We start from the raw sequence: 72,089 nt of genomic DNA, 5'->3' as shown, positions 1-72,089 counted from the left end.
TGGCTATTTTTAAGATGACCACAGACTAGAAATGTTGATGTGTAGATCCAGCATATTTTACGTTTAGGCTGTGTTCCCATGAGGAGTTTTTGATGCTGCGTAGTTTTGCTGCGTCAGAAACAGTCTTACAGTTTCAGCTAAGTGGATGGGATTTATAGAAATCTCATGCCCTTTTTTAACACTACGTAAACTGACCTACTCTGCGTGTTTCAAATCTGCAACATGTCAATTTCTCTTGCAGCTATTCTTATTCTTACATACAAGTTTTTCCCATAGAATTACATTAGATGCAGGAAATCTGCAGGTAAAAAACGCATGCAATCTGCACATCAAAGCCAAATACCAGGATTAGCATAAAAAACAGAGCAGCTTTACTTAAAAAATGCGATGAAATGACATTTAAGGCTGCTTTCACACATCAGTTTTTTGTTTTTTGCCATCAGGCACAATCCGTCGAATGTAGAAAAAAAAGATCCGTCGCAGATTGTGAAAACTGATGCGACGGATCCGTTTTTTCTACAGATCCGACTAGCTGATCCAGCTAATTGGATCCCCAAAAAATCGGAGCATGCTCAGTAAACAAAAACGGAATCCGTTGCCGGATTCCGTCATTTGATGGATTCGGCACCACAGGGTTCCATTCTAGCAAACGACGGATGGCGACAGATCTGTCGCAGTCCGTTGTTTTGATGGACACAAAAAACGTTACTATGTCCGTTTTCTCCGGCCGCCGGAAAACCAATTTTCGACGGATCCGGCGAAAAACAGATGAAACGTGAGGCCAATCCGTTGCTAATACAAGCCTATGAGATAAAAAAACGGATCCAGAGGCAACTTTTGCCGGATCCATTTTTTTAAAAATTCGCCGGATTGTGACTGACGGATTGTGTGAAAGCAGCCTAACAGAAAATATACTAAGAACACAATGAAAAAACGCTAGTAAGCTCATTTACATAATAGGTGCAAAAATTCTGCAACATCAAAAACTCATCAAAAGCTCATTGTGGGAACATAGCCTTAGATGGTACCATCTGCTGCTAATCATATGTGTATAGCCCCCACATTCTCATGAAACTTAGTAGTATAGTTACATATTTTATGTCTATAGCTAGCTGAATAACATCCATCCTGTACAGTCCAGAAAAAGGTCTAAACACCACCTCTGAAAACAGGTTTATGGTCACAGCTTGGGAAAGATCTGTCTATTTGCCTTATGAGCAATGTACACAGTGCATTTGGTAATACATCAAATGAGATAGCTGTCTATGGGCCACCAGACAGATCTCATAAATTCTGGCTGCAGTGCATAATGAGTAAACAAAATCCTTCACATTTCTCATACCAGAAAAAGAGGATAGAGGACAAAAGAGATTCATGTGAGAAACAGAAAATATATTCAAGCGATAGATTTGTTTTGGGGAACACAAGTGAAAGGGATCAACACTGCAGACAACAGCCCCTCTAAATCCTTTACTAGGGACAGAAACCCTGAAGCTCTGACACCAAAGTGTCTGTGTTTCAAGGGATATTCGTAGTTTTGAATCAAACATTTGTCCAACTTTGTTCCCCATTTCATAGTGGCCTTTTTTTCAATTGAAGTCTATAAGAGTTACGTAAATAATTGAGAAGGAAGCATCCATAGACAAGTTGCACCCAAATCTGGCCACTTCTCCACTGAATACAATGAGGAAAAAAAATGTTTTCAATTGGGCAAATGAGATCAACGGTCCTCTGTTCTGTCCACAGCAAAAGAGAAAAGGTGCTCCAAGTGTGTTACCCTCAATATAAGAAACAGCGAGCAAAGGATTGTTGTATATGGTCACTTGCCTGGGTTGTGACTTGGCACAACTCCGTACTCTAAGAATAAAGGGCTGCTGCTCCGACTGCTGTCCTACACACCGACTGGAAGAAACATATTCAAACCAAACAAGAAAAAGAGAAAGAGAAGTGATTCCCGGGCCCTGCTACAGAGTGAAGGCAAGGGTGTATGTTCCCTGGATCTTTATTAATTCATACAACACGTTTTGAAGTCAGGTTGACTCCTTCATCAGGTATAGCTATACCTGATCAAAGAGTCAACCCGACTTCGAAGCGCGTTGTATGAATGAATAAAGATCCAGAGAATATACCCCCTTGCCTTCACTCTGTGGCAGGGCTGTGAATCACCATTCTATTTCCTGTTTGGTTTGAATACTGTTCTCCCCAAAGGCAGTATACCTACCACACATTTATAGTGTATTCTGCGGATATCCATATATGTGCAAGATTTGGATTCATTCTAATTTTCATGTATGGAAAACACAACCTGCACATGGTCTTGATAGTTAGCACTGTTGCCTTACAAAACTAAAGTTCTGGGTTCAAGACTGACCATGGACTACACCTGCATGGTTGGATGGGTTCCCCCTGTATTTTCATGGGTTCAAGCTGGGATCCCTCGGTTCTTTCCACACTCCAAAAATATACTGAGAGGTCAAATTGGCTTCACAGAAAATTGACTGTAGAGGGTACTGGAGAACGACTGTCTAGATGGCCACCACTGGCAGCCTTGCTCCTTGACTCTCCGCATAAGAAGAATTTCCAGCAGCTGTGTCCTTTGTATAGGAAAAGCGCATTACAAATGATTGTTGTTGTTAAGTAATTAAGGACGCATAATGGATGTGTCCCTATTCTCAAGCTTACAATGCCTAATTGTGTAGATCATGGTATTAATGTAAGGTCATTGTCACCTGGCGGTCAGGACAGGTATTGGTTTGTCTGTAACTAATGCTGAAAAGATTATGTACAACTTTCCAATTAGCAAGTGAACAATTAAAAAGAATCTGCAAAAGTTAAGAAACTTTCTAAATAATGTTTTAAAAAAATTCTACCATTTTGCTGCAGATCTTTAAGTTCTTTTTCTAGCTACAATCAAGTTAACATTCTATCACCTGATGACTTTTTGCTACTCCACTTCCTTTTCTCAGTGTCAGGCCCAATTCGCACGTTTTATTTTTGCCTACATTGTTTGTCCTTTTTTCTGGAGAGAGAACATGTACCTACTCTAGTCTATGGGCCTTTTTGCACTTCTGTTTTATTCTTGAAGACCACAATCCGATTTGTGAACGAGTCTGAAAAAAACAGGCAGCACACAAATCCCATCCGTGTTGTATCTGTGTGCTGTTCATTATTCATTCACTAAAGCTGCAGAAAGCTTAGGGAACCCCAATCATTTTTTTTTCTTACTTATCCAAGATTAGTGAATTACACACTGACCAATGGACCAAAAACAAATCGATTCCAGTGCTCTGATGAAAATCATTCTAATGTTTGCATACAAAGAAAAAAGAACTGATGAATGAATCCGACCTTAGTTCACATGGGCGTTGAAAAAGAAAAATCATCCATTTTTCATCCAGAAAAAAAGAGATGACGTTTCATACATTCTGTTATCTGTAATGTCCCCTTATGCCATTTTTATTTTTAACATTTGTGTGACATCCATTTTTATACATCAATAATTATAAAAAAAATATATATACAAGGCCAAATACAGTTTCTTAAATTGATAATTGCAATGGATCCATACACCCTTTAGAGATCAGCCAAATTTTCAGTTTTGCACTTTTTTTTCCTCATTTTTCCCTTCAAAAGCCATAACTTTTTTAAATCTTTCCATCGATATAACCCTATGAGGGTTTGTTTTTCATTGGATGAGTTGTATTTTTGAATGACACCATTTATTTATTGTATCATGTACGGAAAAATGTGAAAAAAATTCCAAGTGGGGTGAAATTTTGCCTGACCTGTCTATCACAATTAACGACATCACGCTTTCCCGTACCGAAAGTCCGCTGCCTCAGAGTAACCTTTGACTCTGCCCTGTCATTCAAACCACACATCCAAGCTCTTTCCACCTCCTGTCGCCTCCAGCTCAAAAATATTTCCAGAATCCGTCCTTTCCTCAACCCTCAATCTACTAAAATGCTTGTGCATGGCCTCTCCCGCCTCGACTACTGCAACATCCTTTTCTGTGGCCTCCCTGCTAACACCCTCGCACCTCTCCAGTCCTTCCTGGAGATCAAAAAATGTCATTAGCCTGAAAATGGTACCAATAAAAACATTGACCATGTTACTGGCAGCACAAAGGCTCTGGAAAAGCAACACGACTCTCGCCCCCCGAAAGAAATTCAGAAAATTCTCCCAAATCTGAATGTTTCCCTCCCTTCTGAGCCCCAGTGTGAATAATTCAGATTTAGCATCCATATGTTTGACATTTCTGTAGTGATGAGAGCCCACTTAAGTTACAGGTGCATGAGATGGGCAGTACAACGGCAGTTTGCAATTTTCACTTGGCAACATCCACTGCTGTTTGTTTCTGGAAAACACCCATGGAGTCAAAACAGTCACTACATCTGTAGATAAATTCCCAAAGGGGAATAATTTCCAAAATCTAGCACTTCGGGGTTCTGTATATGGAGTCCGTAAACGATTCTAGAAAATTCTGCGTTTCAGGGTGCCTCCTGTATAACAGTACTACTTTGACAATAGCGCTCCTTCCCTCCTGAATCTCGCCGTATGGCTAAACAGTATTGTACAGCCACAATTGGGATATTTCTACATTCAGCAGAAATTGTGGGACAAATGTTGATGCTATTTTTACCCAAAATGTAAAATCTGGGGCGAAAACAAAGTTTTCGTGGTAAAAATAAATTTTTTTTTTTCTCCATTGCACAATGGTATAAAATTCTGTGACCTATCTGTGGTGTCAATATGATCACTGTAAACCTAGATGAATTCAATGAGAGGTGCCGTTTGTAAAATGGGGTCTCTTATGGGGGTTTCAGCTGTTCTGACTCCTCAGGGGCTCTTCCACTGTGACATGGCACCCTCAAACCAGTCCAACAAAATGTGAACTCCAATATGGCGCTTCTTCCCTTCTGAACTTTGCACTATGCCTCAAAAGTAGTGTTCCCCCACATATGGGGTGTCGCCATACTCAGGAGAAATTGCACAACAAATTTTGGGGTTCATTTTCTCCCACTATTCTTGTGAAAATAAAAAAAATGGGTCTAAAATAACATTTATGTGGGAAAATTTAGATTTTTTTTCATTTTCACTGCTCTATGTTATAAACTTCTGTGAAGCAGCAGGGGGTTCAAGGTGTTCACTACACATCTAGACACATTCCTTGAGGGGTCTAGCTTTCAAAATGGTGTCAACTGTGGGGGGTTTCCACTGTTTAGGTGCATCAGGGGCTCTCGAAATGAGACATGATTCCATCAAAGTCTGCGTTCTAAAACGTGACTCCTTCTTTACTGAGCCCTGCCGTGAACCTAAACAGTAGTTTACCCCCACATATAGGATATCAGCATACTCAAGAGAAATTCACAACAAATTGTATGGTGCAATTTCTACTGTTACCCTTGTGAAAATGCAAAATTTGAAAAAACATTTTTGCAGGGAAAATTTGATCTTTTTTATTTTGATGGCTCAGTGTTATAATGTTCAATCACCGCACACTCTTGATAGATGCTTCTGAAGACTTTATTATACAGGTGTAGATGCAGCAATAACACAATTCATGAATAAGAAATTGGTGCAGGGAAAGAGAAAATGGTGAGGCGACAAGAACATAATGTTTCCTCCCTCATAGGGTCTTATTCATATAGTCGCTGTTGGCAAAATTCACTGAACAGTGTAAAGGATATCCTGCTTGCAAGAGCACACCTGGGTCCTGGGTAGGTCTGGCGCACCTGCGCCTTGGATTGTAGGCTGCAATGAGGGGGCAGTGCAGTGTTATAAAGTTCTGTGAGGCATCTGTGGGTTCAAGGTGCTCACCAAACATCTAGATATGTTCCCTGAGGGATCTAGTTTCCAAAATGGTGTCACTTGTGAGTGGTTTCCATTGTTTAAGCACATCAGAAGCTCTCCAAATGCGACAAGGCTTCCGCTAATTATTCCAACTAATTTTGCATTCAAAAAGTCAAATGGCGCCCCTTCCCTTCCAAGCCCTACTGTGCGCCCAAATAGTAGCTTTCCCCCACATGTGGAGTATTGGCATACTCAAGAGAAATTGCACAACAGATTGTAATGAGCAATTTCTCCTGTTACCCTTGTGAAAATGCAAAAAGTTAAAATGTTAATTTTTTTCCTTCCATATTCCAAAAATTCTTGTGAAGCACCTGAAGGGTTAATAAACTTATTGAATGTAGTTTTCAGCACCTTGAGGGGTGCAGTTTTTAAAATGGTGTCACTTTTGGGAATTTTCCGTAATATAGAAAAGCTGACATCAATCCCAATACTATTATCTCACTTGCCACTGCACCAGGGCAAGTGGGAAGAACGGAGGCCAAGCGCCAAAATTGACGCAAAACAGGACGCGCCATTTGTGGAGCAGGTGAGGGATGATGTTTTTAGTCTGGGAGGGGGGCCAATATCCATGGCCCCCTCCTAGGCTATTAATATCAGTCTGCACCTGTCTGCCTCACCTTTGCTGGTTATTAAAAATACACTCACATAATTGTTTGGGTGGTCACTCCTTAATAATAACCAGTAAAGGCTAAGTACACAGTTGTGAGCTGATATAAATAACCTGGGAAGCTGCATGTTTATTGCCCCATTCATAGACTGTAAACATCAGCCCAAGCTGTCAGCTTTCCCTCAGCTGGTTAAGAATAATAAGGGGGACCCCATGCCTTTTTTTTTCTTCTAATTCTTTAGTTAATACCCAAATACATGTACAGTAAACTACACTTGCACTGCACTACTTATATATTTCACTGACATATTTCTATCTATCTATCTCTGTATATAAGATTGTTTTATTAGTTCAAAAACTAGCTTGAAATGACAGAGAATTACTGTATTTAAAAGCTGATGTTAAAAACGCATTGCATAAGCATGTCATACGGATGCTAGGTGAGGGAAAAACAGCACACTCGCATGACATACAGATGCTACATGAGACTAGGTGAAAAAAAAGTATGACACTCTCCAACCTTTCTGGTTAAGAATCTCAGCTGCTTTTTATATGCAGATGTGAGTGAACCCAAACTGACTCTTTGACAACCTACAACCTGCCCTTACCAAAATTACCAACAACCTACTGCCAGCAATAACCCAGCTGCCTCCTGACCACCACCAGAGATGCCGCAACTCCCTCGACCTACTGTCTCCTTCCACATTATCTGGAAGACTGTAATCCCGCAAGGGTATGGCCCTCTCCCCGCTGTACCAATCTGTCATTGTTAGTTTGTTCACTGTAATTTTTATTTGTATTTTGTATGTAAACCCTCCTCATGTACAGCACCATGAAATCAATTGTGCTCTTAAAATAAAATAAAATTAAAATAAAAAACATCATGTACTCATTTACTCCAGGATACTGATGAGCACCAGCGCATGCACTGGACATCAGAGTCCTGGCTGGGAGGATGACTTCACCGCGCTGGCACTTCTGTCCCGGAATCACCTGCTGTTCTGTTGATCGTAGGTTTACAGTGACCTGGGGTCTACATAACAAAGTGCGGTAGTGCAGGGAGATCTTATGTCCCTGCTCTAGTGCAGAGATTAACTATATCGGTGTGCTGTGTAGTATGCATATAACGCATATGTACCCGCTGGTCCAGGCTCAAAAACCGGCGAATCCTTATAAGTCAGACAGAGTGAGTGCAGATTTATAATTTTGGATCGGACAACCCCTTTGCTACTCTACTGGCTGGGCTGCAATAAAATGGTCCCTCCCTTGCTTCACTGAACTGTGCATGTCAGGGGCATGCATAACTCACAGCTGATGTGGCCACAGCATAGGAGACAGACCCTACTCTCCTGTGGCCTATGTCTGCTGTATTTGCTGTGTGTAAATGTTGCACTCCGAAAATTACACATCAGCAAATAAAAATGGCAGCCCCAGTAACTAATAAGTTGCTAAAAAATTTTTTTTACTATAGTTAATTATATGCTCTTTTAAAAATATTTTTTTATATAATGAATGATCGTTACTTAAAGGGAACCTGTCACCAGGTTTGGCCGATATGATATACGGCCATCACCTTTCAGGCCTGATATACAGCATTCTGTAATGCTGTATATCTACCCCCAACCCAACCTGCAAGACAAGAAAAAGACCTTTTATTATACTCACCTGCGGGGCAGACCTGTCCGAGGGGTGTCACTCTTCTTGATCTGACGCCTCCCATCTACTTTCAATGTCATCTTCCTTGCTTCGTGTGGATGACGCATCCTACGTCATCCACATAGTCTCCCCGAAAGGCGTACTTCTCTGCTATGACGAGGGCAGAGCAGAGTACTGCAGTGCGCAGGTGCCTGAAAGGTCAAAAAGCCCAGGCGCCTGTGCACTGCAGTAGTTTATGCGGCGCTAGTCAGGGCAGAGAAGTACGCCTGCGCAGGATCGCAATGCTGGGGAGACTGTTTGGATGATGTATGGATGCGTCATCCACATGAAGCAAGAAAGAGGACTGCATCAAAACAAGAAGGGAGGTGCCGGACCAAGACCAGCGACACCCATCGGACCAGAACGCACTGCAGGTGAGTATAATAAAAGTTTTTTCTTGTCTTACAGGTTGGGTTGGGGCAGATATACAGTGGGGAAAAAAGTATTTAGTCAGCCTCCAATTGTGCAAGTTCTCCCACTTAAAAAGATGAGAGAGGCCTGTAATGGACATCATAGGTAGACCACAACTATGAGAGTCAAAATGAGAAAACAAATCCAGAAAATCACCTTGTCCGATTTGGCAAGATTTATTTTGCAAATTATGGTGGAAAATAAGTATTTGGTCACCTAAAACATGCAAGATTTCTGGCTCTCACAGACCTGTAACTTCTTCTTTAAGAGGCTCCTCTGTCCTCCACTCATTACCTGTAGTAATGGCACCTGTTTGAACTTGTTATCAGTATAACAGACATATGTTCACAACCTCAAACAGTCACACTCCAAACTCCACGATGGTGAAGACCAAAGAGCTGTTGAAGGACACTAGAAACAAAATTGTAGCCCTGCACCAGGCTGGGAAGACTGAATCTGCAATAGGCAAGCAGCTTGGTGTGATGAAATCAACAATGGGAGCAATAATAAAAAAATGGAAGATATACAAGACCATTGATAATCCCCCTCGATCTATGGCTCCACGCAAGATCTCACCCCGTGGGGTCAAAATGATCACAAGAATAGTGAGCAAAAATCTCAGAACCACACAGGGGGACCTAGTGAATGACCTGAATAGAGCTGCGAGCACCGTAACAAAGGCTACCATCAGTAACACACTACGCCACCAGGGACTCAGATCCTGCAGTGCCAGACGTGTCCCCTTGCTTAAGCCAGTACATGTCCTGGCCCGTCTGAAGTGTGCTAGAGAGCATTTGGATTATCCAGAGGAGTATTGTGAGAACGTCATATGGTCTGACGAAACCAAAGTAGAACTTTTTTGTAGAAACATAACTCGTCGTGTTTGGAGGAGACAATGCTGAGATGCATCCAAAGAACACCATACCTACTGTGAAATATGGGGGTGGAAATATCATGCTTTGGGGCTGTTTCTCTGCAAAGGGACCAGGAAGACTGATCCGTGTACATGAAAGAATGAATGGGGCCATGTATCGTGAGATTTTGAGTGCAAACATCCATGATAATGATCCCAAGCACACTGCCAGGGCAACGAATAAGTGGCTTTGTAAGAAGCATATGAAGGTCCTGGAGTGGCCTAGCCAGTCTCCAGATCTCAACCCCATAGAAAACCTTTGGAGGTAGTTGAAAGTCCGTGTTGTCCAGCGACAGGCCCAAAACATCACTGCACTGGAGGAGATCTGCATGGAGGAATGGGCCAACATACCACCAACAGTGTGTGCCAACCTTGTGAAGACTTACAGAAAACATGTAACCTCTGTCATTGCCCTCAAAGGATATATAACAAAATATTGAGATTAACTTTTGTTAATGACCAAATACTTATTTTCCTCCATAATTTGCAAAATAAATCTTACCAAATCAGACAAGGTGATTTTCTGGATTTGTTTTCTCATTTTGACTCTCATAGTTGTGGTCTACCTATGATGTCAATTACAGGCCTCTCTCATCTATTTAAGTGGGAGAACTTGTACAATTGGTGGCTGACTGAATACTTTTTTCCCCCACTGTACAGCATTATAGAATGCTGTATATCAGGCCTGAAAGGTGGTGGCCGTATCCCATATAGGCAAAATCTGGTGACAGGTTCCCTTTACAAACTAAAATGTAATTCTTTACCTTTAAAAAATTGTGAATCCCAATTAAAATAAAAAAAAACCAGTGTATACTCATCCCCTGCAGTGGTGCCATCCCAGCAATGTCAATGCCGCTGTTCCTGGTGAGTGACATGACTTTGTTGTGCAGACGGCAACCAATGATCATCCGCTCATCAGCTGCAACCTTTACTGTTTCATCAGTGCGGACGTCCGCCATGACCGCAGCCTGCACATGACGAGTCGCGTCACTCACCTGGGACAGTGGCGCTGGCATTATTGGAGCAGCATCTCTGCGGGAGATGAGTATAGATTGTTTTTATTTTAATTGGGGTCCTGAATTGATTAAACAGGGATTGGCCAGTAGTCGACAACCCCTTTAAATGCTACTTTAATGCATACATTTGAAAATAAGAATGGTTCATTAATTCTGACGTGCAATTTGCCCAGTCTTCTGAAGTCTGGGTGGTATCTTTGTTTTTTTTTAGAAACCTTTTTGAATATTCCGAGAGGATTAGCAAGTATGTTATAAAATAGTTGGGTCATAATGAAATCACAGGGACAGGATTACTAGATATCGCTGTAATAAACATGTGTTGCGCCCCATCATGCACACTTTATTCACCAGCACTAAACATAATATGGAGACGTTCTGACAACACATAAAAGGAACACCAGGAGGCGCTCTAGCAAGGAGCTAACGGCAATATCTAGACACAAGAGAATTTTTTTTCTTCAAATTAGTCCAATAGAAAAAAGATATATAGTTATATATACACCCATCAAGTTCAACCAAGGGATGGGGGGAGGATATGAATGAAGGTAAGAGAGATGAATAAACATTTTAGAGATATGTTCCCAACTACTGATCTAGAGAAAAACCAGATATGAACCAATCTGCCATAAAAGGCATTTACTCTATCCATCCTGAGTGTGGAGCAGACTAAGGGCTCATACTCATTTGCGAGAAAAACGGACGAGTGCAATCCGAGAAAAAAATCGGATTGCACTCTGGCCAATGCTATTCAATGGGTGACATCTCATCTGCAATTGCAGAAAAAAATGGCAGCATGCTGCGTGTCTCGGATGAGACTCGCCAATGCAAGTCAATGGATGCGAGTAAAAAAACGCATGCGAGTGCTGTGCGTTTTTTACGCACCGGTGTTCTTTGAAAAGCTGGTAATTCATATACGCTAAACAGTAAAATCACACTGACAGGTTAGAATAGATATATACACACAGAATACATATATATACATGTCAGTAACACACACATATATATATGTAATAGCCTGGGAAGCTACATGGGTATTACCCCCTTCCCAGGCTATCAACATCTGCCCCCAGTCGTTTGCTTTCCCTCTGCTGGTTGCGAAAATTGTGCAGGAGCCAACACCCTTGTTCAGTAAAATAATCTTTTATTGATTAAATACATGTCCAGTAACTTGCACACACACTGTACTAATTGTAGTTGTCACTGACATCTATATGTCTACCTATTCTATATGTATTTACTGTATGTAATCCCTCTCTTCTTCTCTTCTATCCTGTCGGCTCCTGCTGTGATTTTACAGAAGCCAGCAGATGAATTACCAACTTTTCTTCTATCTTTCTGTGAAATATATATATATATATATATATATATATATATATATATATATATATATATATATATATATATATATATATATACACAGTATATACACTCACTGGCCACTTTATTAGGTACACCTGTCCAACTTCTTGTTAACACTTAATTTCTGATCAGCCAATCACATGGCGGCAACTCAGTACATTTAGGCATGTAGACATGGTCAAGACAATCTCCTGCAGTTCAAACCGAGCATCAGTATGGGGAAGAAAGGTGATTTGAGTGCCTTTGAACGTGGCATGGTTGTTGGTGCCAGAAGGGCTGGTCTGAGTATTTCAGAAACTGCTGATCTACTGGGATTTTCACGCACAACCATCTCTAGGGTTTACAGAGAATGGTCCGAAAAAGAAAAAAAATACAGTGAGCGGCAGTTCTGTGGGCGGAAATGCCTTGTTGATGCCAGAGGTCAGAGGAGAATGGGCAGACTGGTTCGAGCTGATAGAAAGGCAACAGTGACTCAAATCGCCACCCGTTACAACCAAGGTAGGCCTAAGAGCATCTCTGAACGCACAGTGCGTCGAACTTTGAGGCAGATGGGCTACAGCAGCAGAAGACCACACCGGGTACCACTCCTTTCAGCTAAGAACAGGAAACTGAGGCTACAATTTGTACAAGCTCATCGAAATTGGACAGTAGAAGATTGGAAAAACGTTGCTTGGTCTGATGAGTCTCGATTTCTGCTGCGACATTCGGATGGTAGGGTCAGAATTTGGCGTAAACAACATGAAAGCATGGATCCATCCTGCCTTGTATGGAGCATCTTTGGGATGTGCAGCCGACAAATCTGCGGCAACTGTGTGATGCCATCATGTCAATATGGACCAAAATCTCTGAGGAATGCTTCCAGCACCTTGTTGAATCTATGCCACGAAGAATTGAGGCAGTTCTGAAGGCAAAAGGGGGTCCAACCCGTTACTAGCATGGTGTACCTAATAAAGTGGCCAGTGAGTGTATATATGTGTGCTACTGACATGTATATATATGTATTTTATGTGTATATATCTATTCTATTCTAACCTGTCAGTGTGATTTTACTGTATGCAGCACATGAAATACCGGCTTTTCTTCTATCAATCAATCTATTATTATTATTATTATTATTAATCTATCTAATATATATATATATATATATATATATATATATATATATATATATATACATATATATATATATATATACATGTATATCTGTGTGTGTGTCTTGAAGAATATTTCGTTTTAAAATGATGTGTAAATGACAGAGAACTGCTGTATGTAAAAGCTCATGTTAAAATCGCATTGCAATCGGATGTAAATCGGATGCTAGGTGAGAAAATTGCATTGTACTCGCATAGCACTCGTCTGTTTTTTGGTCCAGATTACGGAACTTTTTTTTCTCGCATATGGGTATGAGCCCTAAATCAACATTCAGGACAAGCATTTTATGCATTTAGATAGTAACATAGTTAGCAAGGCCGAAAAAAGACATTTGTCCGTCCAGTTCAGCCTATATTCCGTCAGAATAAATCCCCAGATCTACGTCCTTCTAAAGAACCTAATAACTGTAAGATACAATATTGTTCTGCTCCAGGAAGACATCCAGGCCTCTCTTGAACCACTCGACTGAGTTCACCATCACCACCTCCTCAGGCAAGCAATTCCAGATTCTCACTGCCCTAACAGTAAAGAATCCTCTTCTATGTTGGTGGAAAAAACTTCTCTCCCCCAGACACAGAGAATGCCCCCTTGTGATCGTCACCTTCCTTGGTATAAACAGATCCTCGGAGAGTTATTTGTATTGTCCCCCTATATACTTATACATGGTTATTAGATCGCCCCTCAGTCATATTTTTTCTAGACTAAATAATCCAAATTTTGCTAATCTCTCTGGATATTGTAGCTCCCCCATCCCCTTTATTAGTTGTGTTGCCCTTCTATGTACTCGCTCTAGTTCCATTATATCCTTCCTGAGCATCGGTGCCCAAAACTGGACACAGTACTCCATGTGCGGTCTAACCAGATATTTGTACAGAGGCAGTATAATGCTCTCATCATGTGTATCCAGACCTCTTTTAATGCACCCCATGAACCTGTTTTCTTGACAGCCGCTGCCTGGCACTGGCTGCTCCAGGTAAGTTTATCAATAACTAGGATCCCCAAGTCCTTCTTCATGTCAAATTTACCCAGTGGTTTCCCGTTCAGTGTGTAATGGTGATACGGATTCCTTTTTCTAAGTGTGTAACCTTAAATTTATCATTGTTAAACCGCATCTGCCACCTCTTGGCCCAAGGGAAGGCAAGCGGTAAAAAATAATAACACAGACATTGTGGCTTGTAGTTTCAAAGTAAGCGCACCAGCTTCATTAGGTCTATGAGCTCTATTTAATAATAAATGCAGTCTGTGTTGTTATATCTGGTGACTGATCAGCTTAAAGTGTGTGACACTGGGAGCCTGCATTAAATGGGGCCTCATTTAAATCGTTAGAGGGGACATTTGTACTTCAAGTGCATCTGCCCAAATCACATTTCAGGAGACTTGATCATCTCTAATTGTAAGTCAAAATCAGAAGTGGAACCTATAGTGAGAACAACTATAACAGATTCACAGCCATTTGTGGGTTTTGTAGCCTCTTGGAAAATGCTGGTGTGGGAAAATAATAGTAGAAAGTCATAGAATCCCACCCCAGACATTTATGGCTTATCCATAGGATATTCTAGAAATGGCCAATATATGTGGATCTCATCTCTGGGACTGGCACCTATCTCCAGAAAGGAGGCCATTTGGGAGACAGATTTAGGTTACAGAAGTGGGACCCACATCTATCACACAGTATTGGTGTTTTCTGTGGATTTGTCATGAATGTCTAATGTCCCCGTCTAAATGCAGCATGAGCAATGGTCCCTGTCACCGGATAACCTTGTACCTCTGCTTAGGGGTTTTGTGTGTTACTGCCCTCATCTTGGATACAATCTGTCCCTGCCATAAATTCCAGCTTTGTAAAGCTCAGGAGGTCCGGCCTGTATAAACACGTTATCCGATTTAATTGTCTGAAGTGTTTGGTAACGCTCTAGTGGTCATTTCTATTTGCTTACACTGCTTGTGCACAGACTTTTGTTATCCACTTTTTCTTCTTGTTGTATAATCCTTCACCTAATTACCCACATCTTCTCCTTTCCCCCCACAATGCTAGGAAATACTACTGATTGTCCACGGACTCTAAGGGTATGTGCATACGTCAGGATTTCTTGCACAAATTTCCTGAAGAAAACCGGAAATTTTCTGCAAGAAATCCGCATTTTTTTTTTTGCGTTTTTCCCCGTTTTTTTTCGCCTTTTTTTTAGCATTTTGCAAGCTAAATTAGCTTGCAGAATGCTAAAGTTTTCCAAGCGATCTGTAGCATCGCTTGGAAAACTGACTGACAGGTTGGTCACACTTGTCAAACATAGCGTTTGACAAGTGTGACCAACTTTTTACTATAGATGCTGCCTATGCAGCATCAATAGTAAAAGATAGAATGTTTAAAAATAATAAAAAAAATGGTTATACTTACCTGCAGACAGCCGATCTCCTCAGCGGCGTCCGTTCCTATAGATGGTGTGTGTGCGCAGGACCTTCGATGACGTCGCGGTCACGTGAGCGGTCACATGACCAATCACAAGACCGCGACGTCATCGCAGGTCCTTCACAGAAATCAGCTATAGGAACGGAAGCGGCAGCATGCACCGGAGAGGAGGGAAGACTGCGGGGGCCATCGAAGGTGAGTATATGACTATTTTTTATTTTAATTCTTTTTTTTTTTACCAATTATATGGTGCCCAGTCCGTGGAGGAGAGTCTCCTCTCCTCCACCCTGGGTACCAACCGCACATAATCTGCTTACTTCCCGCATGGTGGGCACAGCCCCGTGCGGAAAGTAAGCAGATCAATGCACTCCTAGGTGTGCGGAATCCCCGCAATTCCGCAAATTTAATGAACATATTGCTTTTTTTTCCGCGATGCGATTTTTTCACGGAAAAAAATGCAACATTTGCACAAAAAATGCGGAATACCCTTAAAATAATGGGAGGCTTATGTTAGTGTTTTTTTCGCGTTTTTATAGTGAAAAAACGCGAAAAAAACGCGAAAAATACTGAACGTGTGCACATGGCCTAAAGGCCCCAATGCACATTAAACTAATGTCGGCCGAACCTGCCGATGCCGATAGGTTCAGCCGACGGTCTAATATAATAATTTTATTTCTATAGCGCCAACATATTCCGCAGCACTTTACAATTCAGAGGGAACTTGTACAGATAATAAAAGACATTACAGCATAACAATAATCACATAGATCAACAGATACCAAGAGGAATGAGGGTCCTGAAGCTCGCAAGCTTACAATCTATGAGGAAAAGGGGAGACATGAAAGGTGAATGGTAACATGTATGCAGGCTCCCGATTATCAGGGGAAGTATCAATAAGAGCATGAAAAATGCAGTGTAAAATATTCGTGTTTTTGCTGCATTTTTGCCTTGTCTTTTTAGTGCAGATTTTTTCCTACTCGTCAGTAGGAGTGAAATCTGCACCAAAAATGAAAGAATTGACATGCTGCAGATATAAATCTACAAGTCAAAAACTAAGCTTCAGGATTCTTATTCACTTTGCTCTTACTAAGAAACCAGGTTTTGTGACAAATCTGCAATGTGTGCACAAGCCCTAGCGCTGTGCATCAGGCAGGGAGAATGCACCTTTACTTCCTGTCCTTTCTCTAGCAGATACGTTCAGTATCTTTCTTGTGTTTCCACTCTTTACTAACCTATCGATGACCTCATTCAGACATCCGTTTTTCACATACATGTTCCATCTGTGGTTTTCACAGACCGAACATGTACCAATTATAGTGTGTGGAGCTGTTCACATGTCCGTGGGTTTTTATGGAACTTGTATCCACAAAAACAATTACAGAGGCATGTCCATTTTCACAGACAGCCCACGGATGGCATCATGAACAGTCCATGTGCTGTCCGTGATTAACACTGTAAGGCCACGTTCAGTAGTTGGTCAGTTTTTTACCTCAGTATTTGTAAGCCAAAACCAAGTGAGGAACAATCAGAGGAAAAGTATAATAGAAACATGTCACCACTCCTGTACACTGTGTTCCAAATTATTATGCAAATAATATTTCCTCATATTTTCTCTAAATTACCTATCTGAATTGCAGTCATTGTTGTTTTCCAGTCATCTACTATTCTAGTATAATTGCAATGTTTTGGAACAAACTGCCTATGAAAACAGTATCTTTTTAAAAAAAAAACCAAAAACACTCAAAATGCATGTTCCAAATTATTATGCGCAGCAGAGTTTTCAACCTTTTTTTTTTATTTTGAACAAAAAAATGGTCAATTGTGAAGTTATAAGCATTATCAGCTTATTACAAAATGAAATCAAACAGTTTTCAAGTGAAAACTTTATTCTAGGTGATGTTACATTTGCACATAGGACCCCTTGTGCGAAAGAAGCTTCTGAACTCTCTCGTCCATTGAATTTGTCAGTTTTTGGAAGGTTTCTGCTTCAGTTGTTTTGCATGTGGACAGAATACCCTCCCAGAGCTGTTGCTTAGATGTGAACTGCCACCCGCCATCATAGACACTCCTTTTGATGATGCTCCAGAGGTTCTCAATGGGGTTGAGGTCAGGGGAAGATGGTGGCCACACCATAAGTTTGTCCTCTTTTATGCCCATAGCAGCCAGAGATGCAGATGTGTTTTTTGCAGCATGAGAGTGCATTATCATGCATGAAAACGATCTTGCTGCAGAAAGCACGGCTCTTCCTTTTGAACCATGGCAGGAAGTGTTGTTTTAGAAACTCCACATAGATTATGGAGTTCATCTTTACCCCTTCAGGGATCATAAAGGGGCCGACAATCTCTCTCCCCATGATTCCAGCCCAAAACATTACTCCACCTCCTCCATGTTGGTGCCTTAGCTGTGTTTTCATGGGGTGTCCATCAACCAGCCATCCTCCACTCCATCCATCCATCTGGACCATCGAGCATTGCACGGAACTCATCGGTGAACAAAACAGTTTGGAAGTCAGTCTTCATGTATCGTTTGGCCCACTGGAGCCGTTTCTGCTTGTGTGCAGTGGATAGAGGTGGTCGACAGGATGGCTTACGCACAGCTGCAAACCTCTGAAGGACCCTGCATCTTGTTGTTCTGGAGACGTTGGAGGCACCAGCAGCTTCAAAAACTTGTCTGCTGCTATGACAAGGCATTTTTGCAGCTGCTCTTTTAACCTTACGCAATTGCCTGTTGGAAAGGGTCCTCAATTTTTCCTTATCAGCACGCACACGTGTGTGCTGGGAATCAGCTACATACTTCTTGATTGTGCGATGATCACGATGAAGTGTCTTGGCAATGTTGATTGTAGTCATGCCTTGACCTAAATACTCCACAATTTGTTGCTTCTCAGCAGACGACACATCCTTTTTCTTTCCCATTTTGGCAAAAAATGTAGGCTGCTTAATAATGTGGAACAGCCTTCTTAAGTAGTCTTGCCTTTATTTGGACACACCTGCCAAACTAATTTGCACAGGTATCTGCAATTGCTTTCAGTGATATAAAGAGCCCTGACACACATCACCATCAATGAGTTTAAATGACAAACAAAAAAATTCTAACCTTATCACTCCTAAACTCTTTGTGCATAATAATTTGGAACACAGTGTATTTATCACCAACTGAGTTTTGACTTACAAATACTGAGGTAAAATAACGACCAAATACTGATAGTGTGAATTTGGCCTTATGGGTAGGAGACATTTTTCAATGTATTTATTTTCATACACAAAAATAGCTGATAACCACTGAGGATAAAACTGACAACTGACCAAGCGCTGATTCAAGCTGTCCATTTTTTGTGTATATGAAAAATCACTGGGGTCTGAATGAGGCCTGAGCCTAACATTTCCATTTCTATATGTGGAACTGCACTCTCATCTTAACGGGAATCTGTCATCACCAGAAATGCTATTTACCTGCAGATATAGGGTTAATCTGAAGATAAATAGGATTAAGACCCAGCTTCATTGCTATTTACATGAAGATTAACCCAAAATCTGCATGAAAATGGGGTTTCTGAACAAAAATGTATAGTGGGCACCACTTATTGTACACAAGTAGCTTGTGAAAGTATTCATCCCCTTGGCATTTTTTATGTTTTGCTACCTCACAACTTGGAATTTCAGTTATTTTGGAGGGATTGCATCAGTTCAGGTGAAGAACATGCCTACAACTGTGAACATTTGGTTTTCTTTTTATTGTGAAGCAAACAACAAATAGGACAAAATAAAGGTACCGTTAGGGTATGTGTCCACGTTCAGGATGGCCGGCGGTATCGTCGGAGCGGCAAAGCCGCTCGGCGCTAAGCCCCGCCCCCCTTCTGGGACGCGATGATGCCGGATGTGTTCATTGTACACATCCGGGATCATCGCACCCCTCGCATAGTGCCCCGTGTTATTCCTTGCGGCGACGCAGCGTCACCGCAAGGAACACGGACATGCTGCGATCTGAAAAGACGCGCAGCATGTCCGGAGTCGCAGGGCCGCCGCGTGCGTGTTTCCACGCATAGTTGACACGGGATATCAAAAAATCCCCTCCACTATGCTGGAACATCTGGACGCTGCGTGTTTGACGCTGCGGCCCCACGCAGCGTCAAACACGCAGCGTTTCCTGAACGTGGACACACGGCCTTACACTAAACGACTTACCAACGATCACAACCAGCGATACGACCTGGCCGTGATCGTTGGTAAGTCGTTGTGTGGTCGCTGGGGAGCTGTCACACAGACAGCTCTCTCCAGCGACCAACGATCAGGGGAACGACTTCTGCATCGTTGAAACGGTCTTCAACAATGCCGAAGTCCCCCTGCAGCACCCAGGTAACCAGGGTAAACATTGGGTTACTAAGTGCAGGGCCGCGCTTAGTAACCCGATATTTACCCTGGTTACCATTGTAAAAGTTAAAAAAAAACACTACATACTCACATTCTGATGTCTGTCACGTCCCCCGGCGTCCACAGGGTTAAAACTGCTTTCGGCAGGAGCGCTGCTATGCACGCGCTGCTGCCAAGAGCTTGCCTGCACTGAATGTGTCAGCGCCAGCAGTACAGCGGTGATGTCACCGCTGTGCTCTGCTTTACGGCCGGCGCTGACACAGTCAGTGCAGGGAAGCTCTCGGCAGCAGCGGGTGCATAGCAGCTCTCCTGCCGAAAGCAGTTTTAACCCTGTGGACGCCGGGGGACGTGACAGACATCAGAATGTGAGAATGTACTGTTTTGTTTTTTTTACTTTTACAATGGTGACCAGGGTAAATATCGGGTTACTAAGCGCGGCCCTGCGCTTAGTAACCCGACATTTACCCTGGTTACAAGTGAACACATGGCTGGATCAGCGTCACACACGCCGATCCAGTGATGACAGCGGGTGATCAGCGACGAAATAAAGGTCCTGCTCATTCCCTACGACCAACAATCTCCCAGCAGGGGCCTGATCGTTGGTCGCTGTCACACATAACGAGATCGTTAGCGGGATCGTTGCTACGTCACAAAAAGCATGACGTTGCAACGATATCGTTAACGAAATCGTTATGTGTGAAGGTACCTTAACTGAAAACTTCAGTGTACATAACTATTCACCCCCTAAAGTCAGTACTTTGTAGAGCCTCCTTTTGCAGCAATTATAGCTGCAAGTCATTTTTGATAAGTCTATATGAGCTTTCCACATCTTGCCGCTGGGATTTTTGTCCATTCATCAAGGAAAAATGCCCCAGCTCCTTCATGTTAGATGGTTTCCTCTGGTGAACAGAAATCATCAAGTTTGACCACAGATTCTCAGTTAGATGAAGGTCTGGACTTTGACTAGGCCATTCCAAAACATCTCTAGAATTTGCCCTTTTCTCACCATGGAAACAAAAAAAACCCTCACTGTTGCCTCGATTCACTCCCGCTTCGACTACTGCAATGCTCTATTAGGGTCTGTGCACACGTTGCGGATTTGGCTGCGAATCCACAGCGGATTTGACGCTGCAGATTCGCAGCAGTATTCTATGCATTGTACAGTACCATGAAAACCTGTGGAAAACCAAATGTATAGTGCACATGCTGCGTAAAATATTTTTCGCATCATGTCAATTCTTTGTGCGTACTCCGCAGCGTTTTACACCTGTTCCATAATTGAAATCCGCAGGTGTGAAAACACATGTAAAATCCGCACAAAAAATGTGGTAAAAGCGCTGGTAAATCACAGATTTCAGAATCTGCGTGGAAAAATCCACAACGTGTGCACATACCCTTAATTGGCCTCCTCGTTACTCGACCTTCCCCTCTCCAGTCTATCCTTAATGCAGCAGCCAGGGTTGTCCATCTAGCTAATCGGTGTTCAGACTCCTCCACTCTTCGCCAGTCGTTACACTGGCTGCCCATTCATTATAGGATCCAATTCAAAGTACTTGTTCTCACCCACAAAGCTCTCCACAGTGCGGCACCCCCTTACATCTCCTCCCTCATTTCGGTCTAGCGGCCTAACCGACCGCTGCGCTCTGCAAACGACTTTTGACTAACATCTCCACTAATCCATAACCCCCACTCCTAACTCCAAGACTTCTCTCGTGCTGCGCCAATCCTCTGAAATGCTCTACCCCAAGAAATTAGGACCATTCACAATTTGCATAGTTTTAGGCGCTCCTCAAAGCACATTTGTTCAGAGCGGCCTATCATGTTCACTAATCAAAGTCATTTTATGTGTGTGTGTGCGTGTGTAGCCCATTCACTATCTCCATCTATCCCCCACCCCCTGAAGATGACTGGACCATCATTGTAAATACATCATTGTAAATAGGCACCTGTACTTTGTGTCTCCCCCACCTCATTATAGATTGTAAGCTCTCATGAGCAGGGTCGTCTTATTTTGCTTTAATTATTGTATTGTTAACGTTGTTACTTATGACTGTTGTGTTTGAAACTGTTAAACTGTAAAGCGCTGCGGAATATGTTGGCGCTATATAAAGATTATTATTATTATTTCCTCTTAAACTATTCTAGTGTTGATTTAGCAGTATGCTTTTGGTCATTGTCTTGTTGGAAGTTGAATGTCCGTCTCAGTTTCAAATCATTGACAAGCTGAAACAGGTTTTGCTCAAGAATATTCCTTTATTTCGCACCATCCATCTTCCCTTTGACTATGACCATTTTACCTCTCCCTGCTGCAGAAAAATATCCCACAGGATGATGCTGCCATTACCATGTTTCACAGTCGGGGTGATGAGCTGTGTTGGTTTGGCACCATAGTGTCTACTTTGGTGGCAGAAAAAGTTCAATTTTGGTCTTGTCTTACCACAGCATCTTTTTCCATACATTTGGGAAGTCTCCCACTTTTGGCAAACTCAAAAAGAGCGTTACAATTTTTGTGTGTAAGGAAGGCGACGGTCACAAGGGGGCATTCTCTGCATCTGGAGGAGAGAACGTTTTTCCACCAACATAGAAGAGGATTCTTTACTGCTAGGGCAGTGAGAATCTGGAATTCCTTGCCTGAGGAGGTGGTGATGGTGAACTCAGTCAAGGGGCTCAGGAGAGGCCTGGATGTCTTCCTGGAGCGTAAGAATATTGTATCTTACAGTTATTAGGTTCTTTAGAAGGACGTAGATCTGGGGATTTATTCTGACAGAATATAGGCTGAACTGGATGGACAAATGTCTTTTTTCGCCCTTACTAAAGGCTTTTTCTGCCCACTTTTCCATAAAGGCCACCTCTATGGAGTGTACGGCTTATTGTGGTTGTATAGGCAAATACTTCAGTCTCCGCTTGGGAAATTTGCAGCTCCAAGTTTACGTTTGGTCTCTATGCTGCCTCTCTGGTTAATGCCCTCCTTGCCTGGGCTGAGAATTTGCTGGGTGGAGCTCTCTTGGCAGGTTTGTTGTGGTACCATGTTCTTTCCATTTGATAATAATGGATTTGATGGTTCTCTGGGGAATCATCAGAGATTGGGATTTTTTTTATAACCCAACCCAGACTTGTACTTCTCAACAACTTTGTCCCTGACTTGTTTGGAGATCTCCTTAGTCTTCATGAAGTTTGGTTAGTGGTGCCTTGTGCTTAATGGATGATCGGCCATGTTTAGGGCTAGCTTGAGTGAACAGCTGTAGAGTATGTGTAGTCCAGAGGATAAATACACAGCCTTCTGGTTCAATCGGTTTTGGGTGTGTCTTGAGGTGCAAGCTCCAAAGCTGTGTTTTCCTGTTAAGGAAAGCTGAACGTTATGTTTTTGTTTTCCCATCAGGCCAGAAAGGACATGTTTATTTTGCTAACACTGCACTGTTTTGTGCAGTACCTTTAATAAACCAGTGGAAGATTTAATGAGACAGTGTTCCTGTGTCTACCTCTACGTGTAGTGAAGTGAGCTGATCTACCACAAGGGCCTTCATAGCAAAAGGGGTGAATACATATGCACATGACAATTTTAGTTATTTGATCTCATAAATTTAATTTATGGCTATATTTTTCTCACTTCACTAATTTAGACTATTTAGTGCTGATGCATCACACACGAATCAGATTTCAAAAATATTTAAACACAGATAATGTAACAAAATAGACAAACAGCCAAAAGAGGGGTAAAAACTTTTGCAAGGCACTGTATGCTAATTGTGAGGTAGGGGTGCTACATTTAACTGTGCAAAAACAAGTAATTAGTTGTAAGATACAGCACAGACACACAGTCTTGCACCCACTGTGAAATTTGGTGGAGGATCAGTGATGATCTGGTGATGCTTCAGCAACGCTAGAATTGGGCAGGTTGTTCTTTGCAAAGGACGTATGAATCAAGCCGCCTACAAGGTTATCCTGGAAAAACAGTTGATTCCTTCTGCTCAGTCAATGTTCCCCAACTCTGAGGACTGTTTTTTTCCAGCAGGACAATGCGCCATGCCACACATCTAGGTCAATCAAGGTGTGGATGAAGGACCACCACATCAAATCCCTGTCATGGCCAGCCCAATCTCCAGACCTGAACCCCATTGAAAACCTCTAGAATGTAATCAAGAGGAAGATGTATAGTCACAAGCCATCAAACAAGGAAGAACTGCTTACATTTTTGTACCAGGAGTGGCATAAGGTCACCCAAAAGCAGTGTGAAAAACTGGTGGAAAGCATGCCAAGACACATGAAAGCTGTGATAAAAAAATCATGGTTATTTCACAAAATATTGATTTCTGAACTCCTCCTTAGTTAAAACATTAGTATTGTTGTTTCTAAATGATTATGAACTTGCTTTTTTTGCATTATTTGAGGTCTCCAAGCAATGCATTTTTTGTTATTGTGACCATTTCTCATTTTCAGAAAATAAATACAAAATGTATTGCTTGGAACTTCGGAGACATGTTGTCAGTAGTTTATAGAATAAAAGAACAATTTACATTTTACTCAAAAATATACCTATAAAGAGAAAAATCAGACAAACTGAAATTTTTGCAGTAGTCTCTTAATTTTTGCCAGAGCTGAATATACTATATATATATATATATATATATATATATATATATATATATATATATATATATATATATATATATATATATATATATATGTATATTCACACAAAGACTCTGGAATTGTATGGGCAGTGTAATGTTTGCATGCAGGTGAAAAGTGGGCCCCCAAAGACAATGTTACTGGAGGGCCCTTGGCACCCCAGTCCAATATATATATTGGGGGAAATAAGTATTCGATCCCTTGCTGATTTTGTAAGTTTGCCCACTGACAAAGACATGAACAGTCTATAACATTGAGAGATGAAATATCAAAAATAAAATCCAGAAAATCACATTGTATAAATTATATAAATGTATTTGCATTTTGCAGTGAGAAATAAGTATTTGATCCCCTACCAACCATTTAGAGTTCCGGCTCCTACAGACCAGTTAGACGCTCCTGATCAACTCGTTACCTGCATTAAAGCTGTCTTACATAGTCAACTTTATAAAAGTCTCCTGTCCACAGACTAAATTAATCAGTCAGACTCTAAACTCTACAACATGGGCAAGACCAAAGAGCTTTATATAAGGATGTCAGGAACAAGATCATAGACCTGCACAAAGCTGGAATGGGCTACAAAACCATAAGTACGACAAAGAAATACATAATGACTGTCAATCGACAGTGATCTGGGGCACCATGCAAAATCTCACCTTGTGGGGTATCCTTGATCATGAGGAAGGTGAGGGATCAGCCTAAACCTACACGGGGGGGGGGGGGGGGGGGACATTTGTTAATGATCTCAAGGCAGCTGGGACAACAGTCACCAAGAAAACCATTGCTAACACATTACATCGTAAGGCTATGTGCGCACAGTGCGGATTCGTGTGTGGATTTTTCCGCACCATTTTTACTAAATCTGCAGGTAAAACGCACTGCGGATTTACCACGAATTTCCTGCGGTTTTACACCTGTGGATTGCTATTATGGACCAGGTGTAAACCGCTGAGGAATCCGTTCAAAGAATTGACATGCTGTGGAAAATACAATGCAGTGTTTCCGCACGGTATTTTCCGCAGCATGTGCACTGCGGATTTGGTTTTCCATAGGTTTACATGGTACTGTAAACCACATGGAAAACAGCTGCCAATCCGCACTATGTGCACATAGCCTAAAGATTTAAAATCCTGCAGTGCCCGCAAGGTCCCCTGCTCAAGAAGGCACATATGCAGGCCTGTCTGAAGTTTGCCAATGAACACCTGGATGATTCTGTGAGTGATTGGTAGAAGGTGCCGTGGTCAGAGGAGACAAAAATTAAGTTTTTGGCATTAACTCAACTCTCCGTGTATGGAGGAAGAGAAATGGTGCCTATGACCCAAAGAACACCATCCCCGCTGTCAAGCATGGTGGTGGAAACATTATGTTTTGGGGCTGTTTCTCTAATGACACAGGACTACTTCACCGCATCAATGGGAGAATGGATGGAGCCATGTACTGTAAAATCCTGATTGCCAACCTCCTTCCCTCAGCCAGGACATTAAAAATGGGTCGTGGCTGGGTCTCCCAGCAAGACAATGACCCAAAACATACAGCCAAGGCAACAAAGGAGTGGCTCAAAAAGAAGCACATTAAGGTCATGGAGTGGCCTAGCTGGTCTCCAGACCTTAATCTCAAAGAAAACTTATGGAGGGAGATGAAACTCCGAGTTGCCAAGCGACAGCCTCAAAATCTTAATGATTTAGAGATGATTTGCAAAGAGGACTGGACCAAAATTCCTCCTGACATGTGCGCAAACTTCATCGTCAAATTACAAAAAACGTCTGACTGCTGTGCTTGAAAACAAGGGTTTTACCAAGTATTAAGTCTTGTTTGCCAGAGGGATCAAATACTTATTTCTCACTGCAAAATGCAAATACATTTATATAATTTATACAATGTGATTTTCTGGATTTTATTTTTGATATTCTATCTCTCAATGCTAACGTTAACCTACCCTTTAAATTTTAGGCTGTTCATGTCTTTATCAGGGGGAAAACTTACAAAATCAGCAAGGGATCAAATACTTACTGTATTTCCTTCACTGTATACATATTATATTATACACATTTTCTCCATATTTCCATTTTTTCAATAAATTAAGTCATATCAAAGAAATTTTACCACTAGCATGAAGTACAATATGGCATGAAAAAAATCTCAGAATCAGCGGGATCAGTTAAAGCGTTCCAGAGTTATAACCACATAAAGTGACAGTGGTCAGAATTGCAAAAATTGTCTCTGTCACTAGGGGGTTAATAATGCCAGCTCATATTTATTTTTACTTCTTAGGCTAAGTTCACACTAGGTTTTCTTTTTAATGCTTTTTTTTAGTGCTTTTTTTTAATGCAAATTTTCATCGGGGTTTTCCAGTATCAGCAAAGTCTATGAGATTTTAGAATTCTCATGCACACAGCTTGGGTTTTTCTGTCATCAGTATTTTGTGCTTTGCATGGTTTTTTTACACAACGGAGCATGTCACTTCTTTCAAGTTTTTTTCAGAATCTCTCATCCATTGAAATGAATGGGTGGTGAAAAAATGCAGGTGTCGGGTTTTGCTGCTTTTTTTGTGCCCAAACCTGATTCTATAGAATAGGACTTTTTTTCAACAGTAAACTTTATCAGCATGTACAAGAGACATGCCAAAACAGCCGCAGAAAACCTGCTTTTTTTCTGCAGCTTCTTTCCTGCCAAGAGATTAGGTTTCGCTGAAGAAAAAAAATGCTAAAAAAATCAAGTGTGACCTTACCCTTATTTACTAAAAGGTGGCACGATTACTTTGCAGATGAAGTTTACTGTGTGGTGTACGGTTACCCTGTGGAGCACAAGAAATGTCTCAGGCACTGTATGGAGCGCCGTCTGTCTGGCAATATTAGTTTTTGCAGCACTATCTTGCACTATTATTTATGTGGTCCAGATTTTTTAGGGGGATGTGTAAGGATAGGTAGATGCCATTATTTCTAAAGTCCAGTATTTGATTGCACAGTAGCAAACAGCAGGTACAGTAATAAAACAAAAAAAATAGATTTGTCCTGGAATAGTTTGTGTAGGTTGAGAAAAGGTGATGGAAAAGTAAATTCTCAAGAGCGTAGTTTCCACCCTATCTATAACTTACTGATAGCGGAGGAGCCGCAGTGATTCTAAGTACAGGACTTTGGAATAACACTAAAAACGGGTTGTCCACCATGAGTGCGTTTGGTGAATGGCCACAAGTCGACTGGAGTCCATAACTGGAAACCAGAGCCAAAACCTAATGGCGAGTACCTCACACATGGTTAGGATTCATCAAGCTGCATGGCTTACCAAAAACCTACTCTGGGGTGGACAACCCCTTTAAATCTGGTCTGTAAGCAGTGTGGACACGAGGTGAGGCGGTATTATTGGCCTTTGTGTAGTGTGTTATCAGTGTATGGCAGTATGTGGTCGGGGTATGGCGGCATTATCGATAATGGTGCATACAACATAGGACTGTCTGTGGAGAGACCCTCTCTGTGCTTACACCATGGCCACCCGGCTCACACACTGTGGAGCCCCTCTCTGTGCTTACACCATGGCCCCCCGGGTCACAGTCTGTGGAGCCCCTCTGTGCTTACACCATGGCCCCCCGGCTTACAGTCTGTGGAGCCCCTTTCTGTGCTTACACCATGGCCCCCCGGCTCACAGTCTGTGGAGCCCCTCTGTGCTTACACCATGGCCCCCCGGCTCACACAGTCTGTGGAGCCCCTCTCTGTCCTTACACCAAGGCCACCCCGCTCACACACTGTCTGTGGAGCCCCTCTGAGCTTACACCATGGCCACCTGGCTCACACACTGTCTGTGGAGCCCCTTTCTGTGCTTACACCATGGCCACCTGGCTCACACAGTCTGTGGAGCCCCTCTGTCCTTACACCATGGCCACCAGGCTCACACAGTCTGTGGAGCCCCTCTGTCCTTACACCATGGCCACCAGGCTCACACAGTGTCTGTGGAGCCCCTCTCTGTGCCTACACCATGGCCCCCCCGGCTCACACTGTCTGTGGAGCCCCTCTCTGTGCTTACACCATGGCCACCCGGCTCACACACTGTCTGTGGAGCCCCTTTCTGTGCTTACACCATGGCCACCCGGCTCACACACTGTGGAGCCCCTCTCTGTGCTTACACCATGGCCACCCGGCTCACACAGTCTGTGGAGCCCCTCTCTGTGCTTACACCATGGCCCCCCGGCTCACACACTGTATGTGGAGCCCCTTTCTGCGCTTACACCATGGCCCCCCGGCTCACACAGTCTGTGGAGCCCCTCTCTGTGCTTACACCATGGCCCCCCGGCTTACACTGTCACTGACCAGGTCTCCTCCCCGCCCCGCACACCACGTCCTCACTGCTCCCCGTGTATGTGTCACATTGTAGGGCACCGCCCACCACATGGACACACGTATAACGCTACCACTGGGGGGAGCCCCAGAGCTAGAGGACTGACTCCGCTGGCCGCTCTAGCCTGCTTTACCATAGAGTCTCACCTCGGCTCGCTCTCCAGTTCTACTGATGTCGCTCTCCGAGTGACGTCATCGCAGGCGCCGGAAGTGATCCCTCTGGGACCGAGAACACCATAGAGACGGGAGGAGCCGCCCGGAGTGACCCGTGAGAAAGAATTGAGACCCCCGGAGTGACCCTGTACCAGAGACACCCGGGAGTGACGGGAAAGGAGTGGCGCTGCAGCAGTGTCACGGATTTCTGGACACCCCGGAAGTGACTGGAGAGGACAAAAGCCCTGGAAAGGAGCGGAGAAGAAAGGCTCCCCGTGCAGTGAACCGTCAGCAGAGAGACAACAGCCCGGGAGGCAGCAGGGGGCCCGGCAGAGGGGTGTCCCTGTGTCTGGTGCTCGCTAGGTGACATTGTGAGTATCCTGCTGCGTCCATGATCTGCTCCCTCTGTCTGTATTGTGGGGCAGTCCTGGATAGTGTGGCCCCTGTGTGTTGCAGGTCACCTGACTTGTAAAGATTCCGTCCCTTTAACAAGCATTTTAGGGCTCGCTCAGACCTCAGTGATTTGTCATCCGTGCTCTGGATCAGGTTTTCATCAGTGTCTCAGTTTTTCATCAGTTTTTCTTGCATATAACTAAACTAATGACGTTTCTCAGACTTTTGTCAATCAGTGACAATCGGCCAGTTTGAGACGTGACTTTGATTAGTTTCAGACATGTCTTCATGATTTGGTGCGAAAATACTCAGACATGTAAACCGCCCCAAAGACTCTAATGGTGCATGTTCTGTCCCCTAAATACTGACGTCTGAATGATCCCTCATGCCCAGTGTCAGTGGCTTGTGGAGGGAATTGCCCAGTGTGATTCACTCTTGATTTAACTTTATTTTTTCTTTTTTTCTATAAAAATAGTTTGCTGTCTCTCTGCAGTAAAAAAAACCCCCGCCATCACTCCTAGGATTGCAGTTCTCTGTGCTCCACACCTAGAGGAGTGATGTAAATGGCAGCTGATCAGCATGCAGACGCCATTAGATCAGTAAGGAAAATGCTAATTGGCGTCATTACCAATGTAAATCTATGCAGTAGTTACACTAAGAGTGGAAACTTTTCAGGTATTCCATCCCTCACCCAACTGAATAGTGACCTGCATCAGCTAGCTCTTAATCTTTTGTGAAACCGCACATCCCAGCGTGATATGTAAACTGCATAGAGGCAAGAGATTCTGAGGCTTGTAGTTCTCATCAGGAAGTCTCTCATAAATTATTCCCCCAGATATGTGAGACTTCCTGATGAGCGTGGTCTTCAGTTGATTTGGTTGTTACTACATCCAGTTGATTCCTCAAGTTTGCTTGGACTATGATGCACCTTTGCTGAGACGTGTAGTGTCACAAGTAATGGTCAGTGAAACGTTGCAGACATGCAGATGAATAGACATTAGGACTAGTGGGTAAAGTTCACATACCGATACCCCATCTTGCTATATACTGTGTATGTATAGTGTTCTAGAGGAGCATTTCTTATACTTCTAGCTATACAGGGTAACTTATAAACATTTTTCCGGATTTGGTACCCTGATTTTGCTTACTTATTTACAAAGCAATCTTTCATACAATGTATTACTTTAATATATTTTATGACGCAGCCTTTGTCTTCATATATCTGCTACTCCTTGTTATGCAATGCCAACACTTCCTATTTTATATATTTGCTTTGATTACTCCTTTTTAGTTTATTATTATGCTTCCTGTTATTTTGTATATTACTAATTTTATAATACTACAGCAGCAGAGATGCTTATGCAAACCATCGATAAGAGGCTCTTATGTTAGTTCACTATATGTTATCAGTAAATCGGAGCACTCTTAGGCCACGTTCACACAATCAGTATTTGGTAAGTATTTCACATCAGTATTTGTAAGATAAAACCAGGAGGGGATGATATACAGAAGTGGTGATATGTTTCCTCTGATTGTTCCACACCCCGTTTTGGCTTACAGATACTGATGTAAAATGCTGAGCGGGGCATTAGAATCATATCCTGGTGATGCAGCTGCATGGCTCGTTGCAATAGCGCGCTCTTAAACATCAATGCTATAGTGAAATGCAAATCTTAAAGAGCTTTCCTCACTCAGTAAAACATGACCTTGTAAGAAGTCACTTCACTGTCATCTTGTATAGTTTCTAACTTTTTGGATAGCGGTTTCTCTGAGTTATCTCAGTGCGGTGCACAGGTAATTGTCATTCTCACATGGCAGTCACAAAGCTTCCCACAGCTCCCCACTTGGTGTAATATTATGCATTTATCTGTGTCGTTATATAACCTTCCTAGAATAGCTAAGAATAATTAATGGCTTCTACCAGGTTTTAGACGATTTGATCATGGCTACAAAATGACTGTCAATCAGCTACATGCAAGCTGGTTTGTCGATCATCTAATGGCATCTTTAGACGGGTCATACAGAATTGTATGTGCTCAGAACGATTGCTAATACCATAGTCCTGACATGGCACATCATGTTATTGGAATCATATCGCCTGTTCACACAGGACCTTGTGTGGCCAATAATTTTGCCAGCCTGTTTAGACCACCAGATGCAAGAAATAAGTGTTCTTCAGAATACTAATTCTCCGGATATTGGCCTATTTACAGGGCCTTTTAGTGCTGACACTGCCTCATATATTTCCTGCAGCATCGAGATCTCCTTCACAGTAAGCTTTTGTTCACATGTCCAGTATTTATTTGTGTTTTTTTATCATAAAAACAGAAATAAAACGTTCCAGTACAGAACCCCATTCATATGATTTGGAACACAAGTGTCCTAAAATGCCTTTAGTTTTCTTTCTTTCCAGCTGCTATCATGTGAACATTGCTTGATGCGGTTGTTTGTCGCCAAATGACCGCACATCTGATACTATATGATGTGCCATTTGATAACCGCTCATCACGTAGGGGGAAGATACACTATTTGTGGTTGTGTTTTCTTTTTCCTTCCACTATCACAGTTCCCAGCCTAACTACAGGACTTGTGATCTGAACTACCAACATCATTGGCATATACGGTACTGTGTGTCCAGGTCACAAGATCTGCACTTAGGCAGCAATACTTGTGAATTAGTCCTAAATAAGGCTCTGCTCGTCTGGTGGGAAAACACAGGTAAATGCAAGTGTTTCCTTTAGACCCAACAGTAAACTCTGTAGAGAAAATCGTCCTAAATACCCATGAATCTGTTGTCTACTAAAGGACTGTGATAGCCTTAAAGGTCTGTAATTTACACTACAGGCCCCCGTACAAATTATACTAATGTCAACTGGTTTCACCGACAGTCTAATGTGAGTAAGGGATCTCCTGACTAATGATTGTTGGGGGAGATGAGCTACCGCCAGAGAGATCAGCAATGTGAGTGCTCCTGTATATTGGTGAGTTGGGTGATGTAGCTCCTGGATGAATGCTTGGCCAAACCATCATTTGGCCGCCGGCCATCTAAGGTGTATGGGGGGCTTAAGCGTCGGACAATAAGGAGCATGGTCACGTGCTCCTCCTGTCTTCACTGCACCATAGAATAAGTCAATATCAGCACTGAGATTGGCCTATTGTGTGACACAGTGAAGACAGGAGGAGCAGGTAACTGATCCTCTCTGAAGCCGCTCTCTACACTTCTGGGTGTAGGGAGCGGCATTCGCAGTCAGATGGCTTTGATAAAAGGGGGCCCATCCCTACACTGTATAGTCAGTGTGCGTGTGCTGCACTTGGGGTTCAGGAAGGCTTATTCTGGCCAAGTGAGCGCTGTTAATCAGAATAGGAGAACTGTTCAACTTGCAAATTGATGGAGTGTAAAGTTACACCGAGCTCTTGGCCACAACAGGCGTGCACCCTCTCTGCATATGGAATAAAGCTAATTACAGTGATAACATTTCTGCTGCCCATATGATTTTCTTGGGGCTATTGTAACTGTTTGATTTGCATTTGGGTGGACAGACTCCTTTTTTTAAGTAGGATTTTTTTCAATGTATTTTTCTTTTATGTTCCGCAGGTTGGCTGCACTTTTCCTTTGGAGATCTGCAGAGGCTGGCTGCCCACCCAGTTATTGGGATATATTAACTATAACTACAGGTAACCAACAGTACTTCCTTGTTCAAGCTTTCTCTCTTCACACAAGCATGTGTATGTTACACTTTGCTTTATTTCCTTTCCTACTTATGGATACTAACAAAGCAATATCTGCATAGGGAATATAAGTCTTGCAGATAATCCCACTATTGATTAAATACAACAAAGCAAAAAAGTGGAAAAATAAAACATAACTTTTAATGCACAAAAGTAGATAAAAACTAGTCACCCAAGTGAACACTTAATACGGGGCCAAGTCACCACCATATATAATGGACCTTTAAACAATGACAAGCCCTAAACAGGATTAAAGGGAACCTGTCACCACGTTTTTGGAAGATGGGATAAAAATAGCGTTAAATAGGGGCAGAGGTGGGCATTACATTAGTGTGTGTGTTATGCGTTTATTACCCACCTAAGTTGCCGAAATAACTTTGCAAAGTCTCCGTTTTCGCCTGTCAATCAGGCTGGTCAGGTCGCATGGGCGTTGTCTTCCCCCAGATTTGGCGTAGTTTTCCGTTGGTGGCGTAGTGGTGTGCGCATGCCCAAAGTCCGGAATCCTCTTCCAGGGGATTTAAAATAGCGCGGTGTTCGTTATTGCATTGGTGATCGGTGGGCGCGGCCATCTTCCTTTGGCCGCGCGTGCGCAGAAGCGGCGCTCTGCTGGCCGCGGCTTCAGGAAAATGGCCGCCGCGATATCCATCTGCGCACGCGCGGCATCCCGCGGCCATTTTCCTGAAGCCGCGGCCAGCAGAGCGCCGCTTCTGCGCACGCGCGGCCAAAGGAAGATGGCCGCGCCCACCGATCACCAATGCAATAACGAACACCGCGCTATTTTAAATCCCCTGGAAGAGGATTCCGGACTTTGGGCATGCGCACACCACTACGCCACCAACGGAAAACTACGCCAAATCTGGGTGAAGACACCACGCCCATGTGACCTGACCAGCCTGATTGACAGGCGAAAACGGAGACTTTGCAAAGTTATTTCGGCAACTTAGGTGGGTAATAAACGCATAACACACACACTAATGTAACGCCCACCTCTGCCCCTATTTAACGCTATTTTTATCCCATCTTCCAAAAACGTGGTGACAGGTTCCCTTTAAAAGTTTCCGACAATATATGCGGAATCAATCTGAGATAAGGTTTATGAAGAAGCTGTGCAGCAATATATATAAAACAGCAACTCACCCTATACAAACAGACGCATATAGAAACAATGGACAGTAATCAGCATGTACTGTGAAATATGCTTACTGTACTATTAAACAAAAAGGAACGGTCTCACCAATTCCATAAGGCAGGCAACGGAGCACCGGGTTTTCTTTGGTCAGATAGACATCCGGTTGATGAAGAGATGACAATCCCTATGGGGCTACAGTAAGCTATCCCCCAAGCTCCTGCCCTTACAAGGGCAGTCCACATCTACCCCTGTAAACATATGCCCTGCACTCTCCCTGAGTTGTCCCGACGCGTTTCTTCCAAGCTCAAGTCATCAGGGCACTTGCTTGTATGAGGAGATTATGTGCTGATAACAGAGGGACAAAAAGTCCTGCCACCCTCTATGCTGTCCTGCATATGGCATATGTTTACAGGGGTAGATGTGGACTGCCCTTGTAAGGGCAGGAGCTTGGGGGATAGCTTATTGTAGCCCCATAGGGATTGACATAGGGATTGTCATCTCTTCATCAACCGGATGTCTATCTGACCAAAGAAAACCCGGTGCTCCGTTGCCTGCCTTATGGAATTGGTGAGACCGTTCCTTTTTGTTTAATAGTACAGTAAGCATATTTCACAGTACATGCTGATTACTGTCTATTGTTTCTATATGCGTCTGTTTGTATAGGGTGAGTTGCTGTGTTATATATATTGCTGCACAGCTTCTTCATAAACCTTATCTCAGATTGATTCCGCATATATTGTCGGAAACTTTTAATCCTGTTTAGGGCTTGTCATTGTTTAAGGTCCATTATATATGGTGGTGACTTGGCCCCGTTTTAAGTGTTCACTTGGGTAACTAGTTTTTATCTACTTTTGTGCATTAAAAGTTATGTTTTATTTTTCCACTTTTTTGCTTTGTTGTGTCCTACTTATGGATACAATACATGTAATGCGTGAGTTTATATTGTCTGATGAATTGCTAAGGCTACGTTCACATTTCCATTGTTGGGCGTTGCGTCACCGACGCAACGCAAAACGCATGCAAAAACGCATTGTTGATACGCATGCGTCCATTTTTGGCTTGATTTTGGACGCAACAAATATGCAACATGTAGCGTCCTGTGCGCCCTGACGCTTGCACCAAAAATGACGCATGCGTCACAAAACGCAAGACGACGCATGTCCATGCGCCCCCATGTTAAATATAGGGGCGCATTACGCATGCGTCGCTATGCGTCGCCGAACCTGCGCCCGACGCAACGCAAATGTGAACGTAGCCTTAGAAGCTCAATAGCTGGAGTGTAGCTTGTTAAATCTGTCAGAAGTTTCCAGCCCCACCAACTGAACACCGTTAAATAGGTCTTATCTTAGGCCGGTTTCACACATTTATAAAACCCCAGCCTTCCGTGGCTCGCAATACTGGACCCAACCACCAGGTCTCCGAAGATGAGCTTACTGCGTCACAGTCATATATTAGGCAGTTAGCTCGGGGCAGGCGACCTGGCGCTCAGGGCAGGCATTGCGAGCAGAGCATGGTCCTTGTTTCACGGATGTGTAAAACCGGCCTTACGGTAAGCAGGCATTTTAATAGGCAATGTGGGTAACCTAATATACTTGCCTTCTGTACCAGATTTCTTTTGTGTTTGTCCATGCTGGCATTTTGAAGAGAGCAATTATATATTAGATACATCATAAGTTGCATTGACTTTCACACTTCAGGGCTACAATTTTAATTTCGGGGTCTTTAACTAGTTCAGTTAAAATTTGATCTTATTGTTTTCCAGACATAATGAACAGTATTTTGAGCATTGAGACATAGTAGATCCCTGGTAGTTTGTCATGCCAGCACATTTTTAGATTGTTGTTTCTTTGGAAGCTCTTCTCCTTTGTGTTTACATGGCCAGATATTTCCTTGAACCTAGTCGCACATCTGGGCCATTAGGCTGGTAACAAATTGGGGATATTCTGAGTGACTCATGGTTCACAGCTTGTCTTTGGCGGTTCTAGTCTTGGGCCCACAGTGCCATAATGTAGGGCAACAAGTTACTGATCAATCTCTGCTGTGATCTGTGGCCTTGCCTGGTTTCCTTTGATGAGATGCACTTCTGTCACTTGACGTGAATGACTTTTCAATTACAGCACCCGACAAGGACTGAAAAATGGAAACTCCAATAAACGCTGCAGATCACATTTTTGACAGATACCAATCAGAATCTATTACATTACTTCATTTAAAGAGTAGGTACTGACAGACAGCACACAATGATGTAGATCTGCCATTTCTGCTGTTCCCAACCTCTAGTGTATGAGCGCCCTTATTCTCATGTACTGAGCACACTTTAGAGAAACAAACTAAAGTTTTGTTATGTATCATCCTATATAAATGTGATGTTACATAATGTTTAATTGAGAAACAATTAAAGGGGACAGGAATTGATGGAAAAGTTCAAAATGAGTAAATAAAAAATGTTAAATCTGCATACAAATTAAATGTTGGCACCAGATTTTTGCAAGAAGTTTAAAAAGCAAATCTTCATGAAGCCTTTGAAGCTGCCAATCAGTGATGTGGGTGGGGTTATACACAGGTCCGGGTAAAAGCCTCCGTTTAATCTTTTACGATGCCCACCACTATTTTAAAATAAAGTTTCTAATCTGGAATTTTAAAAAAATGCTGTAGATGTTTCGTAGCCTTTTTTTCTTGCAGGTGACCCCTAAAGGGGTTCTGCACTATATTTTTAAACTTTGCATTCAGAAGCCAACCTGGAGAAAGAAGGGAAATAAATTATGGACGCCCCTGTATAAATGGTGCATTAGTGTGTTTGAGAATCTACAAAAATCTCACATTTTTCCTCATTTACCAAAGTGTTGCATGGTATTTGGTGTCATATCCTAAAGCAGGATGGCAGTTGCCATGGAATATCATAAAACAGCTATTTATTTTCTTCGTTCATCATCTATTCTCCACCCCATGCTTCCCTTCCATGCACCGGCGTTCTATATCCCGGAAGTATTTCGCTGTGTTCCAGGACATAGAGCGCCGGCGCATGCGCAGTAATGCTTTTCGGCTTTGCCCACAGATGGGCAAAGCATACTGCGCATGCGCGAGGCAAGATTGCATTGCGCACACGTATGAACTATGGAGAACACCTAATCAAATTCACGAAAATATTGCGGACAGCGGGGAAGGATGGGGTGGAGAAAAGAAGATGAAATACCGTCCATCGGACCGGACACAGGGCATTTACATAGCCCGCCAATTTGAGGTGACAGATTCCCTTTAAGAAAAAGGTTGAAAGGGCCGTAGACTACCGACTTGCTGATTGTTGTTCTTTTTGTATATCTCTCGACCATGGAAGGAAAATAAGCAGCTATTCTGTCATGCTACATGGTGAGAGCCAGCCTACTTTGACATGTTACGGTTGATCTCCTCTCAGATATTGTGCCGCACACATGTGGATACCGCCCAGTGTGTTTATCCTGTTTTTGGGAACAGTGCCGACATAATTTTGTTATTAAATGGTATTTGGTTTGTTTGACCTCATAGGTGGGGTTTATTTGCTTCAGTGAAACACAAGGTATGTTGCAGGTATATTACATTAATTTGTTTTACTCTCTTATATAGCGCCATTAATTCCACAGCACTTGACAGACTTTATCAGCACTGTCCCCATTGGGGTCACGATCTAGATTCAGTATGTCTTTGGAGTGTGGGAGGAAATCGGTAGGAACATACAAACTCCTTGCAGATGTTGACCTTGGTGTGATCTGAGCTCCGGACCCCAGCGCAGCCACCATGCTGCCTGAAGTAGAACTTTCTCCTCGTTTTCGTCAGTGTGAGCGAATGGTTTATTCTTGCCCTGTACTTATATCCACTATGGGGGCTTTTAAGGCCCACCAAACAAGGGGAACATTTTGTCAATAAAATGGACTGGCCTTTTTCTTAATAAACCTATAGAGCAAGATCACCAGATGTTCTTTCCACAGCTTCTGCTGATGTGCATCTTCTCACTTCATCCTGCAGGAGGTACGGGGCTGTAAAGCAGTGTTATCCAAGCAAACATGCCATTTCCCTTTGGGAAGTCCCACAAGTCTCCAGCAGACATAGTGAAGAACCTGAAGGAAAGCATAGCCGTACTGGAGAAGCAGGACATCTCGGACAAGAAAGCAGAGAAGGTACAGAACATCTCGTGCGTCTATGCAGTGTGCCCTGCGATCAGTTGTGAATGTGTAGGGCCGGGCTGTCTTCTCTTTTTCCTTTAGAATATGAAACCTTTCTTCTTTGCTGAATGATAATTACAGCCTTAACCCTGAGGTTGCTCTCCAGATCTACGGTTGTGATCCTGAGACAATATTGACTTTGCAGATTAATGTTATCACAGGGACGTTGGAACTGTGCCAAGTGAAAAGCGTAAAAGGCCACATAAGGCGCTGTTCACATCTATGTTGTGTCCCAGAGCAACTTTTTGAGCAATGCAAGTAGCTCTGTATTTTTCTATTAGAAACAATGTAGGAGTGAAAATAATCTCAAGTGTGTTGCGTGGTTGGTGTTTGGTTTCCTCTTGGATTTTTTTTTGTGAACGGCAAAATAATATTTTTTAACATATTAGGCATTTTCTTCTAATTCCTGCATTATCCTTCATGTCACATGGCTGAATGGGACTGAGCAGACAGGTGGTGGCAGATATGTGCTGCAGATTGGACAGGTTACCGGTAAGGTCTCTCTTGGTGTCTCTGTGTATATAATGACAGGCAGTCTGATCTTCTCACTGCACACTGTGTGTGATTACAACGAGCAGAGATGAGTGGGATCACATCCATATTTCCACTTTCATCTCACAACAGTCAGTGTGGGTGGAGGGGCAGTACAGCAGAGCTGAGCTTTGTCTCATTACCAACACTTCTAGCAGCTCCCTTCACAGTGCTGACAGCTCTGCTGTGCTGCCCATCCCACCTCACTGGCTGGTATGAGATGAAAGCTGAAGCATTGTTAGTGGTCACACTTACGTCTGCCATTCACAATAGGAGATGTCACAGCTAACCCCGCCGCCCATCTTTTATAGATAGGGTGGGAATCTGTTCATTGGTGATAATGTACATTTGGACTGAAACAGTTCCAGTGTGAATATTGCAAATTTTTTATTTTTTATTTTTAATTTAGTTTGTGATATGAGAAAAAGAAAAATATTGTAGAAAATTAAAAAAAAAATAAAAAAAAATTACATTTAACAGGAAAACCTGACTGAAATAGGTCATTTTCGTATTATGGCCTCCCTTTAAAGTATGTTTACACCGCTCAACCACTCGACTTGCTGCTCTTAAAGATCGCCGATCAGCTACATATTTGCATTTTTAAAGAGGCTTCCACTACTGACAACCTCTTCTCAATCTAGTGTTTCTCCGTCATAAAATAACAACACTTTACCTCCCATGCAGGTCTGGTGGTGTCGGCACTCGCTCTCCCCGTACTCACGCGACATTGTCTCGTGAGCATTGCACCCAGTTAGCGCTGGCGTCACTGTCCCCGCCTTCAGACGAATCGGACATCTACAGCAAATGAAGGCTGGGGCTGTCCCGACGTCCTCTTGATGTTCAATTTGTTCGAAGTGACGCCAGCGCTGGATGGGCGCAGGGCTCGCGTTAGGGGACAACGTCATGGGGAGAGCACGTTCTGACACCTCTGGAATGGCTCCAGTACCAGAGATGAGTACAAGTGTTTTTATTTTAACGGGGGGCAAATATACTGATTGAGAAGGGGTTGTCCAAGTAGGTGACAACTTCTTTAATAGTTTGTTTACACAGGCAGACTACACTTCCAATGCGCACTGCCATTTTTCTTGGCAGCAAACAGGACGATGTGCTGCTTAGAATGCTGAACTATAATTTCATCTCATAAAGGATATATATTTTTTTTTTCACGGTAGAGTATTACAACTTTGCAGCCCTTGCAAAAGTAATTTTCCTCCTTTTTAAAGCCCCTAGATTGACCTTTCATTGCCCCATAAAGTATGATGCCAACAAAGATGCACCCATGGAGAATTCCTCCACATGCACAGCATGATGACTACTGTATCCCCGTTCAATCCTCCACACAGTATAATAGGCTCCACATTGTCCTCCACACAGTATAATGGGCTCCACATAGTCCTCCACTCAGTATAATGGGCTCCACATAGTCCTCCACACAGTATAATGGGCTCCACGCAGTATCGTGGGCCTCACAAAGTCCTCCATACAAAAAATAGCTCCACATTAAAAAAACAAAACAAAAAGTATTCTCTTCTCGATCCTCCGCCTCTGTGATCTCGGAAGCGAGCGCTCTTGACGCTTTTCACCCCTTCGCACAGTGGGCACAAAGTAGTGACCCCATCGCACTCACTGCACTGCTTACGTCAGATGCAGAGGGAGAATAAAAGCGGAGGGAGACGACGTTTTCCCGCTTCCATCGTTGCTTTCAACCAGGATACCGATACAGTTGAATGTGCAGTTTCGGGGGTTTGTTTCCAGCGTCGCGGGCCAAACCTAATCATCAGTGGGCCTGAGTTTGATATATACGCCTTATGACATTTATCTGTATTTTGTCAGTGGGAGGCTGGTAATTCCAAATTGTGGAATGTTCAGACGAATTTAGTTTTGGTCAGTTTGTGTCCATTTGACCAAGAAAAGTTGGTGTTCCAGTACAATCGAGGGATTTTTCTACACTGGCCTAGTGTTTTTGCAGACAAGACAGCTTGCCCTCCGCACCCACCTGTGATGCGGCTGAGCTCGAAGAGCTGCACATCGGCCAGTTCACAATTTGCTCCTGGCTCTGACTTCTCGTGCTTTTGGACCTTCCTGCATGGTTGGGTGTGAGAACCCAGGAAGTGATTCATTCCTAATTCCAGATGTCGGTAATTGTTACTATGATAATTCACACCTAGTCCGTATAACCTGTTTTGTCACAATCTGTTTTATGTAGTCAGTAGGCGACTGACTTGTCCAGTCTGCACAGTATCCCATTGTAATTATACACGCCTTGTGATGGATACGTAGCCCTCCTTTTACAGAATTTTCTGCCTTTTACTATCTCTTCTTGTTCCATTTCCAGTGCTTGAAGTTATGTCCTGTGTACAGCCCAAAAAGTATATGGCCACCTGAGCATTACTCCTATGTGAGCTTGTTGGATCTTCCAATCAATAACCTTAGGTTTTAGAGGTTTTTCAGGCTTATTATATCACTATCCTTAGAAATAATATCAGAATGGTGGTGCTGCCAGGTGTCGGGACCACCACTGTACAGGAGGTATTGATCACCTGTTATCACCTACAGCAGCTGCCGAGTGTAAGAATGGCACAGCAGCACCGCTCCGTCAGTGAGTAGGAACCTTTCTCGGGTGCTGCCATGCGGTGCACAGATCTGTGCCTTTAGGCTCTGCTGACTGTTTACACCCGGCCGCCGCTGACACTGAAAACCGCTGATCACTGGGGGCTGCCAGGTGTTGGGCCCCAACTTACCTGATATTGATGTCCTATCCAAACGACAGGTCATCAATATCTTTAGCTTTTAACCCCTTTCTGCCATTGGACGTACTATTCCGTTCATGTGGGGTGGGCCTTACTTCCCAAGGACGGAATAGTACATCCAGAGCGATCGACCGCGCTCACAGGGGGAGCGCGGCCGATCGCGTCCGGGTGTCAGCTGACTACCGCAGCTGACATCCGGCACTATGTGCCAGGAGCGGTCACGGACAGCCCCCGGCACACTGCGATAAAACATGATCGCAGTGTGCCAGCGGTATAGGGAAGCATCGCGCAGGGAGGGGGCTCCCTGCGTGCTTCCCTGAGACGATCGGTACAACGTCTCCTCCCTGCAGTCCCCGGATCCAAAATGGCCACGGGGCTGCATCCGGGTCCTGCAGGGAGGTGGCTTCACAGCGCCTGGTCACAGCAGGTGCCGGGAAGCCTCCCTGATGTGCATGTCAGATCAGCGATCTGTCACTTTACTGTGATGTCCCCCCCCTGGGGCAAAGTAAAAAAGTAAAAAAAAAACCTAAATAATAATAATAAAAAAAAAATATATTGTTCCAATAAATACACTCCTTTATCTAAATAAAAAACCAAAAAACAATGAAAGTACACATATTTAGTATTGCCGCGCCCGTAACGACCCGAGCTATAAAACGGTCCCACTAGTTAACCCCTTCAGTGAACACCGTTAAAAAAAAAAAAAAAAAAAAAGAAGCAAAAACCGCTTTATCATACCGCCGAACAAAAAGTGGAATAACACGCGATCAAAAAGACGGATATAAATAACCATGGTACCGCTGAAAACGTCATCTTGTCCCGCAAAAAACGAGCCGCCATACAGCATCATCAGCCAAAAAATTAAAAAGTTATAGTCCTCAGAATAAAGCAATGCAAAAATAATTTTTTTCTATAAAATAGTTTTTATCGTATAAAAGCACCAAAACATAAAAAAATGATATAAATACTTACCCGAAGAATAAAACTGCTTTATCCATTTTACCAAACGTGGAACGGTATAAACGCCCCCCCCCCCCCCCCCCAAAAGAAATTCATAAATAGCTGGCTTTTGGTCATTCTGCCTCACAAAAATTGGAATAAAAAGCGATCAAAAAATGTCACGTGCCCGAAAATGTTACCAATAAAAACGTCAACTCGTCCCGCAAAAAACAAGACCTCACATGACTCTGTGGACCAAAATATGGAAAAATTATAGCTCTCAAAATGTGGTAACGCAAAAAATATTTTCTGCAATAAAAAGCATCTTTTAGTGTGTGACGGCTGCTAATCATAAAAATCCGCTAAAAAACCCTGTATAAAAGTAAATCAAACCCCCCTTCATCACCCCCTTAGTTAGGGAAAAATGAAAAAATTAAAAAAATGTATTTATTTCCATTTTCCCGCTAGGGTTAGGGTTGGGGTTAGGGCTAGGGTTGGGGTTAGGGCTACAGTTAGGGTTGGGGCTAAAGTTAGGGTTAGGGTTGGCGCTAAAGTTAGGGATAGGGTTTGGATTACATTTACGGTTGGGAATAGGGTTGGAATTAGGGTAAGGGGTGTGTTTGGATTAGGGTTTCAGTTATAATTGGGGGGTTTCCACGGTTTAGGCACATTAGGGGCTCTCCAAACACGACATGGCGTCCGATCTCAATTCCAGCCAATTCTGCGTTGAAAAAGTAAAACAGTGCTCCTTCCCTTCCGAGCTCTCCCGTGTGCCCAAACAGGGGTTTACCCCAACATATGGGGTATCCGCGTACTCAGGACAAATTTACAAATTTTTACAACAACTTTTGGGGTCCAATTTCTCCTGTTACCCTTGGGAAAATACAAAACTGAGGGCTAAAAAATAATTTTTGTGGAAAATTTTTTATTTTTTTTATTTTCACGGCTCTGCGTTATAAACTGTAGTGAAACACTTGGGGGTTCAGAGTTCTCACAACACATCTAGATAAGTTCCTTGGGGGGTCTAGTTTCCAATATGGGGTCACTTGTGGGGGGTTTCTACTGTTTAGGTACATTAGGGGCTCTGCAAACGCAATGTGATGCCTGCAGACCATTCCATCTAAGTCTGCATTCCAAATGGCGCTCCTTCCCTTCCCAGCTCTCCCATGCGCCCAAACGGTGGTTCCCCCCACATATGGGGTATCAGCGTACTCAGGACAAATTGCACAACAACTTTTGGGGTTCAATTTCTCCTGTTACTCTTGGGAAAATACAAAACTGGGGGCTAAAAAATATTTTTTGTGGGAAAATTTTAATTTTTTATTTTTACGGCTCTACATTATAAACTTCTGTGAAGCACTTGGTGGGTCAAAGTGCTCACCACACATCTAGATAAGTTCGTTAGGGGGTCTACTTTCCAAAATGGTGTCACTTGTGGGGGGTTTCAATGTTTAGGCACTTCAGTGGCTCTCCAAACGCAGCATGGCGTCCCATCTCAATTCCAGTCGATTTTGCATTGAAAAGTCAAACGGCGCTCCTTCCCTTCCGAGCTCTGCCATGCGCCCAAACAGTGGTTTACCCCCACATATCAGGTATCGGCATACTCAGGACAAATTGTACAACAACCTTTGGGGTCCATTTTCTCCTGTTACCCTTGGTAAAATAAAACAAATTGGAGCTGAAGTAAATTTTTTGTGAAAAAAAGTTAAATGTTCATTTTTTTTTTTTAAACATTCCAAAAATTCCTGTGAAACACCTGAAGGGTTAATAAACTTCTTGAATGCAGTTTTGAGCAGCTTGAGGGGTGCAGTTTTTAGAATGGTGTCACACTTGGTTATTTTTTATCATATAGACCCCTCAAAAAGACTTCAAATGTGATGTGGTCCCTAAAAAAAAAATGGTGGTGTAAAAATGAGAAATTGCTGGTCAACTTTTAACCCTTATAACTCCCTAACAAAAAAAAATTTTGGTTCCAAAATTGTGCTGATGTAAAGTAGACATGTGGGAAATGTTACTTATTAAGTATTTTGTGTGACATATCTCTGTGATTTAAGGGCATAAAAATTAAAAGTTGGAAAATTGCGAAATTTTCAAAATTTTTGCCAAATTTCCATTTTTTTTCACAAATAAACGCAGGCAATATCAAAGAAATTTTACCACTATCATAAAGCCCAATATGCCTCGAGAAAACAGTGTCAGAATCACCGGGATCCGTTGAAGCATTCCAGAGTTATAAGCTCATAAAGGGACAGTGGTCAGAATTGTAAAAATTGGCCCGGTCATTAACGTGCAAAACCACCCTTGGGAGTAAAGGGGTTAAAGCCCCTCTAGTATACAGTTCAGCACCCATTTGATCGAATCATCCTAAATGTGAAAGATGGAGTTCAAATCAGCGCTGTGTGACATTTTAGGACCTTAACAGCAAACACGTTACCATGTCTTAACGGGACTCTGTCACATTGTGCATGCAGTCGGGTCTGTGGACAGAACAGTGCTGAGCAGAATGATATATAGGTTTGTCGGAAAAGACTCGGTATCACCTGTATTTTATTCATTGGAATACCTGGTGTCTGTATGAGTGCAGTGGGTGGTCCCATCAGTGATGGCTTTCTCACATAGTCATACAGGAAAAACTGTCAATCACTAGTAGGACCGCCCACTGGACTAGTTTGCATACAGACACCATGGATTTCAATGACTAAAATAAAAGTTCTACTGAATCCTTTCCCATAAAAATGTCTGAGTCTGATCAGCTCCTCCTCCTCTATAACCTCCTGCCTACAGATTAGACACACTTTTCAGCATGTCAGGTTCCCTTTAACATGCACTTGTCTAAACATTATTTGTGTGCAGGAGCATTAAACATTCCCAGTGTTACAGTATGTAAGCTTCTTCAGGCATCTGCCGTACCTGGTGTTACGACTCTATTGTTGGGTGTCCCGGCACCAGGAGATCCTTCCCTGTACCTTAGGGGCGCCATAGCATGCCCTGTTCACCTGATTACTTCTCATAGTGAAGTCGCCGGGGCCACGTACCTTGCCTTAGCTCCTGAATCCGCCCTCAGTCTGTACCCTTGCCCCACCCAGGGAAGAGGGGAGTACTAGTGTACCGTAATACAACAACCTGACTAGCATGGTAAAAACAGGGGTAACAAAAAATACCAAACATACAAATATACATCGTGGAATGGAGGATGGGGTAAAACCAAAGTAGGAGAAGAAACTGAATTATGACATACTAAAACCTAGAAAGAGTCTCGGATAAATCCACCAAATGCCTTCTCCAATAATAACCAACAACAGCCTCCAACCATGCAGCAAAGGCTAGCTCTGACAATGAGTGCTAGCCAGGGCCCAGATTATATAGGAGATGGAATTGGCTAACAGTGAACAGCTGAGAGCCTTAGCTCCAGGAGCTCCCAAAAGCAGATTGACCCCTGCACTGCCCCAAATAAATTTACACTGTTTAATAAAAAGATGAATTGCTTCTAATCCATGCAGGAGTAGGAGAAATCACAAGCTGCAGAATTCTGGCTCCTCTCTGTCGTTGTGTACCCCTGTGACACCCAGGTTCTTTTATCAAGCTGCTCAGTAGACCAGTGCATAATGCATCTCTAGGTGGCGACTGACATCAAATCTATTAGAGGAATTTTACATGATCAATTTCCATCCCAGCAAAGGCTTATATAGGTAAAAAAGTTACAAACACAGCTGTTGCTCATCTTCGCCAGGTCCAGTGCTATCGCTCTGCCGCTACTCTAGTCTTTGTTTACTGGCTTTATCACTGACGACATGACTACAGTGCACCTCTCCCCTGCAGCCAGTCACTGAGCTCAGCAACTTTTACTATCTAAGCTGTCAGGGCTGCTGAGCTCAGTGATTAGCTGCAGGGGTGATATGTGCTGTAGTTGTGATCACCGCTGCAGCCAGCTCAGGAGCTGGCACTGGACCTTCACAAGCCTGTGCAGCCCCATGGTGACTGCCACTTTATGGCTGAATTGTTATTCTTGGATGGTTGCCTTTCACATAAATTGCACTTACAGTCGATTTGGAGAAAATTGAGCAAATCAGAAATTTTGCAAACTGACTTGTGGCAAAGGCGTCGTGCTATGGCCGGGCAATGTTTTATCAGTGAGTACTTTATAGGGGGTCATAGTGTTGCCAGTTTGTCAATGGACATTGCGTGAGGTTGGGCCAGATTTCATCCACTTATCTGCAATGATATTATTGAATTCAATAATCATGACGGTCCATGTTTTGGTGGTGTAGTGTATGTGCTCACTGTGGGACCGCAGCTTTTGTGAGCAGACTAGTAATAGCAGTGCCCATCTAGAGTTAAGGTTCCAGTATTTTTAGAGGGGAACTCTGTTTTAGTCATTTTATATTGTGCATGATCTGTGTTTGCTTTTAAAATTACACCATTTGTCATATTTGCCGAAATATATGAAGCTGGGTAGAAACCTCTTGTGTTAAAGAAGTTGTCCACTTATACTCGCCTCCCGTTCTGGCGCAGTTCCTGCGGTGTCGGCGCTCGCTTTCCTTGGGGCTCCCGTGCTGTTGTTGTGACACATTACCCCGGCGCCCTATCAGAGCTGGCGTCGCTGTCGAATTGAACATGAAGAGGAAGAAATGGATCGGCTGCAGCCTGGACTACTTCTTCATGTTTGATTTGTCCGAAGGAGGGGACAGCACTGATTGGGCGTTGCGGTCACATGTCACAACAACTGCACAAGAGCCCTGGAACCGAGAGACAGAGCTACACCAGTGCCATCGCGGAACGGGAGTATAGGTTTTATTTTATCGGGCTAAACATTTGGATCAAGAAGGGATTGTCCAAGTAGTGGACAACCCCTTGAAGCTTGAGCTACCATTTTCACCAGCTGGGAGTGAGCTTGCTGTATCAGAAGCCTTCACCCACTTGGTCTGTAATAGAGATTCGGCGACATGATTCCTGCCACTGTTGAGAGGAAGAGGTGATGGACTCCTGTTTGAGCTTCAACATAAGACCATCTGTTTCCGGCTCTCCTATAAAGTCCTGAAATCATGCGATGAATGTTTGTGTTTTTTTTTTTGTGTTTTTTTTTAAAATTTTTATTAATTGCTTCTTAAGTTTAGTGCTCTTATAGGATGCGGTATTGGCAGTAATGCATGCGACTTTTTACCTTTGCTTTTCTGGCTGTACATGTGCATTTTATATATTGCTTTCTTGTGCTGTTTGATTTTGCAGCTGCTATTACCGCAAACATTCAGCTCCCCCGCCCTCCAAACCAATTCTTTTACCTATCCCTCATCTGGTTCAAACATCTCCTTTTCCACGTATGCTACCGATGACTGGCACATTAGCAGCAGGAACAAGGACCCAAAGAAAGTGGCATGGCCCAAAGCCAAAAGGAACTCATTTGGGAAGCAGAAGATGGAGAGAACTTCAGTTTTATCGGTTAATATGTGGGACTTGTGTTTCCTTCGTAGGCTCTTCTGGTGGAGGACATCCTCACTGTGATGGCGTTACTAACCTCTCAATGGGACAATCAACTAATGTCACGTTTATGTGTCAGAATACATTGTGTTTTTAAATATGTCTGTATGTATTCGGGGGTCTTCTTCTGAGAGACCCCCACTGTAGTAAAACTTAAAACACAGAAATGGTGTGCAGCAGTTTACTGATACAATCTGCATAATGGATGCCATTATTATACAGCCCTCTTGGAGTTTTTTGCCGTGTCCTGAAATGTTCTCCGCTACCAATATTATTATTTATTGTAAGTTTAGTTTCTTTGCGACCTTCTCTTATACTATTAAAAAAAAAAGCAAAGATAGCATATTTAACTCCGAAATTCACCACTTTCTTCAGTTCTGCTCCTCTTATAGTCTCTTCTGGAGCGGAAGAGCTGATGTTATGACTACTGATTGGCTGCAGGGTCAGGTGAATGGGGGTAAGGACATCATCACTTCAGGTCCAGTAGAGACCGTTGAGGCTGCAGCACTGTAGCAGGAGGGGATGAATTCCCAGGGTAAATTACATTTTTCTTCTTCTTCCATCCCAAGTGACTTCCCACTGTTAAGTTTAAAACTATAGCTGAGAACCAACGCCTTAATGGAGTCTGCAGTTAGGGTATGTGCACACGGCACGTGGACCACAGATTACACGATAGGATGTCCAATTGGCTATGTGCACACAGCGTGTGGACCACTGATGGCACAGTACGACCTCCAGTTACCGTAGTTAACTTTTCCTGATTGGCCGTCGTTTAAATGCCTGTTTACACAGGCAGACCAATGTAAACGATGCGCACTGATGGGTAATCATGCCATAGTGCACATAGGCAGCCATAGTTCTTGGCATTGCTTATTCGATGGCCGATTGGCAGTGTCAGTTTAATATGTAGGGGACCTTTAGACATGCTCTTTCTACAGTACCTACTCTTCCCTCTGGCCAGGAGATGAGGATCTAAAAAGAGGGGGGATTCCTTGTCCTAAAAGAATTTTTAAAAAGGTACATGGAATGGGTTTTCTAAACCGGAAAACCCCGTCCGCACTAATATTTCACGTTGCTGTCCCCATATTAATGCTTAGCAAATCGAGAACATGCAATGTTTTCTAATGAACTGCTTTTGCGTTGCCATTTCTGTGCTTTTAGTAAATGTAACATTTTGAATACTAACACCGGATCTCCAGATTATAGTGATACTGCTGTTAACAGGTTCTCTGTGTAACCTAATCCACAGGATCTCCACATTCGAGAAGTTGTCCTGTTTGTGTAATAATGGGTCTTGGTCTGCATGGTTTGTCTACAGAAAGGTTATCTAGGTGAAACCTGCGGTGCTGGGTGTGAGTGCCAACTGTGGCATACCCAATAATGCTGCTTAGTACGCCCTCAAAAAGGTGTTCTGGGCCTTCATTTCCCCTTCTCTCTTCCTAGGCAACTGAAGAAGTATCTAAAAACCTGGTGGCTATGAAGGAGATCCTTTATGGGACAAATGAGAAGGAGCCTCAGACTGAAGCCGTGGCTCAGCTCGCTCAGGAACTGTACAACAGCGGCCTCCTTGGGACTTTAGTGGCCGACCTCCAGCTCATAGATTTTGAGGTACCAATGCAAGCTGAATGTACAAATCAAAATTATACATTTTTTATCTTGTGCTAGTCAATTCTTACACTTGAGATTCTGTAAGAAAACCATGTAACTGGCTGGTATTGGACGCAAACAGATTGATCCCTGCGCATCTTACAGACTTAAAGGGAATCTGTCAGCAGGTCTAGGCTAAGTAATCTGAGGGCAGCATGAGTTAGGGGATAGTGAGAGATAGGGAAAAAACGGGGATAGTTAGATAAGTATGTTGAGGGGGTAGGCCAGTCTGAAGAAATGCATTTTTAGGACATGCTTAAAACTGTTGGTATTGTGGATTAATCGAAGTGTCCTGGGCAGTGCATTCCAAAGAAGGAGGTTTGGATTATTGAGAATGTTAATCTTGGGTCATTAACAGAACGGAGGGCACAGGTAGGGTGGTAGACTGAGACGAGGGTGGAGATGTAGGGTGGTGCTCAAGCATGGAGCGCTTTGTAGGTGAGAGTGATACATTTATATTGAACTCTGGAGTAGATGGGTAACCAGTGCAATGACTGGAACAAGGTAGAGGCATCGGTGTAATGGTTGGAGAGGAAAATGATCCTGATTGCAGCATTCAGGACGGATTGGAGAGAGGAGAGTATAGAAAGAGAGTCCCCAATTAGAGTTGCAATAGTCCAGATGAGCATGAATAAGAGAAACAGGGTTTTTGCAGAGTCAAAAGTAAGAAAAGTCTGAACTCTAGAAATGTTTTGAGGGGTATCTGACACGAGCGAGTGATCGGATATGGGGAGTGACTGAAGGATCTGAATCTAGTATGACCCCATGACAGTGGGCGTGCTGATGGGGAGTTATGGTAGAACCACACATGGAAATGGCAATAGGTAGGTTTGTTGAGGAAGGAAACACAAGGAGTTCAGTTTTTGAAAGGTTCATTTTCAGATAGGAGGACATGATGTTAGACAGCGGTAAGACAATCACTGGTGTTTTGTAGTAATGTGCATGCTGTAATGTTTAACCTAGATATGGAATGAAAGCCCACATTTGCATGGGGAAGCGCTCCGCATTGATCTTCTCTTCTATGTTTGAATTATAAGTTGATTGATTGCTCATTTACTGGTCTGTTTGCACAGCAATCATTTTTACGCCAGCATAAATGATCCAATCACTTGTCAAATTATTATTTTGCTCAATTTGTGACTGATCATTGGGGAATGTATAATAATTTTTGGCCAATATAAATGCACTTTTTAAATTTTGCTTGACAAAAGCTTACTGTGTATTCTCTCCAGGGCAAGAAGGACGTGGCTCAGATCTTCAACAATATTTTACGAAGGCAGATCGGAACGCGAACCCCAACGGTGGAATATATATGCACCCAGCAGAATATCCTCTTCATGCTATTGAAAGGGTATGGACCTGTCGGTTATGGTGCTGCTGTACTTTTATATAACATTTTAGTTAGTTATATACAGTTTATCACAAGAATGAAATGGCCTTTTCATGGCTAGGTGTGGACAGGACATAGGAAAGGCGGCAAATAATAAACTGCTGATGTGTATTGGAGCAGTTTGGGACTGGAGGGAATGCGCAGTGTATGATCTGATTTAACGCTTTTCCAGCTGGACGATTTTTTTTTTTTTCCCCTTCCCGTCCTCCAAGGGCCATAACCTTATTTTTCCATCGATAATAATGTTCTGAGGCCTTTTTTTTATTTTTTCAAGAGGAAGTGGAACAAGTGCTAGTTTTGAATGGTGCCTGTCAATTTACCATTCGATCTACTGGAAAATGGGAAAAAATTCCAAGTGCGATGAAATTGCGCAAAAATTACAATTCCAAAATTGTTCATTTTTTGTTTTTACGGCATTCATTGTGTTGCTGAAATGTCCTAGCATTATGGTTCTTCAGGTCAGAACATATTCCTTGATTTAAAAAATACGTAAAAAAGAAAAAAAAAATCACTAGTCTCACTATTTTCAGTGCCCCCTAATGTTTTGATTATTTCTTCAATGGAGCTGTGAAAAGCTTGTTTTTTGTGTGGTGAGTTTTTTTTTTTTTTCCAAACCCTTTCATGGTAGATATGTTAATTTAATCTCTTCTTATCGCACATTTTTCACTGTTGAAGTGATAAAAAATAATGGCATTTAAAAAATTTTTTTAAATTCCCATCCTTGTGGCCTTTACCGATTGGGTTAATTTTTATATCTTGATAGACCAGGCTTTTTTGGGTGCAGTGATGCCAAATAATTATTTTAACCTGTCCAGTTATGAAGCAAAGCGATTGTGAATCAGTTTTGTCTGCTGTTGTGCAAATGGAATAGACAACAGGTAGGAATGACAGGCAATTAGCAAGAAAACCCCTATAAAGGAGTGGTTCTGCTGGAGGTGAAGAAGTCTCTGTTCCCATGCTTTTTGTCTGTTGTTTGGTCACTTTTTTGTATTTTGTCATTGCTCTCACCCCTAGAGTTACAGTAGCTTGAGGCTGCAACCCACAAAAGTTGCTTCAGTAGTGCAGCTCATCCAGGATGGCACATCAATGTGGCAATAAGGGTAGCTGTGTCTGTCAACAGTATGGAACATATACTAGGAGACGTGGAGAGGGCCGTAGGAGGGCAACAACCCAGCAGCAGGCCGCTACCTTTTCCTTTGTGCAAGGAGGAACAGGAGGAGCAGTAGCAAAGCCCTTCAAAATTACCTCCAACAGGCCACTAACATCCATGTGTCTGCTCAAACTGTCAGGAACAGACTCCATGAGGGCTCGACGTCCACAAGTGGGTGTTGTGCTTACACCCCAACACCATGCAGGGCGATTGTCATATGCCAGGGAATACCAAGATTGGCAGGTTCGACATTGGCGCCCTGTGCTCTTCACGGATGAGAGAAGGTACACACTGAGCACATGTGACAGAGTGGAGACGCCGTGGAGAGCGATCTGCCTGCAACACCCTCCTGCATGACCGGTTTGGCAGTGGGTCAGTAATGGTGTGGGGTGGCATTTCTTAGTAGGGCTGCCTAGCACTCCATGTGCTCGCCAGAGGTACCCTGGCTGCCATTAGGTAACAGGATGAGATCCTCAGACTCCTTGTGAGACCATATGCTGGTGCGGTTGGCCCTGGGTTCCTCCTAATGCAGGACAATGCCAGACCTCATGTGGCTGGAGTGTGTCAGCAGTTGCTGCATGATGAAGGCATTGATACTCTGTACTGGCCTTCCCGCTCCCCAGACCTGAATCCGATCAAGCACACTGATGCTTTAATCCAGGTCTCGGTGGAGATCCCAGGAGAAATTGATTCAAATTTCTTCATAATTGAACAGGTTGATGTCACAAAAGTGTGATTGACTTGGAGTTACATTGTGCTTTTTAAGTGTTTTGTTTATTTTGAGCAGTGTACAGTATATAAGTACTCCTTCCACGCCCCCACCCCCTATTAAATTATAATATGCCATATATAGTATATAGTGAGAGAGACATTCTATGAACTACAGCTGGAGGATGAAGATGGTGGCGACCAAGGCCATTAGCCCATAGTTGCCACCACAGCTGAATAGTTCCTTGCGATTGCATTGCCAGAGGTCTACGCTCACGGTACTGACATAATTTAAATGTTGCAGTCAGATTGACGGCCACCTTTCAATGGTTAAAGTACAGCAGTAGGAGATTGCGTCGTCTGCTGTAGTTACAGAGAGATGCCAGCTGTGTATTACAGCCAGAATCTGCCTAGTATGGTGCGGGCTCATCTCCTGAGCCCCTTATTTACGAGGACCTGACATATCACGTACTATTGTGTCTTATGCTGGAAAGGATTAGTCGGCATTGCAATAATTCGGGGCTGGTTCCGATCAGTGTGTGTCCGTTATCTGTTTTAATACCATCTCATTTCTCTCATTAATAGATACGAGTCCCCAGAAATTGCTTTGAATTGTGGAATCATGCTACGAGAGTGTATTAGACATGAGCCGCTTGCCAAAATTATATTGTGGTCTGAGCAGTTTTATGACTTCTTCCGATACGTAGAGATGTCAACGTTTGATATCGCTTCTGATGCCTTTGCTACATTTAAGGTAACATTTCTTCACTTATATTTACTTGAGATACAAATTCTCCGCTTTGGACAATCCCTACTTATTAAAAGGGTCCCTTTAACTATATGCAGATTTCCGCCTGATAAACCACCTTCATTCCTTTTCCCCAGAAGCGCTCACCTGTAAAATTACAGTGAGTACGGAAAGTATTCAGACCCCTTTACATTTTTCACTCTTTGTTTCATTTGATTTTGGTAAATTCAAAAAAAGTTCATTTTTTTACTCATTAATGTACACTCTGCATCCCATCTTGACTGAAAAAAAAAAAAAGAAATGTAGAAATGTTTGCAAATTTATTAAAAAAACAAACAAAACTGAAATATCACGTTCATAAGTATTCAGACACTCATATTTAAGTCACATGCTGACCATTTCCTTGTGATCCTCCTTGAGATGGTTCAACTCCTTCATTGGAGTCCAGCTGTGTTTAACCCCTGGAGTTTTTTTTCAGTTTTGCCTTTTTCGTTTTTCGCTCCCCACCTTCCCAGAGCCATAACTTTTTTACTTTTCCGTCAATATGGCCATGTGAGGGCTTATTTTTTGCGGGACGAGTTGTACTTTTGAACGACACCATTGGTTTTACCATGTATTGTACTAGAAAACTGGAAAAAAAGTCCAAGTGCAGTGAAATTGAAAATAAAGTGTAATCCCGCACTTGTTTTTTGTTTGTCTTTTTTGCTAGGTTCACTAAATGCTAAAACTGACCTGCCATTTTGATTCTCCAGGTCATTACGAGTTCATAGACACCAAACATGTCTAGGTTATTTTTTATCTAAGTGGTGAAAAAAAATTCAAAACTTTGCTTTTTTTTTTTTTTAAATGCTCAATTTTCTGAGATCCGTAGCGTCTCCATTTTTCGGGATATTGGGTCCGGTCAGAGCTTATTTTTTGCGCACTGACCTGATGTTTTTAATACCATTTCGGTGCAGACAAGTTCTTTTGATCTCCCGTTACTGCATTTTAATACAATGTCGCGGCGACAAAAAAAATGTAATTCTGGCATTTTGAATCTTTTTCTCGCTACACCTTTTAGTGATCAGGTTAATAATTTTTTTTTTTTTTTTTAATTTTTTATTGTTATTGATCGGGCGATTCTGAACTTGGAGATACCAAATATGTGTAGGTTTGATATATTTTTTTTTTTTTTAATTTTATTTTGAATGGGGCAAAAAAGGGTGATTTAAACTTTCATATTTTTTTATTTTTTTCATATTTTTTAAAACATATATTTTTTTACTTTTGCCATACTTCAATAGCCTCCATGGGAGGCTAGAAGCTGGCACAACTGGATCGGCTCTGCTACATAGGTGCGATGCTCAGATCGCTCCTATGTAGCAGAATTACTGTATTGCTATGAGCGCTGACCACAGGGCGGCCGGAAGCGCTTGTTAAAAGAACCTGAAGACTCACCACTTCCGACAAGCCTACAGCCTGCAGTGATCCTCAACCTACTGAACCGCTGCACAACCAGCTCTACCCTCTGCTAGTGTATCCTCGCCCATCCCCTGCAGACTGTAAGCCCTCACGGGCAGGGTCCTCCCTCCTTCTGTACCTTTAAGTGCCTTGTTTTTTTGCTCATGTTTATTGTATTTGTCTATATTTGCCCCCTTTTCACATGTAAAGCACCATGGAATAAATGGCGCTATAAAAAATGTTTGACAGCGTCATTTAACTAGTTAATAGGCGCGGGTGGATCGTGATTCCACCTGCGCCTATTGCAGGCACATGCCAGCTGTTCAAAACAGCTGAAATGTCCTGGCTTTGATTTGGGCTCACCTGCGGAGCCCGCATCAAAGCAGGGGATCTGCTATCGGATGTACTATTCTGTCTGATGGCAGAAAGGGGTTAATTAAACTGATAGGACTTGATTTGGAAAGGCACACACCTGTTTGTATAAGACCTCACCGCTCACAATGCATGTCATATCAAATGAGAATCATGAGGTCCAAGTAGCTCAGAGACAGAATTGTGGCAAGGCACAGATCTGGCCAAGGTTACAAAAGAATTTCCGCAGTACTCAAGGTTCCTAAGAGCACAGTGGCCTCCATAATCCTTAAATGGAAGAAGCTTGGGACCACCAGAAGTCTTCCTACACCTGGCCGTCCAGTCAAACTGAGCAATCGTGGGAGAAAAACCTTGATGAGAGAGGTAAAGAAGAACCCCAAGATCACTCTGGCTGAGCTCCAGAGATGCAGTAGGGAGATGGGAGAAAGTTCCACAGAGTCAACTATCACTGCAGCCCTCCACCAGTCGGGCCTTTATGGCAGAGTGGCCAAACGGAAGCTTTTCCTCAGTGCAAGACATATGAAAGCCCACATAGAGTTTGCTATAAAAAACACATGAAGGACTCCCAGACTGTGAGAAATAAGATTCTCTGGTCTGATGAGACGAAGATAGACCTTTTTGGTGATAATTCTAAGCGGTATGGAGTGGTGTAAAGAAAACCAGGTTCATCACCTACCCAATACTATCCCAACAGTGAAACATGGTGGTGGCAGCATCATGCTATGGGGGTGTTTTTCAGCTGCAGGGACAGGACGACTGGTTGCCATTTAAGGAAACCTGAATGTGGCCAAGTACAGAGATATCCTGGATGAAAACTTCTTCCAGAGTGCTCTGGACCTCAGACTTGGCCGAAGGTTCACCTTCCATCAAGGCAATGACGCTAAGCACACAGCTAAAATAACAAAGGAGTGGCTTCAGAACAACTCGGTGACCATTCGTGACTGGCCCAGCCAGAGCCCTGACCTAAACCCAATTGACCATCTCTGGAGAGACCTGAAAATGGCTGACCACAAACGTTCACCATCCAACCTGACAGAACTGGAGAGGATCTGCAAGGAAGAATGGCAGAGGATCCCCAAATCCAGGTGTGAAAAACTTGTTGCATCATTCCCAAGAAGACTCATGGCTGTACTAGCTCAAAAGGTGCTTCTACTCAATACTGAGCCAAGGGTCTGAATGCTTATGACCATGTGATATTTCAGTTTTTCTTTTTTAATAAATTTGCAAAAATTACTACATTTGTTTTTTTTTTCAGTCAATTTGGGGTGCAAAGTGTATATTAATGAGAATAAATGAACATTTTTGAAATTACCAAATGGCTGCAATGAAACAAAAGGTGAAAAATTTAAAGGGGTCTGAATACTTTCTGTACCCACTGTAGCTGCCCAAAAAATGTTAAATGTTTCTGCAGTGCCTCTGCAGGCGAAAGGAAGTAATGCAGGACAGGCCAGTCCTTCCACACTGGGCAAGCGATGGGGATCCAGAACAGGAGACCTGCTCAAATCTAAAATTCCCTAATAGAGCATATCAAAATGGCTTTTCTAAACTAGACCCCCCTCCTTTTCCAAGCTTCACATTGTGCCCATCTTGATCATTTCCTTTAGTATATTATCAGCATTACTTTTTTTTTATGGTGGGAGGATACATAAAATTCTGTGTCCAGCCGCAGAATACATGTGCAGTGAAATGGGGCCAAAAGCACTTGAGAAAATCTGAAAATTTGTCTCTTGTTTTTTTCCCCATTACGGATTTTCTATAAAGCAATAGATTTAGCCACACTCTTGATTATTGGGAATCATTGCTCATTAATTGGACATTTTCACATTTATCTTCTCTCTGTTGGTTATTATGGGACCATTACTAATCCTCACTCGGGTGATACCAGTCATTTTTAAGAACTAGCTGACTATTCCGGTTCTATTCCTGTTCGTAAAAGCCAATAAAGTCGCCTTCTGTCCATGTGCCCTATTGGTGCATATGGGAATCATGGAAGGGGCGCCTGTGTGAGACAGACTGGAGAATTTGAGCCAGGCTTATATTTCAAAAACTGATGTTCATCTGAGTGTCCGACAGGTATTATTACATTTCTAAAAAATGCCCGCGTGGCAGAGGCGGTCTTTAGCAGAATCCGCTGCTTTCAGGGGTGTGGGACCCAGGCGATCAGCTGAACATCATTGTGGCTTAAAGTTTGTTTTTTGTTTTGTTTTTTTCCCTCGAAATCTCAGAATGGCCTCTAATAACCACTAACCTCCAAATGTAAAGTTTCGACTATAGAGATCAGACACATCATAAACTCAAATTTCTAAATCATTTTAATTTAGTTAATGATGTGCAGTTATGGTGCATAGAAAACGCAGGGCATTTTCTAAAACTTGGGTGACAATGGTTAACGACAAAACAAATATTAGGCTATAAAATAGACCATGGAGGCTGGTGACGAAGGCAAGATAATGATGCAGATGCCTCATCAGAGGCTATTTTCTGCCTCCAACAGAGCAGAGTTACAGCGGGATGGGATTTTATATTATTGGCTTAGTCCTTCTGGCACCCCACCGATTACTGAAGGGTTCGCGTCTCTTGTTGTCCCCTTCATTGTTTCCCAGGCAGAGCGCTGCACGTTTGCTAGTGGCAGTACCTGGTATTGCAGCTTTGAATGCTCACTCCCGTCCATGTAAATAGGATTGAGCTGCAACATCAGGCATGGCCACTACCAAATATACAGAGATGTGCCTATTGCTCGAAGAGAAGGACCATGACCTTTCCCTACTGGTGGAAATATTGAGGTCAATGATAGTCTAGACTTCAGCAGTAGCTGGGGCCATGCCACACGTTCTCTCTGACGCATTAGATATTTAATGCTGACCCATAGCTTCTATTGGCAGCAGTTCACACTCGTCACTTATGTATTCTCTTTGCTGTTTTTCTTCTTCAGGACCTATTGACTAGACACAAACTTCTGAGCGCCGAGTTTTTGGAACAGCATTATGACCGGGTAAGATGGAATTAACAGGTTCATTTCTGCAATTTCCCTTATCTTGGATTATTATTTGCACCCCTCGGCTTGTATTTTCACAGCTGCTCATTATATCTTTTTTACTTTATCAGTTCTTCAGTGAATATGAGAAATTGTTGCACTCAGAAAACTATGTGACAAAGAGGCAGTCGCTGAAGGTAAGCTCGTCACCTGGAATTTCTAAAGACAAGTGAGATAAGTCCGTGTCCCCTTGAGACGGGGTGATTTTTATTTTTGTCTGTTTGGCACTGGTAAGGCTACGTTCACTCATGCATTTACGATATTCCACTTCTCTGTTTAGGTTTTAGGAAAATACATTATTGTAAGAAATGCATCTGATGCATAATCAATGTGAACCGAATAGTTTTTTTTTTTTTATGGGATATTTATTATGTTCTTCTTACTGAGATTTTTTTCTGTTCTAAAAACTGGCAAATAATGGAACCTAGACAGACACAATCGGTGGGGCCCCTCTGCTCCTGTTTGTGTTATTTGTGCGATCAGATCTGGTTTGTACATTAATTCTGTTTTGTCTATTTCTAAAAAACAAAGTGAACATTAGTGGTGAGCGAAGGTGTTATCCGAGCATGCTGTGTGCTAACCCAGCATCTTCGGCGTGCTCGAATAATATGTTCGTCTCCGCGCCTGCATGTCTCGACAGCGGTAACACATGCAGGGATGGCCAGTTTGTTAGGCAATTCCTGCATGTGGTGCTGCTGTTGAACAGCCGCGAGACATGCAAAATTAGTAACCCAAACTGTAGACCCTGTAAAGAAGGAAAAAAATTGACAAAATTGCATTTAATTGGTCACAATACTTCTCTATAAAATGCACTATGTAGTGCAGAATGTTATCAATAAGAACTCTAGTCACTGCCCAAAGCGCACACCGCAATGTCAATGTTAATAAGAACGTTAAAGCTCTCAGGAACGGGCAACGCAAAAAACAGCAACAACAAAATAATAGAATTTTGACATTTCCATAATCGTACTGACCTGAAGAGTAATTTTACCTGGTCAATTATACTGCAAAATGAAAACTGAAAGCACAAATAAAACAACAATTTTTTTTCACCATGTCACTGTATATGGAATTTTTTTTTTCCCCCTAAAAAATGCAAGGAAAAAAAAATGAAAGCTCTAAAACGAAAATTGGACTTGGACGGAAGGGTTAAGGGTACTTATTTTTATCCAAAAATTGAACGTAAAATGAATGTAAAACTGAATCTTCACTTCTCATGCAGGGCTTGTTCAACTTAGAAATTTTAGCTGACATTTGTAGTCTATTGCTTGTACTAAAGGGATTGTACAGGGCCTCTCATTGCAGCGTGAGTGACCTTCCTGCTTCCCGGGCGGGATCCTACACCGCCGTCAGATGTGGGCATTGATACTGCAGATGCCTATTCTGCTTACTAGGGCACAGTCCTGATCCCTTCCAAGCATGGGACTCTACAACAGCCCCACGGGACCCACATAGCCGCGCTCAACCTTTGCTACAGACAGACTTTTTTTTTTTTTTTGTACAGGTGACGCTTGTCCACATGAGTGGTGATTAAATGTCCCTTCACCGGGGCTCCACAACTAGAACCTCCACAAGCCCTAACATAGTGTGTTATTCCCTGTTTCTGCTCCCTGTGATCTTACCGTGCACAGGGGTTTGAGTAGAGTCCCAGTGGCATGATAAATGTCAGTTGTGGGAATGACCCTTTATTATAGCTGTTGGGTGACTGAAACCTAAAGAAATGTACTAACCCACATGCCACATCGTCACATAATCATCCTTGTCGTCTTCCTCCCATTCAGCTTCTTGGTGAACTTCTGTTGGATCGACACAATTTCACTATTATGACAAAGTATATCAGTAAACCCGAAAACCTCAAGCTGATGATGAATCTGCTACGTGACAAGAGCCGCAACATCCAATTTGAAGCTTTCCACGTGTTTAAGGTGCTGCACTAGCGACTATAGCTTTAATTTGTGTGCGAGAGGAGTGATGTGCCAAAAAATAGAGGTTGATGCAATTTGCTTTACTAAGTGATTTAAGAGTGAATGTGTCAGGTCTGCTGTGCGGAGGAGGAGGTACAGAACAAGGGAATATGTCGGTTTCTGCATTTTGATTCAGTGTTTCCATGTAGAAAACGGCAAGGACTCCTAAAGAAAGCCAAAGGCTATGTGCACACTTTGCGGATTCCACTGCGGAATTTTCCGCAGCGGAATTCCAAAATACGCAGTGAAAACCCGTTGCGGTTTTTACTGCGGTTTCTTCTGCGGATTTTCATCTGCAGTTTCCTATTGGAGCAAGTGAAAATCCGCAGAAAAGAAGTGACATGCTGCGGAATGTAATCCGCAGCGTTTCCGCGCGGCTTTTTCCGCAGCATGTGCACAGCGTTTTTTGTTTCCCATAGGTTTACATTGTACTGTAAACTCATGGGAAACTGCTGCGGATCCGCAGCGGTCAATTCCGCTGCGGATCTGCAGTGGAATCCGCAAAGTGTGCACATAGCCTTAGAGTCCGCCTTGGCCCACCTACATAGGATGATTGACTGCTGTTACTACATAAAAGTTTATACAGTAAGAGCGGTCCGTTACTGTGGTTGGGCAAGCAAGGCTTACAGACTTTGTGCACTGGGAATAAAGAATTGGTTTACTGATCGTGATGGGCGAACCCCCCGATGATCGGGATCGGTGGGTTCCCCGAGATTTTTTGTAAAGTTCGAGCTCCGGGCCGGAGATGTCCGAACCCTGAGCTTGAACTTTACAGATATGGGTTGGCGCGGGGGGGAGGGGGCTGTAAAATAAAGCATAAAATTAATAATAAACATTATAATTATACAGTACTTGCCTGTCCAGCGACGCGTCCTCCTGTCCCGCTATCTCCCGGCCACATCTGCTTCCGGGGCTGCTCATTACCTTCTGGTGGCATTCATTGCACTCGGCAGTCTTCGGCTTTTTCCCGGCAGTGTTCGTGTGGTGACGTCACTACAGAGTGCAGTGAATACTGCCGGAAGTTAATGAGCGGCCCCCCTAAGCAGATGTGGCCGGGAGACAGCGGGACTGGAGGACGCGTCGCTGGACAGGTAAGTATAATTATAATGTTTATTAACTGCCACTATATAAGTGGTCATAGTCATGGATACCTAAGCACTGCAATGCCCTGCCCTGGATTAAGTGACATGGCTAATCAGAAGAACTATACTATATTTCTAATTGGAGGTATTTGCTAATATTATTACTACTACACCTACTACATATTTTGGATAGGATCTTGTAGTTGTGAATATCCCTTTAGGGATAGTGCCCCTAGAGATCCCCATATAACTTTTCTGCCAGTTTTCATGTTGTTTTATGCCTTTCTGCTCCGCTTCCTGTGCCGTAGCACCAGCTCTCCTGTCAGTCATCACTTCCTCCTCCGCTCCCTTCTGACCACTCTTTGCCTTCAAAACCGCATCAAAGCATCAATATTATTCTCTATACACTTACACAAATTCAGGTATTTGTAGGATTATCGTCAAGTGTGTGAGTAACCAGTTATATCAAACAAGTGATAATGACCATCATTTTCATAGCTTCAAACACGTTCATTAGCTGAAATAGAAACAGCTGTGTAGGAGGCATAAAACTGGGTGAGGAACAGGCAAGCTCTGCTACAAAGGTGAGGTTGTGGAAGACCGTTTCATGGCACAGGTAATACACCATGGCCTGACTGAGCACAGTATCAAGATACATGATGGTTAGACTGCATCAGCAAGTCCTCTCTAAGGCAAACATTTACAGCAGACAGGAGTTTCAAGATGTGCTGTTCAATCTGTATTGAAGAAGCAGCAAGAAATTAACATTGAGAACCATGGATGCAGCAGTCGGCCAAGGAAACTTAGGCTACTTTCACACATCCGTCCCTCACCGTCAGGCATTATACAGCAGCGGGACGTATTGTTGGATTCGGCGAAATGACTGAAGAAACAGATGCAATGGATCAGTTCTTCTGTCTGATCCGTTTTCGCCAATCGGAGGAGGTAAGATTCGAGAGAGAGAGACTGACCCGTAAGGGAAATTCCATTTCAGGGCATGTGCAGATTGCCGGAATCTGTTCCTTACGGGTTCCGGCGCCATATGCTTCCATTACAAGACAAAAAATGTTCATCTGTAAGTTTTGTCATGGTGCCGGATCAGGAATTTTTACCGGATCCGGTGAAAAACTGACAAAACGGAAGGCAATCCGGCGCTAATACAAATCTATGGGATAAAAACAGATCCGGTGGCATAATTTGCTGGATCCGTTTTTTTCTCAATTTGCTGGATTGTGCCTGACGGCAAAAAACGGATGTGTGAAAGTAGCCTTAGTGCAGCCGATGAAAGACACATCTCCAAGATCCCTTCCCAATATGTATTAGGTGTAGTAGTAATAATACCTCCAATTAGAAATGTAGGATAGTTCTTCTGATGAGCTATGTTGCAGGGCGTTGCAGTAGCTTAGGCATCCATGGTTATGATCGCTAACCACTAACTGTCACTATATGTGTGGTCAAAACCATGGATCCCTAAGCTACTGCAATGCTCTGCACATGGGAAAAGTGACATTGCTTATCAGAAAAACTATACTACATTTCTAATTGGAGACATTTGCTAACAGTATTATTGTTACACCTGCTGCATAATGGGATAGGATCTTGGAGATGGGAATAACCCTTTAATTCCCTTTGTAATCGGAAGATGTCCAGCAGTGCCATCAGCTCAGAACCGGCAGCAGTCGGTGGAACCCAGCTACACCTCTACTGTTTGGAGAACTCTGTCCAGAAGTGGTCTCCATGGTAGTGGTCAACCTGCCATACCTTCAGCATGAAAACTAGGCCATGCGATTAATCTATGCATGAAAACGTAAGAACTTGGGAGAAGAGAAAATGTCAGCAGGTGGTCTGGACTGATAAGTCAAAACTTGTAACAGAAGGCATTTTGTTTGCCAAAAGGATGAAAAGCGTTACAATGAGTGGCTGCAGGCAGGGGTGAGACTTGGTGCAAGTTTGATGCTGCATTTCAGCAAATGGAGATGGGAATTTGGCCAAGATTAATGGCGTCCTCCAGGTTGAGAAATACAGGCGTTCTGTTACCAGCCGTCATGCAATAGCATCAGTGAGGTGTCAGACTCCCCGATCGTTCTGCAGCAGGACAACAACCCGAACATACAATCAATGTCATTAAAAGCAATCTGCAGCGTAATGAAAAACAAGGAGTCTTGTAAGTTCTGGTATGGCCCCACGGAGCCCTGATCTCAGCATCATTGATGGAAGATTCTGCACAAGCGACACCCAAATGAGATCCGTGCTTCGATCTCCAAGAGCTTTGGAACAACCCTTCTACTAAGTTCCTTCAAAAACTTTGCAAGTGTATCCAGAAGAATTTACGCTTTTTAGGCAAATCGTGGTCACACCAAATATTGATTTGACTTCAACTATTGAAATTTCTATTTTTGATTTTTCAATTCCTGTCTAAAAGCCTTGCACAGCATTGCACGTGTGTCATATATTATGTGATTTTGGAGTATTTACCATGACATCCCATGTCAGAATTACTGCAAAATCTTTGTTGAAACTTTTCCTGCTTGAGATTCTGATATTAAGGCTTGTTCACACAATCATATTTTCGGTCCAAATGCTGTCTGTGAAGAAAACGGACCGCACTAGGACCAACATTATCCAATATGGCAATGCAGATGAGCGGTTTTTATTTATTTTTCACTGAACAAATCTGGGTCTGAGAAAAATTGTAGCATGCAGTAGTTTCTACCATAAACTATATGAGACTCACCCATTTAAGTCTTTGGGTGTATGGAAAAAATGTGGATGCTATAGAGAGACACATTATTCCATCTGATTTTTGGATACATTACAGTTCTGTAACATGGGAAACTGTAAGTGAGTAATAGCTGCTGCAGTAAAAAACAGATTGTATACAGATAATACATATTATACGCTCGTGTGAACCTCCCCTCTAGAGACTAGGTTCTCATTTTAATATCATAAGGTGAAACTTTTGAAAAAGTTGTGTGTATTTTTTTTTTTTAAGTTCTCCAGTATTATCATGTGTAAGACATTTATTTAACCCCTTCCCAATGTAGGACATAATAGTACACCCTATGTTGTGTCCCATGTATACAGCTGACCTGTAACAAAAGCGACAGGAGCTTACTCCGATCACTCCTCTTTATTCAAAGGACAGCACCAGCTCCCATCACGCAGTATTACAGTGTATAGAAATGATCGCAGCTTGACATCGCCATAAGAGGAGAAAAAAGGAAAAAAACCTTTTTAAAAATGCGAAATAAACCATAACTTCAAATTACCCCCCCCCCCCCCCCCCCCCTTTTCCCACTTTAAAAATAAAGCAATAATACATTTGGTATTAGCATGTTCACAAAATGCTGATCCATAAAATTATCAAATATTTCATTGCCAGAATTGCTGTTTTTCACTTGCTGCATCGCCCTAATAAAAAAACAAAACAAAACAAAAAGGAAATGGGAGGAAAAATCATTGTCTATACTGTAAAATGGTAACTGTTGAAATTTCACCTTAGCATGAAAAAAACAAGCCCTCACTCTCCAACACTCGAAAAATATAAAGTTATGTCTCAGAAAATTTCCCAAATTTATTTTTTCACAACTTAAAAATAAAATACAAGTTTGGTATCGCCATAATTTTACTGATAAAAACAAAATTACATAACTTGATTTTTCATATTGCAGGCAGCAGCCTAAAAAGAAGTTAAAAACACATCGGTGACATTGCATTGTTTTTTAGTTAACATTTCCCTGTACTTTTATTTTTTATTTTTCCTCCATTTTCCCACCTATTATATAGTAAAGCGAATGGTGTCCTTCAAAACTACAAATTGTCCTGAGAAACAACAAGCCCTCCTATGGCTATGCCGAGGGAAAATGAAAAAAGGTTGTGGCTCTTGGCAGAAAGGGAGAGAAAAATTAAAGCGCAAAAGCTAAAATTGCTTGTTGCAGGCAGGGGGGTCATTAACACACGCAGCTTAGGTTGTAAAATCTGGTAATAGATGCTCTTCTTATAGGGCCCCTGTCACTAAATACAGGTCCCCTGAACCAGAGCTCGGCTGCATGATTGCTTCCAGTCAGCATTTCGGAGAAAACCATTTGAAAAGTCGCCTGGGACCTTTAGGGAGAGACCTGACTAGTCGGATGCAGTCCCTGCTGATTGACAGGTGTCTGTTTGTACATGGAGAGTCACGCGTCTCCCTAGGGTCCCCGGCGATGGCCTTTCAAACTCGTTTTGTCTGAAACACTGCAGCAGATCGCAGTAAAACATTCCTGGCAGCAATCATACAGCCGAATATCAGGTAATGGTGTTAGTATACTATCGGGTAACATTTTAGAATAAGCCGTCCTGTTCTGCGTGAAGAATAGCACCACAATTAGAGGCCTTTAGTGATGAGCACAAGTGCTCGTTGCTCCAGTGTGCCTAGGGGGCTCCGGTGTGCACCGAGTATTGCGGGAGCTGGAGTGACATGTTTGAGTCCCCCGCTTCTACATATTTTGGGACTGTTACACAGCCACAAAACATGCAGGGATTGCCCGTGTTTGTCAAGCAATCTCCCCCATGCTTTGTGGTTAACAGCCGTGAAACATGCGGCCGCGGGGACTCAAACAAGTTACCCGAGCTCCCGCGATACTCGGTTTGCAGCGGATCACCCTAGGCAAAAGAGCACTTGTGCTTATCACTAGTGGCCATGCTCCTCTCCATACATGGTCTCATACGTAGACCCAGTGAGGCTACAAACTACAGGCTGATCCTACTGACTAATGTAAAACGACTTCTTCTCTTTCTCCTAGGTATTTGTAGCTAACCCGAACAAGACGCAGCCTGTCCTGGATATCCTCCTCAAGAACCAGAGCAAGCTGATTGAATTCCTCAGCAAATTTCAGAACGATCGCACTGAGGACGAGCAGTTTAACGATGAGAAAACCTACCTAGTGAAACAGATCCGGGACCTGAAAAGACCTGCACAGCAAGAGGCCTGAAGTGGATGGCGGGGGGTGGGGAGGAAGGTGCCCAAACCCAGCGCTTGCTGCGAGAGTATTCAGTATCCCGTGGACTTTGAGAGCAACATCATCACTTCTGCCCGAACAGTTTCACCCTAATCCATTGCATTTGGAAGGTTTAGTCCGAGTATAACCCCTTCTCTGGTGGAAGAACCCAGATGCTGCGCTATTCTGCTGCGGCTCCGAGGTTTAACGATGAATGCATAACTACCTTACGTTCTTTCTTTTCCCCTCCTTACACCTTTTACTGAGCAAGACGGAGTTCCTCTCCCTTCTATCTTTTGTGTTGCATCAATACGGGATTGAGAGTCGCTGGTTATTACAGTGTCAGGGTGCAAGTATGAAATCAAAAGATAAAAAGGTCTTAGACTCAAGCGAGTGTGTAGTACCTAGTCTGGGTTTTGGATAAGATGGCATACATGTAGTTAATGATGATGATTATTATTATTATTTTTTTTTTTTATTGCAACGCATTGCATGCTTGCAGCAAAAACCTGAAAAGAAAAAAAAAAAGTCCACAGAAAAATCTGGTTTCCATCAGCATATTTGCACATAAACTTGTGAAAGGAGAAGCTGGGAGTAATATATGTGCATAGCTGGTACCGTAGTTTTCAAATATCAATATGCCTTGATCTCAAACTGAAATAACCAATAAAATGCAGCAGCGCAGTGCTTTTATCTCTACTGCCGTGGAGTGGGGCGGCCCACGCTACGGACGAGTGGGAAATTGGTTCAGCAGTAAATGCATACATATTTTAAAAGTGTGTAATGGGAAGAGCTTATTACAGGTGGGCTTATGTAAAGACGAGTGTACATTCATTATATATGCCTTTCATTTTTTTTCTTTCCTCCCCTCAGTGTGATTGTTGTTTTACCAGGTGGTAGAGGACAAGCGGCATCGTATGTTCTTGAGCACGTCATTCTACAAGCCAACGATCCATTAATATGACGTGTCTCTATCACATGTATGTAGAACAGCTACTTGCCAAATAACACCCTCCGCATGTGTCCGGCACAAAGCGGAAGTCATCAGCTCCTGGCTGTTTGCAGAGCACGGACAGTGGGGGGCCATGCTCGGACAGGCTTGGCTAGCCACGTTTTTGCTCTTGTACATAACATGCTGCTTTACCCCTCCCTGTTCCTCGCCACTGGGGAGGTGGACTATGACGTTTACCTCTCTATCTCCCTGAGATTTCAGGGGGTTAGGCAGGTGGGCTTGAAGTCTTGTGTGATTTATTGCTTCACCTTGAGAAAACAAATTTCAGCAGAGCTTCCACCCCTCACCCAACCTATAATAGCAAACGCCACCAATGCCAAAAACAGCATGCCTGCTTATGTTTGCTCCTGGGATGGGTAGGATGAGTCCGAAGAGCGCGGTCGATGGCGGGTTGCTGATATTCTTGCCATACTGCAAATGTACCATTGTCAAGAATGGCTGCTTGCTGGGAATGTTGTGGCAGAACGCTTGGGTAGTGGAATGAGCAGGGTACATAAGGGTAAGAGTAAGCTTGAATTATAAGCTATTAACACCAGGGACAAAAGCATATCAGTCCTTACTTTGTGTTTCTGAAGAAAAGCAACTTCAGCAAACAACCAGATTTGTTTTTTTTTAATCTTATTTATTACACCTGGGGTTTTCTGCCTGGCGCATGCAGCTGGTACAGTGCACGTCATTTTTAGTTAATTTAAGCAACCACTACCACGGTGGTTCTGTTACTGTTCCACAAGTCTCCCATGGATAATGCTGAAACCAAAGCCTCGGGTGAAGGGGTAAACACTCGCTTCATGCAGATTTGCTTTGGGTTACTTTGGATTCTCTGTGTACATACGTTTTTGGCCTCTTATTCGTAAAGAAAAAAAATAAACTGTACAGCAAAGGAGTGTAGTCATGTTTCTTGCGATCAAGCTTCTGAAATGTGATGTCAGGATCTACCGTATAAATCCTAGCACTTGTGCAAAGTACACCTTAGTCTGCTGTAGTAGGGTGGCAGGAGGACTAGGTAACCATAGGAGGTGCAAAACTCCAACTATAGGAATATTTGTCCTGTATTTTCATTTACAGCTATTAAAGGGAACTTGTCATGGGCATTTTACAATGCAAACTAATGGCAAATATGTACAGGTGCTTCCAAGAACTTGTGCAGTACTATCCTCAGGATGTTGTTAGACCCAGTGTATCGACATGTTGCCCCCATCTGAGAAAATGAGTGGCGCAGGAATGAGCAGCAGGGAGGAATTTGTTCTCAGGTCACTGAAACCAGAGTGGCTTGTCACGAAGGAAGAAGAATGGCACTCCTTTTGTTTCTAGATGCACCAATAGTCCCATTTATTTGGTAAATGTATTAACCGCGTGAAGCAACTGTACAAAACGTTTTGGCCGTCAGACCTTCATCAGTTATACAATCCCTGGCAAAAATTATGGAATCACCGGCCTTGGAGGATGTTCATACAGTTGTTTAATTTTGTAGAAAAAAAGCAGATCACAGACATGGCACAAAACTAAAGTCATTTCAAATGGCATCTTTCTGGCTTTAAGAAACACTAAAATAAATCAAGAACAAAAAATGTGGTAGTCAGCAATGGTTACTTTTTTAACCAAGCGTAGGGGAAAAATTATGGAGTCACTCAATTATGAGGGAAAAAATTATGGAATCATGAAAAACAAACAAAAAAAAAACCACTCCAACACATTACTAGTATTTTGCTGCACCACCTCTGGCTTTTATAACAGCTTGCAGTCTCTGAGGCATGGACTTAATGAGTGTCAAACAGGACTCTTCATCAATCTGGCTCCTACTTTCTCTGATTGCTGTTGCCAGATCAGCTTTGCAGGTTGGAGCCTTGTCATGGACCATTTTCTTCAACTTCCACCAAAGATTTTCAATTGGACTGAGATCCGGACTATTTGCAGGCCATGACATTGACCTTGTGTGTCTTTTTTCAAGGAATGTTTTCACAGTTTTTGCTCTATGGCAGGATGCATTATCATCTTGAAAAATGATTTCATCATCACCAAACATCCTTTCAATTGATGATAAGAAAAGTGTCCAAAATATCAACATAAATTTTTGCATTTATTGAAGATGTAATGACAGCCATCTCCCCAGTGCCTTTACCTGACAAGCAGCCTCATATCATCAATGACTGTGCAAATTTGCATGTTCTCTTCAGGCAGTCATCTTTATAAATCTAATTGGAACGGCACCAAACAAAAGTTCCAGCATCATCACCTTGCCCTATGCAGATTCGTGATTCATCACTGAATATGACTTTCATCCAGTCATCCACAGTCCATGATTGCTTTTCCTTAGCCCATTGTAACCTTGTTTTTTTCTGTTTAGGTGTTAATGATGGCTTTTGTTTAGCTTTTCTGTATGTAAATCCCATTTCCTTTAGGCGGTTTCTTACAGTTCGGTCACAGACGTTGACTCCAGTTTTACCCCATTTGTTCCTCATTTGTTTTGTTGTGCATTTCCTGTTTTGGAGTCATGTTGCTTTGTTTCCAGTCTTGACGCTTTGATGTCTTCCTTGGTCTACCAGTATGTTTGCCTTTAACAACCTTCCCGTGTTGTTTGTATTTGGTCCAGATTTTAGGCACAGCTGACTGTGAAAAACCAACATCTTTTGCAACATTGTGTGATGATTTACTTTCTTATAAGAGTTTGATAATCCTCTCCTTTGTTTCAATTGACATCTCTCGTGTTGGAGCCATGATTCATGTCAGTCCACTTGGTGCAACAGCTCTCCAAGATGTGATCACTCCTTTTTAGATGCAGACTAACGAGCAGATCTAATTTGATGCAGGTGTTATTTTTGGTTATTAAAATGTACTTGGTGATTCCATAATGTTTTCCTCAGAATTGAGTGATTCCATAATTTTTCCCCCTATGCTTGGTTAAAAAAAGTAACCATTACTGACTACCACATTTTTTGTTCTTGATTTCTTTTAGTGTTTCTTAAAGCCAGAAAGTTGCCATTTGAAATGACTTTAGCTTTGTGCCATGTCTGTGATCTGCTTTTTTTTCTACAAAATTAAACAACTGAATGAACATCCTCCAAGGCCGGTGATTCCAGAATTTTTGCCAGGGGTTGTATACTGAGTAGTTCAAATAGATTCAGACAGATTCAAACATCTAGCATATGCATATACGGCTCTTTTTGCTTCAAGCATAAGCGTGTACCTGGAGAAACTGAGCCTATGGAATCACGCAAGGTGGTGACTTCCTATGGAAACTGTCACTTGTCAGTCAGACATGGGAAGCAAACAAATTTATAGTTGCACTCTGTAACACTATCGCATGCAAACATGAAATATATGAAATTTGAATTGCATTACTGCTCTAGAAAATTGGTTAAAATGAAGATACTTAGCTCATAAGTTGGTCAATTCATGTGTGCCCAGCAGCCATGACAAGGCGATCCTCTTTGCTGGGAACCTAACCTAATATGATACCTCTCTTGGGCTTAAAGCCTAAATTGATATGGGTAGGTAGGATCCTACTGTGATTAAAACTGCCAGAGGCTGATGTGTGGCGTGCTCGGTCACAAAGCCTGTGTATAAGTCTTTGATATTTATACACTGGTTCTCTGACTGAGCACTCCACCCATCAGCCTATGGCGGTTTTAATCACTGCAGGATCCTACCTACCTATATAAATGTAGGCTGTCAACCTTCGAGAGGAAACACATAAGATAGGTTACCAGCAAAGACGATCGCCTTGTCGTTGGCTGCTGGGCACACATGAATTGGTAAAGTTCTGTGCTAAGTATCTTCATTTTAACGTATTTTCTAAAGCAGTAATACAATTCAAGTCCCATATATTTCATGTTTACATGCTATAGCGCTGCAGAGTGCAACTTTAATTTATTAGTTATATATGGAGGTGGCTACTCTTAGTAAGCACCTGTTCACACCTGTTTTCTGTTTGGTAGTGACTGTCAGTCTTTGATATTTAGACATGGGAAGCAGATGGGGCATAGGGAAGGAGGGAGGGTAGGAAAGCTGCAAGTGCACTGTCCCATCCCAAATGCACTTGTGGCTCATTCAAATATGATTTCAATACTGGATTTGTCAAATGGCAAAACAGATTTCTACAATTAAGATATGGATTTAATCACCATGAAAACGCCTGTACATACATGCCAATAGTGTGAGGTATAGTATCCTCATGAATGGGGGGGGTCTTATTAATTTCCAAAAACCTGGTGTAGTAGTTTTCAAATGAAATAAATATATTTTTTTCTGTTCTTTTCTGAAACCTTGCCACTCTTGTGCATGGGCTGTGCCTGGTATTACAGCTCCACTGCATTTAAGTGTATGTTCACACGCAGTTTTTATTTTCACATGGAATTTTTAAACAGATTTGCTACAAAATCCACATAAACAATTATTCAGAGTCGTTAAGCAGATCTGCGTCATTATCCACATAAAACCCCCCTGTGTGAGTATATCACAGAAAGGAATGTAGCAAAGCTCCAATACCAGCCATAGTCTGAGAGCAAGAGTGGCTGTGCAGAACGATTATAGGTTT

At 42.7% G+C, this 72,089-nt stretch overlaps 1 protein-coding gene across 2 annotated transcripts; it reads left to right on the top strand.

The window, feature by feature from the left end:
• The first annotated feature begins 28,827 nt into the window (after positions 1-28,827).
• On the top strand, positions 28,828-68,436 carry CAB39 (calcium binding protein 39). Of its 2 annotated transcripts, XM_077291123.1 has the most exons (11): positions 28,829-29,261; positions 32,879-32,958; positions 38,141-38,292; positions 47,784-47,993; positions 49,476-49,640; positions 50,912-51,030; positions 53,513-53,681; positions 58,420-58,479; positions 58,593-58,658; positions 60,303-60,446; positions 66,349-68,436. In XM_077291123.1, the coding sequence occupies exons 3-11, from the start codon at positions 38,179-38,181 to the stop codon at positions 66,535-66,537; spliced, it is 1,236 nt and encodes a 411-aa protein (XP_077147238.1). In that variant the 5' UTR covers positions 28,829-29,261; positions 32,879-32,958; positions 38,141-38,178; the 3' UTR covers positions 66,538-68,436. The 2 variants fall into 2 exon arrangements, with proteins under 2 accessions (XP_077147239.1, XP_077147238.1); XM_077291124.1 differs by lacking the exon at positions 47,784-47,993 and having other exon boundaries at positions 28,828-29,261.
• The last annotated feature ends 3,653 nt before the right edge of the window (positions 68,437-72,089 follow it).

This window comes from Ranitomeya variabilis, chromosome 2 (genome assembly GCF_051348905.1).
Source record: "Ranitomeya variabilis isolate aRanVar5 chromosome 2, aRanVar5.hap1, whole genome shotgun sequence".
NCBI lineage: Eukaryota > Metazoa > Chordata > Amphibia > Anura > Dendrobatidae > Ranitomeya > Ranitomeya variabilis.
This window is presented reverse-complemented; position numbering and strand designations above follow the sequence as displayed.

Bases quoted from the DNA above. Each gene is read 5' to 3' on its own strand.
- CAB39 (XM_077291123.1), top strand. From the start codon at position 38,179: ATGCCATTTCCCTTTGGGAAGTCCCACAAGTCTCCAGCAGACATAGTG. The intron at 49,641-50,911 runs GTACCAATGCAA...TATTCTCTCCAG, and splicing joins TCCAGCTCATAGATTTTGAG to GGCAAGAAGGACGTGGCTCA. The intron at 53,682-58,419 runs GTAACATTTCTT...TTTCTTCTTCAG, and splicing joins ATGCCTTTGCTACATTTAAG to GACCTATTGACTAGACACAA.